The sequence below is a fragment of the Gossypium hirsutum genome, chromosome D08 (assembly GCF_007990345.1).
Source record: "Gossypium hirsutum isolate 1008001.06 chromosome D08, Gossypium_hirsutum_v2.1, whole genome shotgun sequence".
Classification (NCBI taxonomy): domain Eukaryota; kingdom Viridiplantae; phylum Streptophyta; class Magnoliopsida; order Malvales; family Malvaceae; genus Gossypium; species Gossypium hirsutum.
In genome coordinates this window covers 12,879,030-12,951,118 of record NC_053444.1, presented here as the reverse complement: position 1 = coordinate 12,951,118, position 72,089 = coordinate 12,879,030, and the positions used below count along the sequence as shown (strand labels likewise).

The window sequence follows — 72,089 nt, the reverse complement described above, 5'->3', positions numbered from 1 at the left end:
AAAATCCTAAATACAAGCATTATCTCAATTTTGAAAAGTTTGAAATCGAGTAAAAAAATGATGTGATGCTACATTAAATATACAATGCAATAATAAATATTACAATGGCATAGAAATGATATAAAAAAATAAATAAACGAAACATATATACATAAAGGAGAAAAAAGTTAATGACATGTAAATTATTAAATAAACGAGCAAGATAAAAAATTTAATGAAAACATAAAAAAATAAAAAAAATAAACAAAAAAAATATAAAGAATAAAGGTACATGACATATACATTAAAACTATGAAGAATACACATGAATTTATATATAAACTTTAGATTATAAAAATTTATATAAACAAAATACACATTTGTGAAAATAAAGAAGAGTATGGAAATATATATATAAATTATAAAATATGTGTTAAAGTATAAGTAGATATTTAAGCATTTTTGAAAATAAAAAAACATATATACGTGTTCATAAATATAAAAGAATATTTGTTATTTTTAGAATATATATATATATAGATATAGATTAAAAATAATAAATACATTATTGAAAATAAATATGTGTATATATATAAATATAAAAAAATGTTAGTTTTTTAAAAAATATAATAATAAATATGTACATAAAAATATACATGTAAAAAAATAATTACATATGAAAATTATAAAAATAAAAATAATTACATTATTAAAATTAATTAATTTTAAGATAAATGTAAAAAAGGATTGAATTGAACTGCAAACAAAAAAATCTGGGGTAAATCCTTAAATAAATAAAGCCCAAAGGACTAAATTAAACACGCGAATTACATAGAGGGCTGGAAGGGAAAATTTCCCTTCTCCTCTGAAACGGCGCCGTTCAAAGGGGACTGAATTGAAATTTAAAATAAATTAAAGGGCCAATTTTTTTAAAAAAAATAAAAAAAACTAATGGTAGAATATTAAAAAGACGGAGGGGCTAAAACCGCGATTTACCCCTCCGCATAAAAACATGCGGACCCTAAGGCGGATCGGGTCGGATTCGGGTCGGGTACTCAAAACGATGCCGTTTTGGGCGTCTGAGGGTTTCCTCAAAACGGTACCGTTTTCGTACCCTATAAAAGCCCTTAACTCTAAAAAAAAATTCATTTCAAAACCGATTTAAAAAAAAACCTTAAAAAAACTCTCCCTTCCCCAGTCCGTCCGCCCTCCAGTCCGTATAGGGACTTACCCTTTTGGCTCTCTGACCCCTCCAAGCCTAGATCTAGGCTCAAAATCTTCAAAATAACAACAGAAAACGTGAAGAAATCCCGAAACCTTTCGGTTTCCGACCACCGATCCTCGGGGATGGCTCCCTCAACCGTCCACGGCGGTTCAGACTCGAATAAAGGTAGCTTCTTTCCTTTTTTACTTGTTTTTATTTATGTACGAATTAAAATAAAAAAATAACAGTAGATTAGAATAAACCAAAATAAAAAAATGCAAACGTAAACCTTTCGATTAATTTTTGCTCTGTATTGTATTCTCTGTTTTGCTGTGAAAATAATCGTGCTTTTTTATTGATTTTTTTCGATCCCCCATTACAGTGTTACAATGCCTTTTTTATAGCCATAATAATATAAAAGATAAAGAAACAAATCTATTATTTGATTCGAAATCTTTGATTTTGTTTCCTTTTCTGTTGTTTTCTTGCTGTGCAGGTACGGGGACGCGGCTCATGCGATGATTTCAGCTGCGGCGTTGACTATTTCTTCAGAAACCCTAAGGGTTTCGGAAATTGTTTTTGGGCCCCTAGGATCTGTTAATTTTTGGGCCTCTGTATTTCAAGTTTGGGCCATATAGGCCCACTGTAACTTGGACTCTATTTTCCATTTGTTTGATCTGTTTATTTGGTATGGTCCCGGGCTAATTGGGCCTATTACATACGTCAATGCGTTTTTGTGTTTTTCGGTCTATATCCGTTATTAATTTTAAAAAATGTCCCATTTTTGTAAATAATTTCGGAAATGAGCCTTTACTGGGACTAAACCCACTTATTAAAGTTTCAAATAAAAAAAATTATTTCAGTTCAAATGGTAAATGAAAATATATGTATAGTGTCTGTAGTTTAAATATCATTATGGATAATTTTTTATTGATTTATATAAAAAGACGAAAACACTCTTACAATCATATAATTTATTTTGCAAATAAAATAATTTTTTTAGATAATTCCCTAACTAAATTAAATTTTATTAATGAAGGACATCAACTCAATAAAAAAAAAGTATAAAAAGAAAATCGAAATGCATTTGATAAAATGAATGTTTCCACGCTACTCCACTTTGCCTTACCCAAATTTAATCCATTTATATCAAAATCTCAAAACACTTAATAGAGATTGCAATTGAATGACGTATTGATAATTGTCTTATTCACAGGAATATATCCAAATTTATCTTTATTTTTATTGATATCCACTACCTTTATAATCCTTGTATTAATATATCAAATGTTATATCATATTATAAGTTAAGCATGATCCAATATTCATTAGACCAAGGCATTCGACTTATTTAGCAGCTAATCAGAGAACACTTGACCTAACAACTACCTATCAACATTTGGTACTCTTGCCTAGATGTATCCCGAACATTCCAGATTTTAGGACCAACAAACTTACATATATAAACACGAGTTTGATGGAGAAACTTCTCAACTTTTATCTTATTTCTAAATTTATATTTTATTGATATCAAATAGAATTATTACTTGAATACAATTATAAGCATCTTAATTAACATCAGAGTTAATTAGTTATTGATTTGAAAAAAAATATTACTTTACATTAATTACATTAAGTAAAACTATATTACTTGAAAATTCTTCATCGTGGTGTTTGAATCGATAAATTAATGTATTTTAGTTTTAACGAATTAATACAAATAATAACATACTATTTTTTAAAAATAATTAAATATTAGAATAAAAAAATCATTTAGCTTGAAAGCAAAAAAATAAAGCTTTTGATTTGATAATGAATTGATGTAAAACCTATGAAATTACTCAAAAAAAAATTGACATTCCAGACTTATTCGTACAGAGATGTGTGGATCCTAATTTGGGATGAGACTTGGACATGCTTATTATGTTGGTATCTTAATCTTAGAGATTAGTAGATAACTTCATTCTCGTATCAATCATTTTAATGGTTACTGTCAAAGCGAACCCTGCCCAAATACCCAAAGACCATGGCCATTGGCCCATAAGATACCTAATCCAGGAAAACTGATCCGTCTCAGCCCAATCTTATCTCAACCTTTCCGGATCTTCCCTATCAACTCTTCTGCAACCGACTAGGTCAGTTTGACCCTAAAAGAAAACCCGAGTTAAACCCCCGTTTTGCTCGTCTCACTCATTCATTGCTGCTTGTTTGTGGTTAGAGCTTGAGCCTGGGGGAAACATGGCGGAGATTAGTCAGGATGAAGAAATTCCTCCCAATATGACATTATACATCAACAATCTCAACGAGAAGATCAAAATCGACCGTACTTATTTCAATTCTCTATTCAAATTAAAATGGATTTACATTGATTTTTCTTTTTACTTTTTTTTTTCCCTTGAATGATGTTTGCAGAGTTGAAGAAATCGTTGCACGCTGTCTTTTCACAATTTGGGAAGATATTGGATGTGTTAGCATTTAAAACTCTGAAACATAAAGGTCAAGCTTGGGTTATTTTCGAGGATGTTAACTCCGCTACCAATGCTCTTAGGCGAATGCAGGGCTTTCCTTTTTACGACAAGGAAATGGTATACGCAATCTTTTTTTTTTCCGAATTTTTTCTACCTCTGCATATTCGACAATTTTGTTTCTTCTGGGTTTTCAATTGATTTCTTTGTTCAGATTCTTCTTTTATATTTGACTATATTGGTTTATTAGCCTTTTGTTGTTAGTGGAAAATGCATCAAATGACCGGGTTTCTTTTACTATGTCGAAATTTAAAAAAAAAAAAATCAGAAGAATATGAAGTATTTATGGACACCTAAGTGGATTTTCTTTGTATTCCGGTGATTCATGTTAACTGTGTTCTCTGCTTCCTTAAAGCATTAAAACCTTTGCTACTGTGAATAATGTATGTAATGTGCAATTATTTGCAGAGAATACAATATGCAAAGACTAAATCTGACATAATAGCAAAAGCAGATGGCACTTTTGTCCCCCGAGAGAAGCGAAAGAGGCATGACGAAAAGGGTACTTTCCTCTTTTTCTTTCATCTTTGGTTAGAAACGCTCACAATTGAGCAAGTAATATCGGTGTTGTTGCATGCCATTGTCTATGTATGTGCGTGCAATTAGTATTGCTACAAATGTTGTTAATAATAGATTCTTTACTTCTACATGGATTTATAGCCTTGAGTTTTTTAGACCTGCCTTCTAATTTTGCATGGCTTACTATTGAGATGTTGCTGATCAATTTGACATGGCCATTTAGATGCATTATAAATTGCCTTAATGTCAAAGTAAATCTCCCTCCTTCAGCTCCTTCCTCTTCTGACTGTTATTTTCTTTTGCCCCACCAATTAAGTCATTAGTTTTGCCGGCATTGTTACCTTTGGTGCACATTAAGGTGTTGATGGCGAAGCAAAACTCAGCACTGAAATGCATTGTTTTTTTCAGATTAAGCCTGTTTATATCCCCTATTTCTTTAACTTGTTGGTAGTTCTGATCTGTGACATACAGTTTTAACTTTTTGTGTAGTGCTCTTTCTTTCACTTCTGTAGAGATTTGTATCTTGTCTAAATGTAGGAGGGAAAAAACGGAAAGAACAACTTGATCCTAATCAAGCTGCAGCAGGTTTGAATCCATCTTATGCGGGTGCTTACGGTGCAACACCTCCTGTAAGTTATATGAAATATAGTACCTTAGTATGTGATTTATAATGTTTTTGCTCAATCTATGCTATCCAGTTGAAATTAAACTTGCTTAATATTGCAACCATATCCTTGATATGTATTGCTCAGAAGGCTATATTTTTTAGCCTTTAGCAACATTTATAACTTTAGAGCTGCTAAAATTCAGTTGTTGCAAACTTCATGCTGGTCGAAAGGGTTGGAGAGAGTTGTTTTTATATGATCTACATGGTACTTTTTTTATGCTTTATGGTGTTGAAGTTGCATATTTGTTTGCTCTCATGGATATTGAATGCTAATTGAACCTGGCCATTCAGTATTATGAGACTCGTGGTGGCCAACTTGGATGTTTGAGATTGGATACTATAGAATTTTAATTGAATGAAAAATGGTCCTTTACTTGATGGCTTTCCTTAGACAATAATATCATTACATAATTCTCCTGAAGAAGAAGGTTGAACATTTATATGTTCCTCACCATTTGCTGCAGCTATCACAAATACCCTACCTGGGTGCTAGACCTATAGTCCCAGAAGCACCTGCACCACCAAATAACATTCTATTTGTTCAGAATCTTCCTCATGATGCAACTGCGATGATGCTGCAAATGCTCTTCAACCAATACCCTGGTTTGAAGGACGTTCGAATGGTGGAAGCAAAACCAGGTATTGCCTTTGTGGAGTATGAAAACGAGATGCAATCAACAGTTGCAATGCAGGCACTACAAGGTTTCAAGATACAGCAAAACCAGATGCTGATTACTTATGCAAAGAAGTAGATTGAAAGACCAAAAGAGTTCTTTCCCGTTCCTACCCACACGGCAACTAGACCTTGTGTATGGGTGGTAGATTAGCTGAAATCAAATCTAATAGCTGTTTTGTGATATATTCTTTTTTAACTAGATCTTCAGAGCTGTGTTGTAGATTATAGTCCAAATGTTTATTGATGCTTATCTATTTATTAACTGTTAGTTCATCTTCTAAGGTATGGTAGGTTTGGGGTCGCTTCACTGTGGGATTCAGTGGTTAACCAGATTTCCCCCCTTAGTGAAATTTGGACCCAAATGCGAACCCACGGTGCAATTGGGCCAACAAGATGCCTAACAAACCGGAGTTCCAGTAAAATCTAAATGGGGTTTCTTTATCGTAAGGTTTTGTGGGCCTACTCTATATAATAGGGAAGCATAGCAGTATCAACCTAGCGAGCCCCCCTTCTCTGTCTATGAAAGAAAGCAGTCTTTTCTCTTACTATGATCTATTTCATTAAAATACGAAGAATTAATTGCATCCTCAAATTATAAATTTTGATTTTCAAACTTTAAAATATTGAAGTTATATGTTTTTTGGTTTTTTAATGTGTCCAGAATGAGAATGATTTAATGATTAATTTTTTGCTGTTCTATAGGTCTATTAATAAAATTTTTTTATTACTAAAATTGTTAATTTAATTGTTAAATGAGATGTTAAAATTTATGTGGTATAGTTTAAAATGAAAAAATTAAAGAAAATTTACACTATGTTTAGTTGGGTGTAATGGTATAGTCATTACAGTTCTATTTTGTGGGCCCTATTTATGCATGTGTTTGGTTGAGTGTAATGCCCTATTACGGGCTTATTACATTACGTCTGTATTCCTGCTTTGGTAGTGTTTTCTATTCCCTTCCAAAAGGTCAGTTTAGCTCCGTTTAACCCTCCTGATTGTCATTTGCCCAGTTTTACCCTCCCAATACAAGAGCCATCTCCAGCCTCTCCCTCCCAACATCAAACAGAAGCTCCCGATTTCTATTCCTGTTTCACTTTCATTTCTATTCCTGTTTCATTTCTTGCTTCCAATTGTTTTGTCGACCAAAAATAGATTGTCTTCTTCAAATGCAGTGAGTAGGGAAGTCTCTTGACATTGTCTGCCAATTATCTCCAAATGCAGTGAATCCCAGGTATCTCCAAATAAACCCTCAAGAAAACCTTTCCAATTCAATCAAGGTAAACATTGTCTGCCCTAACATTCTTTCAACATGTTTTCCCTTTTATGTTTTTTTATGACGAAAGATTCAACATTTCTAGAAATTGAATCATGCATTCACCTTTAACATGAGGTTTTAGAAAGTTTAAGACTTGTGATTCATCAAATTATCTTTCTCGAATTGATTTTTCCTTGCTAATTATTCAAGGGTTTTCCATTTGCAAATTTATATTGGTGTTTTTTTTTTCAGGCATTGGAATGCTTGGTAAGACTAGCATCTGTAAGACGTTCTTTATTTGTAAATGATGCTGCCCGGTCCAAGTTTTTGGCTCATTTAATGACAGGAACAAAAGATATTCTCCAATCAGAACAAGGTATCCTTGGCTTGTATGCTATTAGTATTAGATTTTTTATCATTTGGTGGCCGTAATGGTATTTGGTTTTGTAGGCAATTATGTTAAAAGTTTAATTACTTAATTGTATCGAGTGTAATTCCTTGAAGATTAAGCTTGGTTTTCTTTTGGTTTTTTATTTGAATCCTTTGTTTTATATTTTTTGTGTTTGTTTACCTTCCTGGATAATTCAATAGTTTTCTTCTCTGTTTATTTATTCCTGGACTTGTGGAATGTATATGTGCTTTCCAAAAGTTATGATGTTTTTGTAACGTGGGAAATCGTATGCATTCATCTCTTTTCCAGGGTTTTAATGTGGCTATTGAGGTCAATTTAAGGGAAAGTGCTTCCTTAAGCATAGCTTTCAAAGACATGCTCATAAATCTGTTTGAGCTGCCTTTTGCTGGAATGTCTCTTAAATGAAAATTTACAAATTTTGCTTTTATGTTTCAATCCTGATGGATAAAAATTTTCTCCAAATGCCAAAGGCCTCAGTTATTGACCCCAACGTCAGTTGTAGGGAATAACTTACAAATTTGGGAAACATACTTGAATGAGGTTTGATTTATCTATTTTCAGATAAGGGTGACACCTCTAAACTAAAAGAGCTTGCATAAGCCTTTTCTTGAATGGAACTTTTCTGTTGTTAGTTGTTTATTGTTTGCTGAAATTTGTTAGTAATCATGTTATGTTGCTTGCTTGTTATATGCTTTTTGGAAAATCAAATAATGATGATTATTTGATATATTCATTTTTGAGAAGTGTTATGTTATGTTGTTATATGCTTGTTATGTTTGTTATGTTATGTTATATGCTTGTTATGTTATGTTGCTTGCTTGTTATATGCTTTTTGGAAAATCAAATAATGATGATTATTTGATATATTCATTTACTTGTAGATTGCAGTACAAAATGCATTTTGCTTTACATAACAATATATCATGAAATTAGAAGAGGTTATGGATCTGGAGCTTGGCTGTGGACAATATGGCATCATTATTATGAATGTATAGTTATCATTCTCTATATCTTGTTTGCATATGCTGTCAGCAAACTGGCAAGTAATTCTTACAAAGTTGCGATTTTTATGGTCAGAGATCCTCCATCTCCTTTTGTTTGTTCTTCCCCCCACAGTTGAAGCGACAACCGTGTCGTCGAGGCTTTTCGGGATTAGCAGGGTCCGAGTCACTTGATTCTGCAAAAAGCCCCCTGAGGCATCTTTTTCGTACCGTAGGTTCATATGTACGCTTCTCTGCTGGTGTGATATTAAATCCAGTCTTGCCTGGCTCGGTATGCTCTTCCTTTGCTTTAGACTTGGTTGATTCTGCTAAATTGTGTATATAAGTTCCAGATAAGGATGGAAGTGGGTATATTACAGTTGATGAGCTTCAACAAGCTTGTGCTGAGCATAACATGACAGATGTTTTACTCGAGGATATAATCAGAGAAGTTGATCAAGATAATGTAAGTCATATTCTCGAGCTAGCTGATTTGCTTCATCGATTTTTATAGTTCTTCTCTTATATGGTTGAGAGTAAATGGTAATAGCAGGGTACAATGTCTAAGTACATTTGCAGGTCCTTGATCCTCATTGCACTTCTTTTATCAGTTGGAATAGGTCTTCTTTTTTATCCTTTGATCGATGATTTAAGTTTTGATTTTCTGCTCCTACAGGATGGAAGAATCGATTATGGTGAATTTGTTGCCATGGTACTAATTTTCAGTTTGTTGGCAGATTGTACAGCAGATCCAGAATATGATGACTCATGACAAAAGCGATCGGGAAACAGTTTTGGTTCGTCGCATGCACCAGGACGGGTTACTTGATGTTGTTTGTTTGAAGCATTAGAGAGATGCTGTTGGTTTATGGAATGCCATAGGTTTTGTAAAACTTTGAGGAGTGTGGAAGTGATAAGCTCACTATAAAGCAGCAAATTTATATTAGATTCGCAGAATATACTTGCTGCATAAATGCCTTTGATTTCCATAAGTTCATATTTAAAGTTGGAATTTATAAATGTTTCAATGAGTATATGCTGCCACAGTTTATAGGATCTTAGATAAATGTAATTTTCACTAACACAAATTACTCTTCTTTGCGGCTTAATTTGACTTTTAACACTAAGTAATCTGCCACTAAATTTATTTCTTTTTACAAAATATTTAGAAAAAAATATTAAATTATATTTGGAAAAATTATATTTAATAATAATTATTTTAAATTATATTTTTATAGTATTATATATTATGATTTTAGTAAATTCATATAAGAATATTTAATATTAAAAATTTTATTAAATTATATATTTTTATTAAATTGTATTTAATAATAATTATGTTAAAATGTGATTAAATTATTTATTATTTATATTAATAATTTTATTAAAACTTAATAACAATAACAATAATTATCTACTTAAAAAAATTCTGTTAAGGGTATTCTAGTCATTTTAGTTTTTTTTCTTATGCTATTACACCTCTATTCTATTTAACCAAACACAAGAATATCATTACGCCTTTATTCCATTCCATTCAATCAAACAAAAGAATTACCTATTACGCCTCTATTCCATTACGCATCTATTCCATTACGCCTCTATTCCATTATGCCTCTATTCCATTACAGTGAATCAAACATGCTGTTAGTATTTTAATAATGGATGTTGTAAATATCTTGGTTTTTAAGTTTTTGAATCTTTTACAAAAGTTTTGTTGTTCACTTTTTATTTTATTTTATTTTATTTTTGGTTTTAACTTTTAAAAGTTATATTGTAATGTTTTACTTTTCTTTAGAATTTGTATTTTAAATTATGCCACATAAAAATTGACATGTTATTTAATGATTTTAATAATAAGACTTTATCAATATGACACAGATAGTTTAAGAACCAATTTTAAACGAAGGTTATAATTTGAGAATGTTTAGTTCAATTAACTCTTAAACTATTTTTTTATATTAATGTAAAAAAGTCTATATTCATATGTTAATAAAAAAATCTTTATATATATAAAAGTTAAAAAAATTAGGTTAAAATATGCCATAAGTTTGTGTAGCTGTTAAGTTTTTGAGGTTAAATTCAAGTAAACTATAATGTTTTTTCTTATTTACATGGCTGCCAATTAACTAATTTTTTATATTTCAAAATGTTACACCAAAAAATTTAACAAAAAAAATTAATAGTGTTAATAGTTGTACTTAATTTTTAGAATCTAAAAAATAGAGACTAAATTCTTGGGAATCAAAGTACATGAATTAAATTTTAAATTTTCAAAAAGTAGAACGAATTATGGCAGAGTTTGACCAAAAATTACATAGTTAGGGCATCAAAAATTAGTCACCCGAATCAAATTTCACCGTACTTAAAGGCTTGGACGTTTGCATCCAACACAGCAACACGCAAAGCCTACGTGCTCTCCTGCATTGTTCCCTTGTGCTTTTTGCACCCAGAGGTTCTACGTCAAGGATAGTATCAACATTTGAAAGAAAAAAATAAAAGGAAGGGGGTTTGTAAATGGTAATATCCTTAGGCCCAGAAAAAGAGGTGGATACGTGGTGGCGGGACGAGATTCTTGGTGGCAAAGCCAAAGGCTAGCAATGTTAGGGTAGTACTAGTAGGGGTGGGAATGGGGATGGATAGGTGCTAGAGTGCCTGTGCCTTGGATCCTGCAAAGTGATTGGGACCGGTAGTGGAGGAATGACTAGCTTTATTTAAATAAGGTCGACAACACCCGCTTGATCTTCGCTACATACACATTTTTACTTTGAAATTTCTTTGCTTTGCGTACGATTCCACCATGATTGCATGGCATATGGCATGGCTTTTTTCCCTTTCTTTCTTCTTACCTACATCTAGGTGTTGTTTTAATTTCCTCCACTACTCGCCCAACCAACATTCTTCAATTTCTCACTTTCACTCAATATTGCTATCCCCTTAGCTTCCCCAACCCATTGCGGTGCCCATCATTTTCTCTCTCTGTTGCACTTATAAATACTTCACAGTTTCCTCATTCATCTCATATTCATTGAAAACATTTTAGTAGATGAGTAGCTCCTTGTTGGAGAAGCAGGGTACGTGCAAAAGTGTAATTTCTCTTCTCTTTCGCTTTGCACGTGCTCCCCTTTTTTACCATGGGTTCCTCTTCCTCACTTCTTTTGTATTCTCTCTCATTCAATTATAATAAGTTGTAAAATAACATTATTATTCCCCATTTCTTAGGATTACTTTGATGATAAAAAAAATATATTTTAAAAAATATATTAAATGATTATAATTTTATTTATGCATTATAGTAATTGATTATAATCGTAATTATTAGAATTCTAACTTTTGAGAAAATTTAAATGCTTAAAAATATTGTTTATCCTAATCGCAACTCGAAGGTGAAGTCAACAATTTTTTTGTTAGAATTAAATTGTATATGTTTATGATAATAAAAATGTAATATGCTTTTAATAATTAAGGATTAAATCATATTTTTTCCATTAGTTATTTAAAATTTTATAAATTATAAAAGAATTAAATGGAAAGTTTTCCATTTGGCCCCGCCTTCGCCACTGGTTGCAACAGTGAGGTGAGCCGCGGCCGTTAAACTGTCCCCTGGCTTTCGTCCCGCGTTTTTTGGAGGCTAACTTATATAATTCGGCGAAGTGTAACAGTCATGGATTCTCATTGATTGTTTTCCCATTTTTTGCGAAAACGATTAAAGAAAAGGCGAAGATGCTGCACGAAATTTTACTAGCACTAGTTGGCTGTACCGGAGATCTCATAATCGACGAGCGAGAACACCATAAATCTCTCGGCATTCCCTTATATCCCGACGCCCCCATCTCTGATCAATGCTGCTTCAAGCTTGCTTCCGATATCTCCTTCATTGACCGCAGCGAAAGGTGAAACCTTCCTTTTTCAATGTCGTGAATACTGAAACCTTTTTTTTAATACGACTGCTATTCTTTCAGGGATCTTATCGAGAGGTTAATTGCGTTAGGGTTTTACTATCGAGAGCTCGATCGCTTTACAACGAAATCCCGAAATTTAAGCTGGATAAGGTCCGGTGATGTTTCACCTTCGAATAGAGCGTCCGAGTTGTCGAATCGTAAAACCGAGAAGCCAAGCATTTATCGCAGAGCCTTTGCTAATGGTCTGGTAGAGGTTCTCTCTGTTTATAGGTCTGTTGTTCTTCAAATCGAGCAGAAATTGTTGTCGGAGACCATGCCTATTTTAGCAACTGTCATTCAGGGTCTCAACAAGGTTCTTTCACTGGCATCCTTTAGCTTCTCTTTGTCCTTTTCCCGGTTTACAAGCTTTTTTTTTATTGGTCGCAGTTCTTTGTTGTTTTGCCACCTTTATACGAGCTTGTTCTAGAGATTGAGCGTGATGATTTACGTGGGGGAAAGCTTCTTAACCTTTTACACAAACGCTTCCACTGTGGGGTGCCTGAATTACAGGCTTGCATTCAAAGGTATTCACTTTTCTTTTGTTTGATTGCTTCTTCTTTTTGATTTAGAAAAGGTTAGCCAATAATCAGTCTCCATTTTTTATATGAATGTCAATACTATCCTTTTTGTAATTTTATGCGTCTCTAGTGAAAATTTTTTAGTGTAATTAAAAGGTAGATTTATTACATTCTTCAGTATACTGAGACAATTAATGGAGGCTGAAGCAATGAATATGGTCCACATTTTATATGCTTACTTTTTCAGTGTTAATGAAAATGCATGTGAACGACTGGGAAATGTTTATGCTTGGTTTACAAGGGAACTGGCTTGAAATGCGGTTATAGTATATTGATTGTTTAAAATATGTTGGGCTCCTTATAATCAGCTTGCTAAACTAATTTCCTTAACCATAGGCTTCTTTGGCATGGTCATCAAGTGTTGTATAACCAACTTGCGTCATGGATGGTTTATGGTACTCTTCAAGACCATCATGGAGAATTTTTCATTAGAAGGTAAGACCAAAAGAGTTCCTTTGTTGCTTCATGGTTTAAAAAAAATATATTTTTGTTTTTAGATATTACAAATTTGATGATTGTGTATGGTACTTAAACGTCCTTTTTTGAAGTTAAAATGTCTTCTAATTCTTTAATCCTATGATCTTGCATGGACCTTCTCTTTGGTTTGTGTATCTTTACACTTTTGAAACTGGTTTGATAAACATAATACTTTCAGGCAGGAAGATCAAAATATGGAGTATGGCTCATCTATCCCAGATACATCTGAAAAGTTGGCACGCTTGTCAGCTGATGATACATCTTTAATGGATTGGCACTTGGGTTTTCACATATTCCTGGTATTTTGGAGTTGTCTCTTGCATTGTCTTTGTTCTTTTTTGGGTCACATTTTTGCAAACTTTTCTTCCTTGTTTTAGCTAAATTGATTTTCTTTTATTCAGCTAAAATGAATTTTAAACTAGTTGGAAGGGGGGAAAATAATCAGAGGGTTTGTGGTCAATTAACAAACTTGCATCACTTATGTATCAGGAGTTAGAAAGTTGGAGAAGGTCATTTTCTTTACTTAGAGAAACATTAATAATTGCAGAATGAGATCTGAAAGCCTGATACAACCCCATTTGAGCTTTTATTTATTGTTATTAGGAGACTTTGCTCACTTTATTTGGATTTATTGCTGAAGGTGTTAGTTTCCCTAGATGAATAGGATGCCACTGGTTTTTTACATAAGCAATTTATTAGGAAATAAGGATTTGTGGTTTGGTTTTCTTGTTAGCTTAAATATGCATGTCAGAAAACCAGTGGCCTATTTTCTGTTGCTGCAAACCCATGGGTTAAATGGAAGGAAGCCTGGAAATCAATCTCTAGATAAAAGAATTTGATAGAGGCTTCTTTTGAAATCTTATTTTTGTTGCTGTTGTAAGCTATTTGTTCACTTAATGTTGTTCCGTAGGATATGCTCCCCGAGAATATCCATATGCATGCTGCAGAGTCTATTCTTTTTGCTGGTAAAGCCATCAAGATTCTCCGGAATCCAAGCCCTGGCTTCAAGTTTCAAGATGCTCTATGTAAGCAGCAGACGGGAAAAGGCTCTCAAAATGTTCATGAATCTGCTGCGCATCATCGCTTCCACAAGAAGCCTATCAGTGGAAGAATAATTGGAGAAGAATTGCTTCCGCAATCTGAGGCTGATAAGATTGAAATTATGCTTCAAGATCTAAAGGTTTTCTTCCATAATTACGTAGTATCATATCTACTTTAGTGCCTTTAAATGGTAGAAAGTCATTTATCAGTTGTGGATCGATTATATGTAGGAATCGTTGGACTTTCACAAGAGATCATTTGAATGCTCAGTTGACTCCATCCGGGCTATTGCAGCTAGTCATCTTTGGCAGGTGATATATGTCAATTTTCTTAAATAATATACTTGAAGCCTGTATTTACTGATCAATTGCTTCCTACAGCTGGTGGTTGTACGTGCTGACTTGAATGGCCACCTGAAGGCTCTAAAAGACTATTTTCTTTTGGCGAAAGGAGACTTTTTCCAGGTAAATAATGTACTGTATCGACGGCCTTTGCCAGAAAACAAAAGGGGGCAGGGAGGAAGGAGAGGAAACTGGAAAACTTCCTTTAGGTTCTCTATTCTAGTATTTTTCACTTTTTCAACAAGATAAAATGATTTTATTTCTTTGCAATATATAGCGTGCATTTTATTCATTTTTGTTATCATTTTAGTGTTTTCTTGAGGAGAGCCAACAGCTAATGCGCTTACCACCTCATCAGTCAACTGCTGAAATTGATATTATAGTTCCATTTCAGATGGTATGAGATACTAATAACTTGTTTGAAACCAATATAGACACAATAATAAATGTAATTATACTTTTTGTTTTTATGAATTCCTTGGCTTGCATTTCAGGCAGCCATAAAGACTATTAGTCAGGAAGACAAATACTTTTCTAGAGTATCTTTGCGGTAGAGAATTTGCTTGTTTTGTCGCCAGTTAGTGCCATTTCTAGAAATTACAAGCATATGTTCCTAATTGTATTTTCCATCAATCAGGATGCCTTCATTTGGGATCACAGTGAAATCCTCCCAAGTAGATTTGTCAAAGACAAAAACAAATGCAGGTGGAAGTTCAGAGACATCACTTGATGGTTGGGATGGTATTGCACTTGAATATTCTGTTGATTGGCCCTTACAGCTGTTCTTTACGAAAGAAGTTCTCTCCAAGTAAGATTCATCTGCTTCATGGATGCCTTGTATCTGTCTGATTACTAAATTTCCTTAACGTAGGAAGCAGTCTTTTGAAATAAGAACTTATAAGCATATAATTAATTGATGGGCTAAACTTGTATGGTTGAAAAGCTACATATATTTGTTTATCCTAATTGTACACCAGGTACCGTACAATTTTCCAGTACTTGCTAAGGCTCAAACGAACACAATTGGAATTGGAGAAATCATGGGCATCTGTTATGCACCAGGATCACGCAGATTTTGCCAGACACCATAATGATCGAATGAACCACTCAACCTCTCAGCCACGACGGCAACATTTTAGACCAATGTGGCACGTTAGAGAGCACATGGCATTTTTAATCAGAAATCTTCAATTCTATATCCAGGTCCTTGATTCTATAAAGTTCAAATCATGTGTCTGCAAAACTCTTCCTGAGATTTTCTTTCAAAGAAAGAAATGGCTTTTGTTTATGTGCTAGGCATAGTGAATGAGTTGTCCATTTTTGGGCTTTGATATGTGATACATCCTTCTTTTTTTACAGTTGTTTTATCTCTTTGACAATGAGCTCAGCTACAGTTATATAGGTCGTTGATATAGTTGATTCTTTGATGTTAGTTTGTGATGTGTCCTTATTGTATTGGCCAATATTTTGGTGATAGTTTCTGACAAATTTCAAATTGAAGAGTTGGGAATATCATCTGATATAGTCTTTGATGATGTCTTTTGTGTTGTATCATAGGTGGAGCCTTAACCTTCACTCTCACAAATCACTTTAAACACCAGTATCATGGATCCTAGGGGAAACAAGTTCACAGAGTGGTTACGTGGCATGGGAAATCAATTATCACCACTTTGGAAAGAGTCTATATAGTTAGACCAGACAAAATTTGATCCTTTTGAGTGTTGTAAAAATGCTCGTGAATGAAATTTAGAGTTAAATACCTAATATTTGATATCAGTTTGGTTGTTCTCACTTGTTCAATGCAGATGTCTTCTTTTCTAATAATTTCACTACTCCTTAATAACAGAGAGTTTATCTTTTTCTGTTTTAGGTAGATGTGGTAGAATCTCAGTGGGATTTTTTGCAATCTCATATTCAAAATTCTAATGACTTCACTGAACTTGTGACCTTCCATCAAGAGTAAATAGTATGAGTTCCTTATACTGGATTCCTTTTGCATATAAATTTTATCTCCTAAATTACATGGAATGACAAACAAACTAAATATCGAATCCTTATTGCTAGTTACTATAGGTGAGTTTCATAGAAATCTTGTCAAAGAATATTTTTGGCCCTTTAGGTCACCATAAAATGTTTCAGAGAAACCATTCTTTATTATCGCATAGATTTATTCTTGGTCTTCTTTTAATTCAATTGGTTTGTTTTGTTGTACATTGATGATTTGCTGAAGGCTTAAATGTTCTTACATCATTACAGGTATTTATCAGCCTTAATTTCTCAATCTTTCTTGGACATTGGCTCTGTGTCAAGGATATTGGGCAGCATCATGACGCTTTGCCTTCAGTTTTGCTGGACTATTGAGAACCAAGAAAGTAGTCAAAATACATGTGAACTAGAACGGATAACAGAGGTATCCAAACCTGGCATTGCTTATTTGCTTTTTGTAGGTAGCATTAGCAACACAAGAAAAAACATTTTGAATGATTGAATATGATGGCATGTGCCTTTAAAATGTAAACTTTAAGTCTGCAGATGACGGTTCACTCTCGGAATGTAAGCTTTAGTTGGTTTCTGACAATCTTGCCTTGCTTTTCAAGACTATACCTAGTATTGGTCAAATCTCCCTTTGGAAGACTATGTGAAGTGTAAAGAAGCAATTCGGTTGGTTTGCTGCCTGTTACTGATAATGGGGCCAGACCTCCATCTCTGTATACTTGAAAAGTTGTTTTACTCCTAATTTTCAGCGTTCAAATTTACTTCTATTCTTATAAGAATTCATGTAACTAGTTCATTGCAAGACATTGTTGTAACTTCTGGTTTTTCAGGAATTTAATAAGAAATCCAACTCCTTGTATACCATACTGCGCAGTAGCAGGCTTGCTGGGAGTCAGCGAGCTCCGTTTCTAAGGCGTTTCCTTTTGCGTATGAATTTTAATTCCTTCTTTGAGGTAATTTCTGTGTTTGAGATGTTCAGAGTTTTAGCTCCTAGGCAAACACGTATTGTTACATTCTGCACATTCTTTTTGTATAAACAGGCAACTGCAAGAGGGGTGTTGAATGTTGTTAGACCACGCCCATCGCAATAGCATTTGATCAGATGTTCATGTGGAAGGAGTTTAATGGTTCATGATTTCTACAGTACTTTGATCACTACTTGAATAGGTTAATTATCCTATGACTAAGCTAACTCCATCCGCTTTCTACTGCCTCTTCCTCTTATGATTTCTTTTAGGGCATAACTAATTTATCAAATTAACATCATCAAGATTTAAAAAATATAAATATACAAGGGTTAGTATGCTTTTCTAATATTTTATTATGGGTTAATATTTGATATACTACTCTTTTTTTATTCCACAAACAATCTTAAAAATTGTCATCTCTCTCTTTTTTTTTTAAAAACATTTATTTATTTTAATATTTTACTAAACCTATATAAGATACTTGGAGTCTAAAATCTCCACTAGAATCTTCTCTTTTATTATATCCTAAAATATATTTTTTATCGCTCCAACCTTAAACTCTACTAACAGTTTGCTAAATATATGAACTACAATTTATATTTACTTGATTAGCTAATACGCACTGTTTCCATATTTATGTTTACAGAATTGATGTATATTTAACTTCTAGTACTTTCACATTGAATCATTTTATTTTAAATTAAGGTAATGAATACCATGCATTGTTTTTAATTTATTAATATTTTTGAAAATTATTAAATATATGTATAAAAATATATTTATAAATATCAAATAAATAAAATTAAAGAAATTAAAAGTATACAATATTAATCAATCATATAAAATATTCTTCAATAAACATTATAAAAAAAATTATTCAACAAAACCAAGATCAACAAAAAAAAAAAATGCAACATTATTCACAACAAAATCATCCATACTAAACGCATAAGAAAGTTTCATAAAAATCTACATATAAGTTGTTTATATTTTTTAACCCTAAAACTTAAAAATTTTTAGTTTTTCATTATCTATTATATAAAAAGTTAGTAATTTTATTTTTAATATTATTCATGTATCAATCTATTAATAGAGATAAAAAATTTTACTGGCACAAAATAGAATGATATATACTGACTGTTACGATCAAAATGGTTATCAAAACCAACTACATTATTTTAAACTACAAAATAAAAAGGATAATGGTAGAGATTATCCATGTACTTTACCAAATCTTTCAATGTGATATCTATACTTTTAATTTGTCCAATTTGGTATATGCACTTTAATCCCATTAAATAAAGTGGTACCTAACCTTGTTAAAAATGATGGTGTGGCACGTTGACCAATTAGGTGGTGCCATACGGCACATGTTGACTCATTGCCTAGTAGTTCAAGGGCTTCTCTGCAATAAACCCAAAAACCTTTTCTTTCCCCCAACTTATATTTCTTTCACATTGATTTCTAAAATAAAAATCTTTATGTTTTTAACGTTTTTTAACCCAAAAGATTACTGTTTTCTTTTTTCTTTCTTTTCTTCTTCAACCCTAGCTGTTGCTGTCGCCACCACCGACGACGTCCTTTTTCCAACTCGAAAATGGCACAGAGTGTTACTTTTCGTTCTCTCTTTCATCTTCTCCGGTTAGATTTCTCAAAAAACTTCCCCAAAGTCATGAAAATACCTCTAAAATTTCGGACTTCTCTAATCCTGATCTAAAGATCCCGTAGGACAATCGTGTAACTTTGACCACCACTTCTCCTTGGCATGATAAACCTTTTCAGCGCTCAAATTTTCCAAACAATTCCCAGAAACCTGTTTAAAATATTTGTTAGATCTTCGAGGAATAATTCTATAATTAACCCAAAAAAGGATCTTTGTTGATGTTTATTCATTTATTTTGCAGAATTTAACCCAAATATCAAAAGCTCATCGCCCATTTCAAAGCCCTAGCTTCCTCCAAAAAGACACAATCCCTAGCATTTTGTTGGCCAATTTTGAAGGGAAGATGAAGGTGAAACAATGGATTTCGATGTTGTCGGAAATGGCGGCAGCGGATGAATTGAAAGAACAACAAGCTAGGCAATTACATTTTGATTTGAAATCTTGGTGATGCTTGAAAATTTATACAAATTGTTTTGATTTTGGTTAAATTCTATGAAAGATAATTTCAAGTGTGGAATGAAATTCTTTTAGGGAAAAATGTAAAAATAAAATTTAAAAATGAAATATATTAAAATATTTTACATTTTAAAAATATTTTTATATAATTTTTATGTTGAAGGAAAATATATTTTGTAGTGATTTTATAAAAATAAATAAAATTTTAATTATTTAAAAATTTAATTTTGGTAAAAGATATTTCTATGAAAAGTAAAATAAAATGGGAGAATTACTCATAAGGGCCTAAGCTAGAAGTCAATAATCAACAAACAGATCTCGACTCAAACTCGACTCGATCTTGGCATGTACCTTTAGACTCAATCTCGAGCTGGATTTAGTTCGAGAATCAACTAAACCTGTAGTTCTGCTGCTGCTAAATATAACACCCCATACTCAACCCGATCACTGAGTTTGAGCTTTGGGATGCCACATCCATTGCTCAAGCAACTACAATTCAATGTATCCTTTCATATATGCTATTAACAATATTATTCAATCTCAATATGATTTTCCATCATTTTTGAGTATTATACGAGCTTATGAAAACTCTTTTGCTAACTCGAGGTCAAATTAGGACCAAATTGTAAAATTTTAAAACTATCGGGTTGACGTTGTGATTTCGATAGTTCCTTGTCGCGACGCAACTCACTAACGATTTCTTGTCGTGATGACAAGGGTTTGATGTTGCGACGTGGCTGTCTATTTCTAAAAGGTCCAAATGGTACCTAATCAAAACATTCTTTCAAATCATTTTGTATATGAAATCAACCAATTCAACGTTCTAACCATTTCAATACCATTTCAATTGGTAATTCAACATATGTCCTATTCTAATTCACTACCATTCATATATATATTTCATGTGACATAGCTATTCAAACTCTTGATTTTACCATTTACAATACACAACTGACTCCACCCTAGATACATGCCATATATTAAAATGAAAAGGATTATACAAATATTGTTGACTTGAGGATCATTGGCTGGATGTTAAATCACGTCTCAGATATAAAAAATTTACCTAAACTTGCGTCTGGAATAAACAAACTGTAAGTTGAGCGGTAAAGCTTAGTGGCACTTTCATGATCCAAGTCAATAATACGAAAGCATTAACATAAATAAGATACAATCAACATATGATCAAATTAAAACCATTTGGATTACCATTCATGTATCGAATGCCAAGTATTATACACGACTATATTTATGCGAACCATATGCATATTTCATATGTGTGAATACATAATGTACGAATTTCATCAACATTCCATAACCCTTATTCTACTCATGTCATCCCGGGTTGCCTGACAATGATGACTTTTAGAGTTCAAATGTTTTACCATTCCGGGTGGCCCGACAACGATGGTTTACACATCTTGATATTCTACCATCTCGGATGACTCGACAATGATGGCTTTCACTATCTGTATATTCTACCATGTCGAATGACCCGGAAATGATGGTTTCCATTATTTCGATATTCTACCATCCTAGATGACCCAACAATGATGGTTTTCACTATTTTCACATTTTACCGTCTCGAGTGACTTAGAAACGATGGTTTTCACTATTTGCATATCTTACCATCCTGGATGGCCTGAAAATGATGGTTTTGATCCTAAGGCATGCCAACTAACTCATCTCTACTCGGTACTGTTAGTAGGGTAACCACTAACCACTGAATCAATACACATCATATCCACACATCACAGTTTATATCAATCTCGTAAATGCTAAATTAAATCCAATCCAATACTCAAAATTCGAAGCCATCATATATATAAATCAATATCATAGTTCCATGCCATTTCCATCAACAACTCATGTCACATATCAGATGTCATTTAGCAATTCGTATGATACTCGTTTTTACTATGCTCAAACCAATTCACAATCTCAACATTCAATACCATCACACAATTCAATTCAAGACAAGTAATAATCTTACATTAATAGATAATATGCAGCAAACATGTATTTGTATGTATATAAATGGAGTGATCTTGAATCATACAAGTACAAACTGAAATTTTGCGTCATTCATCGATGACTCTCGCTTTTCCTTTTCCTCTCAACGGCTTGACGATGTCTTTAGCTATGTACTATAGATAAATGATATCAATTTTCATCCAATTCACATTTAAATACAAAATCAATCATATTTTAAATTTTATTCAATTTAGTCCCTAACCTCGGGGTATAACGATATATAGTTTTGGATTAAAATTTGATTTCACATTCATTCATTAGGGATGCCATAATTTCTATCATAGCATAATTTCGTGAAAGGTTTTCACTTTATTCAATTTGGTCCTTGTTAGAGTTGTGTAACACAAATACTTCTTAAAATAAAATACAGTGGCAAAACTAAGGGCTCTGTGTAGGGCTTAAGGCCGAGGGCCGCCAGAATATGTTGCACAAGTATAATCTGTAGAGAATTACACTTCTTCTATTGACATTGATTAGAATAAGGTTTTTCAACCTTTAAATAGATGTAGTCGAAACTTCTCTTGTATCATTCGATTTTCAATATTGTTGAATTTTCTTCTCCTCTATCCGTGGTTTTTTTCTTGAAAGGGTTTTCACATAAAATTTGTATATTTTATTTTTCTTTCTTATTGCTTTGCGATCATTCTATATTTCCATTATCGACGTTCAGGTTTAACAGTCCCTAATGTAACAAAGTTAACAACCAAGCTTATTAAGCTTTACAATTTAGTCCTTATCATAATCTAAGCTTAATTTCTATTAGTTTCAAGCCTAATTCATCAATTTTTCAACAATGACAACTTGCTAAAATTTCAACAATTGAATAAATTGATATATGGGCTAGCTAAATCTAGCTCCCATAATAATAAATCTATAAAAATCAAAGAAAAATGACTTAGGGACTTACTTGATTAATGGTTGAATGTTGTTTGAAAACCAAGTTTTTCTTTCTTTGTTTTTCTTCAATCGTGGACAGTTGGCTAAGAGAGAAGATGACAATGTTGTCATCTCCCACTTATGTTATATTTATACTTAGTTTAAGATTTAATTAGCTTTAATTAATCAAGTTTAATCTTTAATTAATCATCTTTATTTTCTATAAATCTTAATTATATAAATTAATGGTGATCATCATCATTTCCCACTAACAATATGAAAAAAAATGGTTAAATAACCATGTAAGCCCTTTAGATAATTGTTATATAGTTCCCTAATTTTTTTAATTAAAATTCAATCGCGATTGAACTTTTACAATTTAGTCATTGAGCCTTAATTAACCATTTTTTCGGCTAAATTACTTAACCGAACTTCAATATATTTTTATACTAACTCCGTTTATGAAAATGTGATTCCGAAATTACATTTTTGACTCCAGTAAAGTTTGAGTTGTTACAACAAGAATGATACATGCATGTGGTAGTAGTAACTAGTAATTTCTAAAGAAAACATGTGATTATTATCCTGTCATTTGAATTGATTTAGGAGTTTGAAGCACTCCCATGTCATTAGTTTGGATTTTGCTTTTTTTATTATTTTATTTTCTCAAGATCCTTTGACTTGGAATTAAGCTAACTTACTGTCATCATTTTAAGGAAGAAAAAAAGAACATAAACAATCAAAAAGTTCGAGAATAGGCTTCATGGAGACACCCTTTTTCTGATCGTGAGCATGGATGGCATGGGTGCGAACTCGGGCTGCCAAAGATACGTTTTAAGTAATCCCCAAGCTTCTGTTGATATTTGATGTTGTTCTTTTTATTTTGAGTGAAGTTATTGTTGTATGAAATTGATGTCCTCTGTCTTCTCGCCTATAGCTGATCACTTGAAAGAAACCAGTGTTCTAACACATCAAAAGGATGTTACTAGTGATTGATGTATGAAAGGTCTTAAAGTTAGACTTGGTTTAAGGCCTTATTCTCTTTTCTTGTTTACCAGTGGCTTTATTCATTTATCTTATTTTGTCATCGCCAAATCGTTTTTGTTCTCCTTGTAAGACCATGTGATCTCTTTTTATTTCGAAGTATTCAATGAATGTACTTCTTTTCAATAAAAAAAAAACCATAAGAAAATTTCAATTTAAATGATCATGTACAACTCAAAAATTTGCAAGAAATAATAAAATATAAAGAAGAGAAACTGAAGGAAAACGAAAAGGAAAGCCAAAAACAATTCATTGTATTTACATATAGAGCTATTCAAAATCTTCCCCCTTTCTATCTTCCTCCACCCTCTGAGATTCTGTCTTCCAAGTTTCCATCTTTTCAAAATAACCCCAAAAAAAGTCAGTTAATGAACTTCAGATTATATGAATACGTGCATCATGATCTGAAAGTTTGAAACAAAAACAAGTAGTTACACACCTGATCATCAGAAAACCGCAATTGTTCCGCAACAAACAGAATGTACTTGTGATCTCCTAGCTCCAATGCCTTACCTAAACTTTTAGCTGCTTTATGGTAGCTAACCATGTTTACCTTGAAACCATTGCTCATAAAAAGATTGTCCATCCACTTCTCTGTACTAGACTGTAAACACACACAAAAAAGAGACCTTCAATAACAAACAATTTTAAAGTATTGACTGATAAAATACAAATAATATGTGAACACAAACAACAAACCTTAGTACCAATTTTAGTTTCGGCTAACCATGCAGGTAACTCTCCCAAGAATAGACATCCATCCATTGCCATACCACTTACTGTCAGTAAAATCTCTTTGAAACTCGCCAAAGTCATCAAAGGTAGTCCCTACCAATAACATGTAAGGGAAAAAAATTCCTTCACAAAGTTGTTGTTTAGAAGTTTTGGTTGTAGTTTGGAAAGTTAGTAACCCCACATTTCTAACAAGCATATAATATAAAGAAATTAAATAACCAATTTTTATAACTGGGGCAAAAGATGTATTAGGGCATTTTAGGCTTGACTTTGGTGGTTTTTATGGAAAGTTATGTTATGAGAAAACATAGTCGGTGGTCATTATGTTCGATAAGTTTTGAAACAAAGAAACAAACTTTCTTATGGAAAGTTATTACGTTACGGAAAATCTTAGCTTGTGGTTGTTATGTTAGAACATAGCTTGTGGCAATGGCGGACCTTAGGACGAAGTTTTAGGGGCCTAATAAGATTTTCAAATATTTTAGGAGTGTAATGAGAATCGCTTTTTAAAAAATTGGGGTCTAATTAAAATTTTTTAAGAACTTTAAGGGAGAAATGAAATTTTCAAAAATTTGGCAGGGGCTAATTAAAATTTTAAAGAAAAGAAATTAAAGATTCTTAAAATTTTGGGAGACCAAGGCCCTTTCGGCCCTTGTAACGATCTGCCCTGGTTTGTGGCATAAGATATATCTAAATGACACATGCTTTGATGAAAAATATATACAAGGCCTATATCAGACTCAATAATTCCATTTTTACTTTTCTAATTTTCGTTGTTTATGATTTGTTGTATCCTATGGATCAACTTAAAACCTTAAGAAAATTTCACGCCTCAAGTCATTATCTAAATCTGCTTAATTTTCTGACTTGCAACACAAGGTTTTCTAACAATTTCAACGAATAAACATAAAAGCCTTTTATAACCTGGATAGCCAATATGCTTGGACGGTTTCCATTAAAGCCTTTCATATGCAATGCTTCTTGAATATTAGAAGATTCCAATGGAACATGAAGAAACAAACAACTTCTTGGGATCTTAGCTCCAACATCTAGGAAGATATAATTAGACAAATTAATAAATAAACATGCAGCAAAATATGCAAAATAAGTCCCAAGAATTATGCACCTTGAAGCTTTTCAATTGCATTTTGGTAGACTCTTTCAGGAGATATATCGAATATGATGGTTGAGCTTGGCCAGTTAAGTCTATATGGTCGAGTATCCATTCCATCTGAAAAAAGCACAACCTAAAATTTTGTAGCCAAAAAGAGTTTCAATATTTTGCTACAATTGGGTAACGTGACAATATTTTATTCAACCTCAAGTTTAGTGAAAATACCTGTTTAAGCCCATCCATGTGGTTTACTGTGCGAAGCAGCTTGTCATCTATGAACTTGGTTGCAATGCAATAATGTTTCGATGAGTTCTCAAAATTCAACCGAGTGTGAGGTGGAACAAGGCATCCAGCATATGGATCCATAAAAAGAGGCTCTGCATATACATAGATAGAAAAAAAGACTTTTAAGTTTATAGCAAGAAGGGAAAGAGAAATGGAAATTTGATAATGTAGTATTGGTTGCCTCGTCTCTGAGTCTCTTGAAGACGAAGAGAAGCTGAATTGATGGCTAATCGGAGCAATGGGTCATTTTCATCACTGAGTTGAGCTCTTAGTAACCCTCTATTTCTCTTGTTGTTGTTAAAAGGGAATGGCACTAGCACACTTGCACATCTCAATGAAAATTCCATTAAGGTTTTGGGTGTTTATGATTATCCAATTGAGTTAGAAGAATAGTAATTTGGAGAACTTTTCATTATGTATCATTTAACAGAATGAGTGACCGTTAAAGCAAGGCGAAATCCATGCAAAATATGCCTCTTTTCCTAGTAATTTGCTCCTAACTTTCGAACTACTAATAATAGTAATTTTCATTTGGGTTAATATGTAGCGTCACCTGGTCCCTTGCATTTAATTATTACTTAAATTTTCTTTTACCTAATTAATACTTAAACTTTACTTTTATTTAGCACTTCAGCAGTATTAATCTACACTAACAACTAAATTAAAAAATATATAAAATTTGATGTTTTATACATTTTTATATTTTATATAAATTATATTATATATATTTGGACATATACTTTACAAAATCTAATATTCTATATTTTTTTTATAAAATCTGATGTGAAATAATATATTTTATAAATTTAAGATTTTATATATATATTTTTAATTTTATAATAATAATATAAAATCTAATATTTTATGAAATAATGAAAATATATAAAATTACTCAAAAACATGTCTGGAATAAATCTAGACAAATAGTTGTACATGTTTGAATGTATGTGGTCAAGCTGTTGTCCAAATTAATTCTAGTGTCAAATAATATTTCTAATATTTTATAAAATTTTATTTTATTTCCATATTTTATATATTTTAAATTTCAACATAATAATATACAAAATTTGATATTTTATAAAAAAAATTAAAATATATAAAAATACTAAAAAAGTATTCTAGAATGAATTTGGATAAATTGTTGTATATGTTCATTCCCTTGTGTAAAAAAATTATAAATTTTTTATAATTTTTTCTACGTGTCAAAATGTGAGGCTACCATGTGTCACAATGCTATTGGTTTCTAGTGCCATGTCGACATATTTTAATGGTGTTAGTTAGGTACCTAAGAAAAGTATTAAGTTGACTTACGATTTCTAAGTTTAGGTACCATTTAGGTAAAAAAAAAAATAGGTAGCAAGTAGTTACAATTTTCTAAGTTCAAGTACCTCCATATATGTATATTAACCCTTTTTATTTCTAAATAAAAAGATTACACAAAAGGCAAAAAGAATACTAGTGTTGTAGGAAAAGAGAAAATGGAAAAAACCCTCAAACACACTTGGGCATACGAGTATGTAAGATTCTCTCTAGTAATAAGATTACTAAAAGCTAAGATTATTTTTATTTGGCCATGTTACATTACCCAATGTGGTGTATTTGGATAGAATGTAAGATTTTATTGTTTGGATGATGGAATATAGGATTATCTAAAAACATATTTTACTAAATAGTCATTTAGATTTTTTTTAACTACACAAAATTTGAAGCTTATAATATTTTATTTTACTAATAAATGAATATATTTTTCTAATAAATTAATTGCATATTTCTTTTCTTAAATAACTAAATTGGAATTGGGAATGGTTGATGAGTAGGTAAGGCTTCTCCTTTAATCAAGATGATAAGGAAAAGAGAAGAAAAAAAAATGTTTTTCATTATTAGAATATGTTATTTGTTATATGATTTAAGGGCAAGTTCTACCAAAATGATAAAACTGAATGGTAAATTATTATAAAAGTAATATTTGAGGCAGAATGTAATAGACAAAATATAATACAATAAATTAAATGCTAAATTTTCAACTTATAATAATATATATAGTTAAAATGTTACTTGAAAATTTTGATTTTTAGTTATTACTATTTCATTTTGACTTAAGTAAAACGAATTGAAGTCCTTGCAAATAAGAAGTAAAATTGTCAAAACCATCATATTAGCAAGGGCATGTAAGATTACCTAAGGATGAGTTGTTTTGAGGTTATCTCCCATATCTTGAAATCTTGACACTATTAGAAATATGAGAATATTGGCTCGAGGTAATGTTTAAAATATCTCACTTTATCCCGAGAATGTTATTGATACGATCCCACCTCGAGAACAACCATTGGTTCAGCCTACAAGCGAGGCTCATCATTTTTGCAAGCTGAACGTAGCTGCATCTCAACTCCATGAGCTTCAATTAGCTCAAATTTAGCTTGAGGAGCTCACCTTTTAGTTTTTGTAGAAGTTGCTGGAATAAATAAATTTAGTTGCTGATTAGTTAAATAGTTAATTAGCTTAAGATTAATTAATTTAATAAAATCTGGACATATTAAATTTTGTGATAAATGTGTTTTATTTTAATGCATGTTATTAATGTGTCAATTTTATTATATGTTTTTAATGATGTCCAAGTCCAGCCGAATTTATGTTTAATAATTAAGTTGTTCCAAACTCAAACATGTTTTAATTGTGTCCTAAGGGCTGCCGAATTTAATGTGTAGGAATTTAGTGTTATTTGCTGCCAATTTAATGTGTCTAAAATGCATCTAATTTATTGAATGTATTTGCTGCAGGTACATGCAATGGACGACACATGCATGTTTGGAGATTAATTTGGGCTGATGTTTGAAGTCTCCTATGTGACTATTCAGCCAAAGAGGATGTTGATTTATTTTTCCAAGTTCTCTATTCGGCTGAACAATTCTTTTCACATTGCTGGAAGCTTTTGGCTGTTCGGTTTAGAGTGTTCACACATTGGGGACTCTTCAAGACCGATTGTTCACACCATCATGGCTGTTCAACTCAGCTTATTAATAGCCTTGACTTGTGGAGTGCCCAAAACAACTCATCAAAGACCATGAATATTCGGCTGGACATGCAGCTCATTTTAAAGCACATTTATGCTGGTTGCTGCCCAAGTTGAATGCGTCTCAAACTCCAACCAGGCCATTCATTTTTCTAGCTAAATTAAGCCTTCTAGAAGAGCTAATGACGTTCTCAATGTATGGGGAAGCTTTAAGGAAACTTCTTTCAAAATTCTAGAATTTTCAAGACTTTTACTTAGCTCTTAAAACTGCCCATTCGGTTGCCATGTAAAGCTTATAAATTCAGGCTGAAATTACTTTGTAAAAAAAAGACTTTTTGAACCTTAATGAATTGCTGTCAATTTGTTGAGAGAATTCTTCTCTTAAATTTCGTCCAAAAACTTTGTTAACTTATCTAACTAGTTAGTGGCGTCAACCCGTTTTTGTTCAAATGAACTTATCACGAAATCGTGTGGCGTTCAACCTAAATTATACCAAGGTTCCTATCTCTTTTAGATAGTGGGTAGAGGTGTCACTATCCTTTCTCATAAACAGATTTAGAACCTATAAGTTTCGGGTCAACCTTCAATCGAAGTGTTAGTTCATTCTTGTTATAAGTTTTTGTTTTAATTCCAAATACCGAGTTTTCTTTTTCATCCAAAACCAAACCTTAATCATTCGATTAACCATCTTCTTCTTAAGCCTATCCTTGATACCCTTAAACCACATTTAGCCCGATATCTGACTTCATTCCAACTCAAACGATTCTTCTTTGTTTTAACGATTGGGCAACTATACGACTCAGATTAATCAACAAGGCTGGGGCGTATCATCTGGTATCAGAGCTATTTAAAACGAGAGGAACAGACGTTTGAGAAAAGCCGGAGTAAGTAGATTTGTAAAAAAAATTTGTTAAAAAAATCATACAAAAAAAGTTGTATTTATTTTACTTGTAAATCAGCATATTGTATTGAAGTTTATTATAAAAAATAAATTAATTAAAAAAAAGTGTGTTGAAAGTGGTAAACTCATCTTTTGGTCATTCTCGATCAACGACTTCTTATTTCTAGCACTTTTCATCTTAACGCCACATCTGTTAACCAAAAATCATTCCCACCTACATCCTTTATATAATTACCCTTGCAAATCTCTTGAAACCGACCCCCTAAACTAGAAGATCTAGTCTTATAGAGTTTTATACGAAATCATAAGAGAAGATACGAGTGGAAAAGGCTTGAGTGTGTGAGCACAATAGAGGGGAGGTAAAAGCCAAAATTGAGTGTTAAACACGAGTGGGAGTGAGAATTATTTTTCTTTCCGAGTGAACCGTGAGATTTGTAAGTGAGGCTTGTTTTACTTATGTCTAGAAGTCCTGAACAAAACATGGCGGAAGGAGGTGGAAGACAACCAATCCGAAACGTTGCACCCGGAGGAGGTGGAGTGCCAGATTTGGCTCAACAAGCCATGTTGCGAGAATTCCAACGCATACTCCAGAAAGAGATGGAATCATTCAACGAGCGTTTGGAACGAGTTGAGGAGAGGACTCAACGAGAACACACCCCCCAAGGGCCACAAAGAGAACAAGGCCAACCAGAAATCAATCAAGAAGACGTCTATGACCCAAGTGAGACCGAAAGTGAACACGGCTCAAACATTAGTGACCGAAGGAGAGGTCGACGACACCATGGTCAACGAGCACAAGAAAGGTATGATGACGATCTCAAAAGCATTAAACTAACTATTCCACCTTTCTATGGCCGTTCATATCCGGAAGCTTATTTGGAATGGGAGAAGAAAATTGAATTAGTGTTCGAATGCCACAGCTATTCCGAGGCCAAGAAAGTCAAGTTGGCGGCTATTGAATTTTTAGATTATGCCATGATCTGGTGGGATCAATTTGTCACTAGCCGACGATGAAATGGTGAACGCCCTATCCAAACATGGGCCGAGATGAAGGCTGTAATGCGACGACGTTTTATCCCTTCGTACTACCATCGGGAGTTGTACCAAAAACTCCAAAATCTTACACAAGGAACGAGCAGTGTGGAGGATTATTTTAAAGAAATTGAGATTGCTATGATACGTGCGAATGTGGAGAAAGATCGAGAGGCAACTATGGCACGATTTTTGGCCGGACTTAACCGAAAAATAGCCAACATCGTCGAGTTACAACACTATGTAAAGATCGTTGACATGGTGCATATGGCGATCAAAGTCGAGAAGCAACTCAAAAGAAAAGGTACTGTTCGTGGTTATTCAACTTCGAGTGCACCTAAGTGGAATCAAGGCTCAAACAAGAATGCCTCTGAAAATTAAGTGAAGGAACCCGTAGTGCCTGTGAAGTCTACCAAGTCTTTGGCCAAATCTAGCAAAGGGAAGGCCATTGAAAATAATCAAACTCGATCCCGCGATATTAAGTGTTTTAAGTGCCAAGGGAGAGGGCACATAGCGAGCCAATGCCCGAATCGTAACACGATGATCGTGCTTTCCAATGGTGACATCGAATCTGAGAGAGAGGAAGGGCGAAGAGAAAACAAAGCTGATATCCCTACCGATGAAGAAGGAGAGATAAAATACGCGGTGGAGGGAGAGATGCTCGTTGTTAAAAGGAGCCTAAGTGCACAGAGCACCGGGAGTGAACCGTAACGTGAAAACTTGTTTCATACTCGTTGCCATGTTCAATGCAAGGTCTGTAGTTTGGTGATCGATGGAGGTAGCTATGCAAATGTAGTAAGTACGCTCTTGGTGGAGAAACTTGCCTTGTCAACTACTAAACACCCGAGTCCCTACAAGCTACAATGGCTCAATGAGGGTATCGAACTAAAGGTAACCAAACATGCCCTTATTGCATTTTCCATTGGAAAGTACCATGATGAAGTCCTATGTGACGTGGTACCCATGCACACGGGACATTTGTTATTAGGAAGACCATGGCAGTTTGATCGGAGAGTCAAACACGACGGATTCACAAATCAATACACTTTCAAGCACCATGGTAGGAACGTAACTCTGGCACCACTATCGCCACAACAAGTGATGGAAGATCAACAAAGAATCAAACAATCAATAGAGAGGTTGAAAAAAGAGAGTAAAGATTCAAAAGAGAGAAAAGAGGAAAAATCGAATGAGAAGAAGTCTAGTAGTGAAGAAAACAAGAGTGGAGGAAAAGAGAAAGAAAAAGAAAGTGAAAGAAACTTGAGTGAGAGAAAGGACAATGTTTTGATTAATCGTTGTCTTCATGTCTCTTCATCGTTTCAGGTTAAATCAAGAAAGGAATTGCGATTACATTATATTGCGGAGGAGAGAAGGTTTGTGTTGATAGAAAAAGGTAACACCAAATTTTTTCTTCCTACTCTTAAAGGTAAACAATAAATGACTTTTGAAAATTCTAAGACATCTTTGTCTTATTCGCAAGTTGATGAACACTTTGTTGCTGCTTTAATTTTTGAAAAATATTATTTTCCTGATGATATTGGTTGTTTGTCCTTAACTTTCAATGAAATGCATGTTTTGAATACGCAAGATGAAAGCCCGTATAAGTTGTTCATTCTAACTGGTCATGTTGAAAAGGTATGGAAGTGTATTGCTGAGTTTGACTGTGTGCGAAAATATTTAATTGACTATCATTTGATTCAATTGAGTTCACTTGGTTGTAATAATGGCATATTGAGAATGTTTGAAAATTTGAACTTTGCAAGTTGTGATCAAATGGAACCAAGGGTTCATAATCGACTGACTAATTTTTCCAAGTCTTGTGGATGCAACTTGAGCTTGAATCCTTTGCACTTCCTACTGCTGAATATGGAAAGTCAACTTGAGCAGGTAAGACCCATTTATATTCTTAGACTCAGCAATGGTTTATTTGTTCAAGTTCCGATTGACATTTCTGCGCGAGTTTGTAAGTCCTTCATTCGTTGTGCCCCCAAGTCCTTTCTCTTTTATATAGATGATCCATTTAAATGTTATATCCCTAAAGAAGGAGGAACCGTGTCTAACTTTATTTTTCAAGAAATTTGTGATCCTCAGATTTTTGGAAGCAACGTGATCAACCAAGGGACTTGTGATGAGGAAATATTTGTCGCGAGCAAGTGGCCCGACTTGAGGACAAGTCGTTTTGAAGAGGGGGGAATGATACGATCCCACCTCGAGAACAACCATTGGTTCAGCCTGCAAGCGAGGCTCGTCGTTTTTGCAAGCTGAATGTAGCTCCATCTCAACTCCATGAGCTTCAATTAGCTCGAATTTAGCTCGAGGAGCTCACCTTTTAGCTTTCGTAGAAGTTGCTGGAATAAATAAATTTAGTTGCTGATTAGTTAAATAGTTCATTAGCTTAAGATTAATTAATTTAATAAAATCTGGACATATTAAATTTTGTGATAAATGTGTTTTATTTTAATGCATGTTATTAATGTGTCAATTTTATTACATGTTTTTAATGATGTCCAAGTCCAGCAACTCATCAAAGACCATGAATATTCGGCTGGACATGTAGCTCATTTTAAAGCACATTTTTGCTGGTTGCTGCCCAAATTGAATGCGTCTCAAACTCCAACCAGGCCATTCATTTTTCCAACTAAATTAAGCCTTCTAGAAGAGCTAATGACGTTCTCAATGTATGGGGAAGCTTCAAGGAAACTTCTTTCAAAATTCTGGAATTTTCAAGACTTTTACTTAGCTCTTAAGACTACCTATTCGGTTGCCATGTAAAGCCTATAAATTCAGGTTGAAATTACTTTGTAAAAAAAAACTTTTTGAACCTTAATGAATTGCTGTCAATTTTTTGAGAGAATTCTTCTCTTAAATTTCGTCCAAAAACTTCGTTGACTTATCTAACTAGTTAGTGGCGTCAACCCGTTTTTGTTCAAATGAACTTATCACGAAGCCTATCCTTGTTCAACCGAGTTTTCTTTTTCATCCACAACCAAGCCTTAATCATTCGATTAGCCATCTTCTTCTTAAGCCTATCCTTGATACCCTTAAACCACATTTAGCCTAATATCTGACTTTATTCCAACTCAAACGATTCTTCTCTGTTTTAACGATTGGGCAACTATACGACTTGGATTAATCAACAAGGCCGGGGCGTATCAGTTACATTTGTTAAACCAAACGCACCTTTTTTATTACAAAAGAATCAAACAAGTTATGTAGAAATCAACCTAGATGAAGTTATACAATTCACATCATTATGCAAAACATTAATAGCAAAATCTAGAGGATCAACATGAAGATGAAGTCCTTAAGGAAGCTTGTAGCAAAGTTAGCCATGCAATCAGCTACTCGGTTACCTTCTATATAAGTATGAACTATCTCAATTATCCAATCTCGATTTAACAACTCCTAAATAGCTCCAATTATAGAATTGATTTGATTCCCAAAATAGAACTCTTGATTTTTTAAATAGCCACTAAACAATCTAACTCGAGGATTATCTGTTGACCCCTTAGTTTCCAAGCTTGATCTAACCCATCTACCTCACCCCATAACTCAACCTTATATTCATTATAGTAACCACTATTTCTTGCAAAACCCTATAACACCCCAATTTTGGCGTGTAGCAGTAAAGAGTCAGTATGGCGTAGTGTTATACGCCCAGATGATTATTTGGTGCGTATGTGTGGATGTTTAATAACTGCCACAAGAGTAAGTAAGAACTTGATTTCTTGATATTCGGCTATATATTAAGGAGAAGACTGTGTTAAGTGGTTAAAAGTATGTAACAACCCACTTGGTGAAGCCCTAGTATTTGGTTACTGTTCTATGAGATAACAACCAGGTGGAGAGATGATTTTAAAGGGAGTACTCGCCAAAGGCGTAGTACGCCACGTTATTAGAGTGACAAGGTTAGTTGCATTGTAAGTATAGTAATTAGGGCCCCTTAGTTAGGGTAACCAAATTTTCTCTATTGGATTCTTATTTATATTGCCTTTACAGTTGTAGACCATTAATGAAGATATTTTTAAAAGAGTGTGACACGTGTCAAGTTTCACTAGGGGAAACATGTGTCTTGTTTGTAAGTATATATTAGTTAAATGGACTAAAGAGAGGGACATTTTATCCTTTTCTTTCTTTTGAAAATGCTTCTATGGCTTTCTTTGGAAGCCATCTAGGATTTGTTGTCCTTGGGTTGGAACTAAAGATCGGATCTAAAGTAGAAGATTCCTTCATATTCCATGATTGCAAGTCAAATGGTTGGATCTGGTGTGCTAGCTACTTTAGGTAAGGATCAAGTGAGTTTCTTCACTACCCTTGTATATATTTTGTTCATACTAAAATATATCTATATTAAATTGATGGTAAGTGCATTGGGTATTGTAATGCTCAATTTGTGCAAGTGTACACATTCGTTATCAAATAATAAGTAAGTAAAAGAGTTATCGTCTCCACAAGGACTGTGTATGTTAATCAATATATTGCAAAATTAAAGTTAACAATTTGATGATAAAAACGTAATATCTTAAGTGATGAATGATTAACTAAATTAAATGATCTAGATGTAAGATTGATCCTTAATACAATTTAAACTAAATGCGAAATATGAAATAAAATGTATGAATGATTTTAGCAAAAACACAAACTTCAACAATCAATAACATGAATAGGCTAGGATAATTACATCATTTAACTTAGCTTATTTTTATCATGCTTAACAGTGTTCGGAAATTATTCCATGGCAACTTGATCTTTCATGTGTTTGGAAACCAAATAAAGTCCTTTCAGAATCTTTTACTTAGTAAAACATGCATTTTACTGATCATATTAAACTAAGGGTTTCTTAGGATTCATGTGAAATAACAGGGACGTGTTAGGTTTGAAATAGTTTCATCACATAAACCTAAAAACTATGCAAGATAATAGAGCTCGTTAAAGTTATTGCGAACCTTTAATTTAGTTTGGTTAAGATGTAAATTAAGCATGCACATTTCAATTAGTGTGTCCACTAGCTATCATCTAGTTAGGATTGCTCAACTAATTCTAATGCATCCAATCATGTATGAATGAAATACATACTTGAGTTTAATTGAAAACATGATCGACTGAAGGAAAAACACTATAAACATGATTTAAACAAACTTCGTTAAATAAATGCAATCATCTTAGCTAAACATAATTCAGCTACCATTGTTGATGATAAGATAACAAAACACATTGCCGACATGATTAAAATCAAAACAACAAAGTAAAAGAAGAATAAACTCTGTCGAATCAGCAGTCTCGTGAACTCTTATTGAAGACGTTTTCCTCCAATCCTTGTGTTTCTCTTTTGCTAATGGCTCCTTAAGGTGGCTGGACAAGAGATAATCTTATCAATGTTTTTGGCTAAGAAAAAAATATGGGATGCTATGCGTGGAAATGAAAATAGGAAATGAGAGAATGAATGATGATTGAGAGATGTAAAGAATGAAGAATGAAGGATGTAGGGATGAGGGATGAGGGAAAATTATACTTGAAGTAGATGGTAGAGTTTACTAAAAATAGGAAGAATCCCTCTATTTTCTCCATTGCTTGGCCGACCACATTTTGTGGAAGAAGGTGGATGATGGTTCCTTTATTTGAGGATAGAATTATTCTAAATTTAGGCATGGGTTGGACGGTTTCAAGGGCAATCTATGTGTGCTGATGTCCAATGATTCTCCAAATATAGGGACCTCTAGTAAATATCTCAAAACAATTTTTTGGGTAGCCAACATACATGTGTTGAAGTTAGGCTTGACTCCCCTTTGTTGGACAGTTTTGCGACCCATTAAATAACCAGACTTGTCCACCATGTAGCATCATTTTAACTGGGTCAAAATAACACATTGTTGACCTATTTAGCATGGTTTTGCCATCCAACATAGGAAATAAATAGCTCATATTCATGCAACTTTATAATAAACTCTTTATTAAATCAACTTGATGGTCCCACTGCACAATTAAATATAACACATTAATTAATAACATGAAATAATTTAATTTATGCACAAAATTTATGTAATGAAACACAAAGTTGCATATTTTATAAATTCATGTCCATTATTGAAGTTTAAGAAAAATTCACTTAATTAATTAACAAATACTCGGGATTAGTATTATTTTTAAGTAAAACGTGGTAAAAGCTACTAGAAAAAACCTATATAATTTAGAGTTTACACACCCTTAAACTTAATCCATTGCTCATACCAAGTAATAAGTTTCATGTAAAGCACAACTTTTGCTAAGACAAATTTTGCAATAAGTTTAAGCAGCATCAATCTTTACACATAACATTGCATCAACAAAATCATGTTCACAAACTCTTTTTGTTGATAAGTAGCTCATATGCAAACATTATTTTAAGTGCAGAAATATGTTAGCATCAGTCATAGAGTGCGTGATTTTCAAGGTCATACATAACATTCACCATTCAATCAAAGTTTCCTTATGAACCAAACAAAGCAATCACAAGGTCTAATCATATTTTGAACTTAGCAGTTTCTTTCCACTAATATAGTTGGCATAATCATCCAAATCAATAGATCTTTTATAAGTTTGTAGTGGGGCTAGGCTTAAGGTAGGGATAAAGAGACGTGAATTTTTAGGTTCAGTAATCTTAATCCTAACTTTGCCTTGGATATTTTCAAGGTACATTCTTCCTACTAATGAGTTCTTCACCCCAAAATTAATCTTGAAGCATATTGCCAATATTTCTCAATATTTTGAGTATTTATTTTTCTCTTTTTGCTTGACATTTGAATAGAGATTTTTTTTGAACATACGAAGAACATGTACATCTTGTCGAATTTTTAATTGATCTTTGCTCACCAAGAAAAGTATGGTTAATATAGGTGAAATAATAAGATATAATTCAAAAAGATGGTAACATGGCTTATGATGTAGGTAAATAATAATAAAATAGGCTTTAAGGCTCAAATTAAGGTTTCAAGGGTCAAATATATATGGTAGGCTTGAAAGGCTCAAACGATCCAAAGAAAATATGCCTAAATCATGTTTAGATTCTTATGCCTCCTAGGATTTCACCTCAAGAAAGTTACTAAGTCAATTATAAGGACTTAAACCTTCATGCATGTCTATTTCAAAAGAAGTTCAATTTTCATGGCAAAAGGCTACGTAAGACCTAAGAACATACAAGCATTCCATAACTCAGGATAACATAAAAAAACTCAAATAAGATAAAAAATCATACTTCCATTTGAGCTAACTTATGAACAAAAATTTTATCAGAACATTATTTTATTTCAGCATATTCATGTGAAAGCATTGAAACCTATTTAAGAAAATAAATTTAAAATTCATGCTAATATTGCCTTATCCCCTTTAAAAAGAAGCAATGTCCTCATTGCAAAAGCAAAATAATGAATGGTAACTGAACACCAGGTAGGGTTGTAGGAAAGAGAGGTGAATCATGAAGATTGCTTAAATACCAAGTATTTCTCAACAATCCATCTTAGACATGTTCATTCCCATTACCACATCACTTTGCTTTTTTCTAATGAAGAGGCATTGAACTTGTTTTATTCATGCTTGCAATATCTTATTTATTATGTGAAAGCAAAATATTAACTATGAAAGAAATATAAATGCCTAAAAATAAATAAATGCTAAGAAAAAGAAATTTCCCCCTTTTTATTCGTGTCATCCTCCATGTCTTTTTCCTTTTCCCTTTTTTTGTCACACTTGATCCCACAATCTCCTTTTGCCATGTCTCAAAGATATGATTTGGGAACTCATGAACAAAAGTGTTAGAGATATTCTTAAAAGTATTTTGTATGGTATCATATCTAACTTTTGCATATCTCCAGTAAGCTTGTTGTTGATTATGCATGAATTTCCACATATCCATCATAGTTGATAATTCTGATTTCTTCATAGTGTTTGAAGAAGATGGCATTGGAATGGTCAACTCAGGATTTAAATTTCTTTAAAACTTCGACCAATTGCTCCTCTTAGTGTTCTGTTAATTCTGCTAAAATAATCACATGATAAGTAAAATAGTTACCTAAATAAACGTATTTTAAATAGGAAGGAAGTACCTTAAGTTTAAGTTTGGGTGGTTCCTCGACTAACAAATTTGGTTGTGTAAATTCCCGAACTTCCAATTCTAGTGGTTCAAGCCGTGCTGATTGAACATAATCCCTCGGATTGGCTTCCATCAAAGCCATGTTTTCATTATCTTCTTCATCTTCTAATGGCTCAGACCCTAAAGTGTTCACCAATGGGTCTTCAGAATTGTTCTCCCATTCTATAGAAACTAAGGTTTCTAGCTCATCCATTACTGAACATTCCTCTATCAGATCAGGAAATTTCATAGCTTTAAGAACATTAAGCGTTACTTCATCATCCTGAACTCCTTTCATCGTGAGTTCTCCCTTTTGCACGTCTATCAATTTTCTTCCCATAGCTAGGAAAGGTCTCCCTAGGATGATCGACACTTCCTTATTTGCTTCAAAATCTAAGACAATGAAATCAACAGGAAAAATGAATTTATCGGCTCTTACCAAAACACATTCAATCTTTCATTTGGGGTATGCCAAAGATCGATCCGCTAGTTGAAGTGTCACAATGATGGGTCTTACTTCGCCTATTCCCAACAGTTTGAAAATAGACTTGGGCATCAAGTTGATGCTCGCTCCTAAGTCGTACAAAACTTTACCACAGTAAGATTCTTCTATATTACAGGGTATAGTAAAGCTTTCAAGGTCCTTCAGTTTTGGAGGAAGCTTGTTCTGTAAGAACGCACTTCACTCATTCGTTAAAGTGACAATTTCATACTTACTAAGTCTTTTCTTCTTGGGCAGGATGTCTGGAAACACAAAAATATATAACTTTTTTCATTCCCTTTTTAACTCAAATTCATGTAGTTTCGTAATAATTTTTGTCGAAAAATATAATATAATTATAAAATAATTAAATTGTACTTAAATTATTAACATATTAAATTTCAATTAATTTTGTAATAAATTTTCATAAATTTTGATTTATTTTCGATAGGTTTGCACAAACGGTAAAAATTGACTCGGCAAACGCTACTAGAAGCTCAAAACCGTGAACTGATTTGTAAAGCATGGAGGCGAATTAATTTTTCAGCCTAAAATAGTCCAAATTATGAATATTAATACATAGTATAATTAATTTTAATTTCAATCTAATTTATTTTGGGTTAAATGATTATTATTGATTATATTATGGAAAAGAGACCCAATTGTGCTAATACGAAGGACTATTCCAACCGAGCAATTAGGCTACCCAAACCCGTCCAAAATGCTGACCCAATCAGCTCAAATTAGCTGATTTATTTACTTGCAAATCATCCCTTGAAGTCTCCTTGAAACCGCATACCCTCCACTTATTATGCTTTAAAGATTTGCCCCATGCTAAATTTAGCGAAGTTTGAAACATTCAAACTTTGCTACATGTGTGGCCGGCCAAGGGGAGTGTGTGGCTGCAAATTATTTGCTATTTTTAGCATCCACTCTCTCCTATAAACACCCCCTTTCACCTATTCATTCAACACACCTCTCATCCCACACATCTCTCTCTCTTTCACTCACTTTCTCTCCTTTATTTCCCAATTTTCTTTCTACTTTCCTTTGCCGATTTCCCTATTGAAAAGGAGCCCTTCAACCACCTTGGGTAGAAGCATTCAAGTGCTTATAGAATCCTTGGAAAAGTAAGAACGAGCGGAGGAGGAGAGGAGAAATTAATTAGGCTTTGGAGAAACGCTGAATTTAATTCTAGTTTCGTATCCTTTAACTTTTCCTGTTGTTATGGTCATGTATATGAATATTTGTTATGTTGTTATTCTTAATTTAATTAACATGGTTTAAATTTAATTCGTGTTAGGTTGATTGCATTTTGTCTATTTAAGTTATTAAAATCATGTTTGTGTTGTTATAGGTCTTGGTAAATTGTTTGATTAAGTAAAACCATGATTATGTTATACTTGCATTATAATTGTATGGTAACTAATGAATTAATTATTAATCATATTGAAATTGTAATTAATTGACACAATACTTAATCAGTGTATATTTAATCTTCTAAAGTAGCTGAGGGGTAAATTAGCGAGGTATTAAACGGTACATTAGCCTTGCATAACTTGCAAGATTATTGTGATTAAATTGTTTCAATGTAGGAATATATTGTTACTTCACTTAATCTTTTACTTGCTTCTTAAAATTGATTAATTGTTTGAATTGACATAGTAATATATTCAAGAGATTAGTTAATTTATTAAGTATGTATGTGTTATAGTTAACAAATTACCAAGTTACCATGAATTTATTCGTAACAACATGAACATACACTACACCAAAACAGGCTTTTAGCGGCGTTTTTTTTTTACCTTTAGCGGCGCTTCTAGTAGCGCCGCAAAAAATGCCGCTATTGACAGTGCTGCTAACCTTTGCGGCGTTTATTTCTAAAAACACCGCTAAAGAACAAGACCTTTAGCGGAGCTTTTTCCACAAACGCCGCTAAAGAACAAGACCTTTAGCGACACTTTTTTCACAAACGCCGCTAAAGAACAAGACCTTTAACGGCGCTTCTTTCACAAACGCCACTAAAGAATAGGATCTTTAGCGGCGCTTTTTTACAAACGCCGCTAAAGAACAAGACCTTTAGCAGCGCTTTTTCCACAAACGCCGCTATAGAACAAGACCTTTTGCGACGCTTTTCCCAAAAACGCCGCTAAAAGACATGACCTTTAAAAAATATTTTAATTAGATAATATTTATTTTTATGATAAATATTATATTATGTTTTATTTTTGAAACTTAAACTTTAAACTATATACATTTTAAGGATAAAAAATATTAATTAAATTAAATTTTCTATTAAAATTTTAACTTTAAAACTAAATATAAAAATTAATAAATTTAAATTTAAAATTTAAATATTATGTTTAAATAAATGAACAATCTATCTCACAATTCATCTGATCTATATTAACTCGGCCAATTATAAAAGAAGCTACAAAACAAGTAATAATTAACAATCATAGCTACAAAACCCTACTTCAATAGCACTAAATTCAAGTTCTGACTAAGATAAATGACCATGGAATGAAACATTAAATAATATTCCACTTGAAGAAGTGCTAAGCCTTGGCTTTTCCAGCTTGAAGAGATTGAATCCTCTACTACACCTTCAATATCTAAAGGATGTAAAACCAAATGATCAGATAAACCAACAAACTTGGTAAACAAGAGAGATGTTAAAAATAAAAAATATATATTAGATACATGCATACATATATTTATCATTAGACACGTTAAAGATGTTAAAAAGATGTGAACATATGATAAAGACTTCTAAACTAGACACATTACCCAGATTTAGCATGGGTATATTAGATACATACATACATATATCTATATCTATATATAATACAAGTATATTAAAAAAAATTAAAACTTCTTGTCATATGTTTAAAACATCATACCTCATTTCTAAATATATATAAAAAATAGAGTGAAGATTTAATAAATTAGACTAGCAAACAATAACACCATTATATGTCATCAGTTCAGAGCATGTATATACACGGTATTATCTAACATATATGATAGAACATTCAGCTACAAGATTCCATGAGCATGTTAGCTAGAACAAGGTATCTGGAAATGAACCCACAAGATGAAAAGATAAATTTGAAACTTTATCTAATTGGGGAAAAGACAAGACCAAGTGGATTTAATGAAAGGCATACGAGGATTTATTTATTGGATAAGATACTAATAATATTTGCAATATCTTTACTCTAGGATAGTGTTCTTCTTTTCCAACCAAATTTATCCCTACTTTGTCTCTCTTTTTTTTTCCTCCCCTAGATCTCACTGACTGGGATTTTCTTCATTTTCCTCCATATTACAATCTGTCCTCAAACTTTATGCCTTTAGTAGCAATTATTTATTGCTTATGTCACTTTTGATAAAAGAACCTTTTGCCTGAAAGTACCCCTCAAACATGTTCAGAGAAATGCAATCCATTTTAAACATTTGTTACGGGTGATCACCCTAGTGCTATAATGGGATTAAACCAGTAGGCTAAAAGAGCTTCAGCTCCCATGTCAAATATTATGCTACCAATGAAAGAGAAAGGAGGATCGTGCATCAAACAGAAAATGTGAAAAACTATATTAGACAATAATCATACTTTAGGCATTGTATACGTCTCTGATTTCCAGTTTCATCATAGTTCTTGAAAGCTTCAAAGAAATTTGTGGCTGCCTCAGCCCACTGACGCTCAGCCATATGCATCTTGCCACCACATTCACGAATTATTCCTATGATCCTAGGATGTGGTATTGCAGACTTGACAGCAAGTGCTTTCTGGTATAATTGCTGCATTAAAACCAATATCTCAGTCACAGCTAAGCCATTATATAAAGACCAAACCAGGACATAACTATATAACTTTGTAAAACAATTATCAGACAGAACCAAGGTTGGTTTTTCAGCTATAATATAAAATAGAACAAAGTTACAATTATCAGTCAGGAAGAGAAGTAGCGACCACATGCAATTGAGACTAAACAACAGTGAAAACTTCTCGATTTCAGTATTAAGGATTAACTAATAGTGCTTCATGCTAATGTAAACAATGTCATTGACCAGGATCCAGATAACCAATCCAGACTACAAGTGAATATAATTTAGTAGTTTAAATTTGAGAGTTGCTAGAATTCTAAAAAATAGCAAAATCAAGACACAGGTGAACTTTCACGCCTAAAGTTCTACATATTTCATATTTTAGTTTAACATTGCTTCACTTGAATTCCAGAAGGAAGCATACTTGATATCCGCAAAGCAGAAAATTGGGTACATATTCTACCATGTATTTTTATTAAATGGTAGATAAATGGTGACAGCAGAAACAATATAAACTAGCTTTCAGTAATAGACCTTTACAAGAGAATTACAACTGCTTATGTGCCCCTCCTGAATTGCCACTTGTAAGTAATCATATTTGACATGTAACAGGCTTTTCTTCAGCTGCTCTTCAACGATATAATCAACGAAAACGAAGATATTTAATTATGAATCTGCGTTCAAAGATATAATCAACGAAAACGAAGAAATCTAAGTAAATCTTCATTAACTTTGATTTACGAAGAGCAGCACTGGGGAAGAAGAAATAGTGCAAATCCCGACCTAGAGCGTCAACCACACAGGAAAAAAATATTAAAAAGCAAATCCAGTCAACAGCTATTACCAGACGGCGTTTATTTCATGTTCCAACCTTTAAACGACAACAACCAAAAATAAAAAATTAATAAAGTGATAATTTTTCCTTTTCTCCCCCCCCCCCGGCTTTCATCTTCTTCACATTATTTCCTCTTCAATTCGTTTCAAGTGGATTCCAAGTGGGTCATTGGCTCTCTAACATATTTGACAGTCTTCTTGAAAAACGTGTCCTGGTTGAATACCTTCTCTGCCTATAAGATTTACAATAGAAACGGAAAAAAAACACACACACACAGCTGAAAATGCTTAGAAAATGGATGAGAAATATTAGTTACTTGATTTTAACATTCCCAGGAGATTAAGTGATCCATGATACCCAAAGACAAGCATGGCCAGTTGAAGGGACATGATGCAATATGCAACAACTTAAGGCATTTGAATCCCAAACCAAGGCATCAACGAGCATTTGGAACCCCTCCTCTCCTCCTAGTATCACAAAGTTCCTGTCAATTATCATTTCCTTTTCCCATTAGAAAACAAATCAAAACCCCCCATACCATAATAAATCAAAACTTTGCTACCCCATATATATACACATATAATATCAGAAAAAAAATATAGGGAAGAAGAGACCTGTTGTATGTAAAGATTAAGAGTCTCATCAGAAAAAAAATATATATAGGGAAGAAGAAAAAATAGCAATGGGCATTGAGTTAAAAGTTTTAAAGGACGGTGTGTTTGTAAACTTGAGGGTTTTAAGGGGGGAAATTAGGGATTTTAGGGGGAAAAGATTGCAGGGGGAAAATTTATACATGACGCCATTTTTTTTTAAAGTAAATTACTTTGTGGCGTTTTTATAAAAAACGCCTTTATTGCTTATTTTTTACGGCATTTTTCATAAAAATATCGTAAAAATTATTTAATGCTCAAATTTTTTATTTTGTTTTTTATAAATTGATTTATTTTTTACGGCATTTCTATAAAAAACGCCGCTATTACTTATCTTTTGCTGCGTTTTTAATAAAAACACCGCAAAAAATTATTTCATTTTGAAAAAATGACATCGTTTTGCTGTGCTAAAAATTTTTTATTTTGTTTTTTTATAAATTGATTTATTTTTGCGGCACTTTTATAAAAAAACGCCGCAAAAAAATTATTTCGTTTTGAATAAAATGACCGTTTTGCTATGCTAATTTTTTTAAATAAATTGATTTATTATCTTTTGTGGCGTTTTTATGAAAAACGCCGCAAAAAATTATTTCAGTTTGAAAAAATGACGCCGTTTTGCTGTGCTAAAATTTTTATTGTTTTTTTTATAAATTGATTTATTTTTGCGGCGCTTTTATAAAAAAACGCCAGAAAAAATTATTTCGTTTTGAATAAAATGACGCCGTTTTGCTAAGCTAAATTTTTTTTAATAAATTGATTTATTATCTTTTGCGGCGCTTTTATAAAAAACGCTGCAAAAAAATTTATTTCGTTTTGAACAAAATGACGCCGTTTTGCTATGCTAAATTTTTTTTAATAAATTGATTTATTATCTTTTGCGACATTTTTATGACAAACGCCGCAAAAAATTATTTCAGTTTGAAAAAATGACGTCGTTTTGCTGTGCTAAAATTTTTTTATTTTTTATTTTATAAATTGATTTATTATTGCGGCGCTTTTATAAAAAACGCCGCAAAAAAATTATTTCATTTTGAAAAAAATGACGCCGTTTTGCTATGCTAAATTTTTTTTAATAAATTGATTTATTATCTTTTGCGGCGTTTTACATAAAAACGCCACAAAAAATTATTTCATTTCCAACAAAATGACGCCGTTTTGCTATGCTAAAAATTTTTATTTTGCTTTTTTTATAAATTGATTTATTTTTGCGGCGTTTTTATAAACGCCGCTATTGCTTATCTTTTGCGGCGTTTTAATAAAAATCGCCGCAAAAAATTATTTCATTTTGAACAAAATGACGCCGTTTTGCTATGCAAATTTTTTTAATATATTGATTTATTATCTTTTGCGGCGTTTTTCATAAAAACGCCACAAAAAATTATTTCATTTTCAACAAAATGACGCCGTTTTGCTATGCTAAAAATTTTTTATTTTGTTTTTTATAAATTGATTTTTTATAAAAGAAAAAAAAATCAAGTACTCTCAAAATAAATATTGTATATTTTAATAAGAAAACAATTGATAAAATGACTGTAATTAATTATTAAGTTAGAATTATCCAAATTAAATAATTACCTATATATCCATATCATTTTTATTTTTGTATTTTTTCCTTATAATTTGGTCCTCTCCAAAATATATAATTATACCTAAATATCCATATCAATCTATTACTTTTTTTAACTTATTTATTAATTCTATTTAAACTAATATAAAAAGCATTAATTAATTGTATAAAATTTTATCATTTAACAAATCTCAAGTAAACCTTAACCTTAAACCTAAATTAACCATTCAATACATATAAAGTCTATCTATTATATATCTCTTAAATAATTTAAACTATACTCACAAATTCAATATATTTGATTTATTATTATCTCTTTTACAATTATATAAGAACATATTTAAAATATAAATTAAAAAATAATTAATCTAAACTCAAAACCTTAACCCGACCCCTAAATCAGTAAACCTTAAATCCCTAACTCTTAACCCTTAATGTCTAACCCCTAAACCCCTAACCCCTAAACCTTAAATCTAAACCCTTAATCCATAATCCCTAATCCATAATTCATAAATCCATACTCCCTAAACCTTAAAATATGAACTCCTAAATCAGCCTTAAATCTTAAATTAATTATATACCCTAAATTAAAAACCCTAAACGAATTTACTATTATCTCTTTTACAATTATATAAGAACATATTTAAAATATAAATTAAAAAAATAATTAATCTAAACCTAAAACCCTAACCCGACCCCTAAATCCCTAACTTTTAATCCCTAATACGTCTAACCCTAAACCTCTAACCCTCTAACCCCAAAACCTCTAACCCTCTAACCCTTAAACCTTAAATCCCAACCCTTAAACAATAATCCCTAATCCATAATCCCTAAACCCATACTCCCTAAACCTTAAAATATGAACTCCTAAACCGGCCTTAAATCTTAAATCAATTATATACCCTAAACCAAAACCCTAAATAAATTTATTATCATCTCTTTTCAATTATATAAGAACATATTTAAAATATAAATTAAAAAAATTAATCTAAACACCCAAAATCCTAACTCGACCCCTGAATCCCTAAACCCTAAATCCCTAACTATTAACCCTTAATGTCTAACCCCTAAACCCTTAACCCTCTAACCTTTAAACCTTAAATCTCAACCCTTAAACCCTAAAACCCTAATCCATACTCCCTAAACCCATACTCCCTAAACCTTAAAATAGTAACTCCTAAACAGGCCTTAAATCTTAAATAAATCATATACCCCAAACCAAAAACCCTAAACTATAGTGAAAATTAATTCAATATTTTAAAATTAATATTATCTCTTTTATGATTATATAAGAAAATTTTTAATAAATAAATTAAAAAACAATCAGTAATCATGTACCCAAAAAACTTTAAAATTATTTTAAATAATAGTATTTTAATTTTTCTACGTATCATTATTTTTTCTGAAGATTTTAAATATTCAATTAGAAATAAATTGAATTTTATTTAATATAAATAAACCAATTAAGATAAAATATTTTTAGCGGCGCTTTTCCAAAAACACAGCTAAAGCCCCAGCATTAGCGGCGCTTTTCCAAAAAACGCCGCTAAAGCCCTCAGCATTAGCAGCGCTTTTTCAAAAACACCGCTAAAGCCCCAAGCATTAGCAGCGCTTTTTCAAAAACGCCGCTAAAGCCCCGAAAGGTAACAAAACGACGTCGTTGGGCTTTGGTTTTTTGCGGCGTTTTTTCGAAAAACGCCGCTAATGCCCATTTTTACCGGCGTTTTTCAAAAAACGCCACTAATGCTCGATCTTTAGTGGCAATTTCCATAAAGCGCCGCTAATGCTCGATTTTTACCTGCGTTTTTTGTCCAAGCGCCACTAAAAGTGCCGCTAAAAGCCTGTTTTGGTGTAGTGATAGTAATATTAAGTTAAGAAATGTAATTGATCTAACACAATTATGTCATATTGATTAAACTTATTTTTCAGAAATCGTGCTTTGGAATTTTTACCTTTTAATTTTCTTAATTAAAATCTAGTTTTATTAAATCATTTTCTTTCAAAACAAAACAATTTCCTTCACAAAAGTGTTTTTAATTGCATTTCATAAATATTTTCTTACACAGTTCTTATGGGTACAATAACTCAACATTTACTTGTTACGATTGTGTACACTTGCACATTTCCACCATTCTAATGTCCTTCATGAACTTCACATAATTGGGCATTTGCTCTAAAGCCTCCACCAACGGGATGTTGATGTGAAGTTGATGTGAAGTTGCTTTAGAACGTCCAAAAACTTCTTGAATTGCACCTCCTATTTCTGCTTATTTGGTTAGAAATTTTGAGGATATGGAGGTGATAGAACTTTAGGTTGGACTGAAAAACTTTTTTGAGGAGATAAATCTGCATCTAAAGAAAATGTTAGTTTTTCAGAATTCACTAGTTTAGGTTTTACCTTATCAGAATTTGTAAGTTCTGGCTCAACTGGTGTTGGAATTTCAATTGTTGGTTGACTTTCCTCTTTCTTAATGGGTTCATCTTCAATCACAACCTTCTTGGGTTCCAAAGTATTACCATTCACAAGGAAACTACTTTGCAATTTTCCTTACCCAAATTTCTTGGATTTTCTGTACCACTCGACAATGTTCCTTGTGGTCGATTACGAAGCTTTGTAGCTAACTGACCCATTTGGTTCCCCAAAATTTTTAGTGTTGCTGCTTGACTTTGGATTAAAGCGTCATTTTTTGCCATGTACGCCTTTAACAAGTTCTCCAAATTGTTAGATGACTCAGCTTGTTGTGGTTTTAGAGCTTGTTGATTGAACCCTTGGGATTGGTTGGATTTATGATGTATGTAAGTGTTGTTCGGTCCATTTCCTTGGTTACTCTCAGAAAAGTTTGGATGGTTGCGCCATGAAGGATTGTAGAAGTTGGACTATGGTTCGGGTCCACTTCTATTTTGGTGTTGATTCCCTACGTAATAAACTGACTCGGGATTTGATGGAAAATTCTCAAAAGAATTACCATCCCCATATATACATAGGAAAAAACATCGAATTGGATCGGTGACTGAGCTGCAAAATTATTCAAACTATTAGTGGTAAACTGTTTCAACATTGAAGAAATAGAAGATATTTAAGTTGAGAGTGATGTAAGTGTATTCACTTTGTGCACTCCAGCTACTCTTCTTCCTGAAGTTGCTCGATTTGTTGGCCATTGATAGTTGTTACTAGCGATCCTTTGAATGATCTTGTAAGCCTTATTATAAGACTTAGACAAAATCGCACCATTCACAGAAGCATTTACGATCAACCTTGTGTGTGCATTGAGACCGTTATAAAATGTCTCCAACTAAATGTAGTGTGGAATCCCATGATGAGAGCACTTACGAAGTAAGTCTTTGAATCTCTCCCTTGCCTCATACAAAGATTCGTCATCCAATTGTTGAAAAGTGGTTATCTCATTTCACAACTTAGCATTTTTGCTAGGTGGGAAATATTTAACCAAAAATCTCTGCTAATTCTTGCCATATAGATATTGAACTTGGTGGCAATGAATTAAGCCATGATTGTGCTCGATCTTGTAAAAAGTATGGAAACAACTTCAACCTCAATGCATTTTTAGTCACACTAGCTATCTTAAACAAATTGCTCACCTCCATGAATAATCGAAGGTAAATGTGTGGATCTTCTGTGGGCATTCTGTAACACTCCGAATTTTGAGCCTAGAAGAAATAGGTTTTGGACAAGGGAACAGATAGGAGATTGCATATAAATATTTAGTTGTGCAAGTAAGTGACGTAAATGAATGTCTGCTTCAGTGGTTAAGAGATTTAGGAGTGTTTGGAAGTGTCTGAGAAGTTAGGGGTTTAAGCCTTGGCTTATACAAAAATATTTTATTTTAAGTAAATAAAATCCTTGGATCTAGATAGTAGGTTCTTAAAGTATTGTGGTGAAAATATGATACAATGGAGTTGTAGGTCTAGTGGTAAGGGGCGTGTGTAGTGTACATGAGGTCTAAGGTTCGAGTGGTGGCGTATCAAAAAGGGAGTATTTATTTTGCTGCCTAATTCGTGTGGGTGGTAGAGTTGGATTGAAATACTGCTAAATGGAGTTTGAAACTGGTCATTGAGAGAATTGAGGAGGGATATTTGGAGAGATTTGAGAATAGAATATTGGGATTTGGGGAGGTTGTTTTTGTGGAGAGCTATATATGATCTCATTTGTTCCTTGTTCTCGATGGGAGATTGGCGAGGTTTTCAAAGTTTTCGTCGCTTTCTCCAACTTGCATTGCTTCCATTCCTAACTGGTGGTTAAGGTTGATTGGCACATTGCTTGGGAACTAAGGGTGCGATGATCATTGATTTTTGGAATAAGAGTGTTCGAAACAAAGGGAATCTGCAAATTGCATCAGGTGTGTAACCACCTCATTATAACTGTAGAACGGAAAAAGCCGAAAAGCCAAAATACGACGTTGAGACCACACGAGTGTGTGATCGCTCGTGTGGAAAGCCAAACCTGCAAACTATGGGCGATAAACTGTAGAGGCCTCCATGAGCGTTTTCATGGGCTTAGGCCATAATAGGCCATGTTGGGCCGTAATGGGCCACGTTGGGCTGAAATACGCTGTGTGGGCTCAATGGGCTTGTGGGCCCCACACGAATAAAATCCACTATTTAAGGTAAATACTGCACTGGGCTATGTAGATTCCATAGCCGTGGCAAAATCTGGGCTGAGCGGGCCACACAAGCGTCTGGGCCCACTTGGGCCGAGTACTGGGCCTTGGGCCCATTTACATTGTTATGACCATTTAGGTTACCTGAGTCACTCGAGGCGACTACAGACCTTTCGAGAGGTCAATAAATGACTGAATTACCCCCATAGGGTAAAATAACCGAATTACCCCCACAGGATAAAATGACCGAATTACCCCCACAGGGTAAAATGACTGAATTACCCTCATAGGATAAAATGACCGAAATACCTCAATAGGGTAAAATGACTATAATACCCCTAGGAGATGAAATGACTGTTATGGCCTTATGTTATGACTGATTTGTTCTATGATATGTATGACTGTGATTGAGCATGACATTTTGCATACACGTACGATATTATGTCACGACATATTGCATGGGGATGGGTTGTTATATTTGGAGGAAGTGTACCATACTGATAAGGTTGCACGGGTCGCCCAAGGCGACTGTAGACCTACTGATGGCTATATGCCATTTATTTTACTGGCAGCTTTGTTGCGATATTGGTGTATTGGCTGGGTGGCTCGATTTTATCCCCACATGGTGTGTTGGTGGTACGGAGTGGTGTGTTGGCTGGTTTAGGAAGGGTTGATATTGCACTGTACAAATACTGTATTGGGATAAGGCCCACATTGTTACTATTTTGGGCTAAGGCCCACACTGTACTGTTACTAAATAGGGCTTAGGCCCAAATTGTCACTGCTTGTTGTATATTGATTGATTGATAGGGGATTACACACTAAGTTTTGTAAACTCACTCTTTCTTTTTAACCGTTCAGGTAATCCTCAATCTTAGGCGATTTGGTGCTGCGAGGGACTCGGAGGTGGCCACACAACTACAACAGTTCTACATTTGCTTTCATTTAAATTTAATGTTTATAGTAGGTTTTGTTTATGTAATAAGGCCTTTAAGTTTGTTTAAATTTTTAATTGGACTCTTGCTTACTTATTTTAAACAGTTAGTTTAGGAGATGACGAATTTTAAAAATAATTACTATTTTCAAATACATGAAATTTAAACATTAGAGTTTTCAAAAGCTTCCGCGATTTTAGATCAACCTTTTATATCAAAAGCAGACAATAAGGCAAACATTTTGGCTAGGTGATTTGTTAAATAATAATTATAGGGTTTTTAAGCCTAGAAACAAACTTTTACCAACGAGTCCAATCTTTCGAAAGACACTTCAATGTGACATGCCAGATCCGACCGTAACGTCTAGGTCGAGTTTTAGGGTGTTACACATTCCACTAAACTGGCCCACCATTTGGAGCATTTAAAACATCACTGGTTACAATTCAACTTGCGGTGTATCAATCTCTGATCTCCTAATTCCCAGATTTAAATCATTGAAGAGTAACACAACGTACTGTCTTATGGCATGATCCCTATCATCAGCAATAAGGATTGGATTGTGCACATGGTTGGCTCCATTTCCTTGTCCATCATTTTTATTTCTAAGGTTCATCTCGGCTTCTCTGCCTAAATGTTCACTCGATTTCAATGTCTACATGTAATAAATCGATAATTCTATCTATGCTCATAAATAGCTGAAAAATAAATCACAAAAATAAAGAATAAAGAATAAATTTGTAATGTTAGAAGTTAGATAAAAATGAAATAAAAACCAAATTGAAAATAATAATTTCACAAAAATGATTAAGGCAACATCCCCGAAAATAGTGTCAAAAACTTGTAACTCTCGGTTTGTGCAAGTGTACACAGTCGTTATCAAATAATAAGTAAGTAAAATAGTTATCGTCTCTATAGGGGCTATTTATGTTAATCAATATATTGAAAAATTAAAGTTAACAATTTGATGATAAAAACATAATATCTTGAGTGGTGAGTGATTAACTAAATTAAATTATCTTGATGCAAGATTGATCCATAATACAATTTAAACTAAATGCGAAATATGAAATGAAATGTATGAATGGATTTAGAAAAAACACAAACTTCAACAATCAATAACATGAATAGGCTATGATAATTACATCATTTAACTTAGCTTATTTTTATCATGCTTAGCAGTGTTCGAAAATTATTTCATGGCAACATGATTTTTCATTACTTTAGAAACCAAATTAAGTTCTTTCAGAATATTTTACTTACTAAAACATTCATTTTACTGATCATATTAAATTAAGGGTTTCTTAGGATTCATGAGAAGTAATAAGGACAAGTTAGGTTTGAAACAATTTAATCACATAAACCTAAAAACTATGCAAGTTAGTAGAACTTGTTAAAGTTATTATGAACCTTTAATTTTGTCCAGTTAGGATCTAAATTAAGAACGCACATTTCAATTATTGTGTCCACTAGCCATCATCTGGTTAGGATCGCTCAGGTAATTCTAATGCATCCAATCACGTATGAATGAAATACATACTTGATTTTAATGTAAAACATGATCGACTATGGCATAAGCACTATAGACATGATTTAAACAAAATTCATTAAGTAAATGCAATCATCCTAGCTAAATAGAATTAAGCTAGCATTGTTGATGACCAAATAATAAGACACATTGCAAACATGATTAAAATCAAAATAACAAAGTAAAGAAATAATAAACTCTATCAAATCAGTAGTCTCATGAACTCTTATTAAAGAAAATTTCCTCCGATCCTTGTGTTGCTCTTTTGCTAATGGCTCCTCAAGGTGGTTGGCCAAGAGATAATCTTATCAAGGTTTTTGGCTAAGAAAGAAAATATGGGATGCTATGAATGGAAATGAAAAGAGGAAATGGGAGAAGGAATAATAATTAAGAGATGTGAATAATGAAGAATGAAGGATGTAAGGATAAGGGATGAAGGAAAATTATACTTGAAGTAGATGATAGAGTTTACTAAAAATAGGGATTGGAATCCCTTCATTTTCTCTATTGCTTGGCCGGCCACATTTTATGGAAAAAGGTGGATGATGGTTCCTTTATTTGAGCATAGGATCATGCTAAATTTAGGCATGGGTTAGACAGTTTCAAGGGTAATCTTTGTGTGCTGATTTCCAATGATTTTCTAAATGCAAGGACTTCTAGTAAGTATCCCAAATAGATTGTTAGCCAACATGCTTGTGCTGGATTTGGGCTTAACTCCCTCTTGTTGGACAGTTCTGTGACCCATTAAATAATCAAACTTGTCCACCATGTAGCATCATTTTAACTGGGTCAAAATAACACCTTGTTGACCCATTTAGCATGGTTTTGCCGTCCAACATATGAAATAAATAGCTTATATTCATGCAACTTTATAATCAAATCTTTATTAAATCAACTTCATGGTCCCACTACGCAATTAAATATAACACATTAATAAATAATATGAAATAGTTTAATTTATGCACAAATTTCATGTAATAAAGCATAAATTTGTATATTTTATAAATTCATGTCCATTATTGAGGTTTAAATCAAAATACACTAAATTAATTAAAAATTACTCAAGATTAGTATTACTTTTAAGTAAAACGGTGGTAAAGGCTACTAGAAAAAGGCTATATAAATTAAAGTTTACAGGTATGAAGCTTGGTGATTCTAAATTTGTGACGAAATGAGTATTGAGCTAAGATTAATCTAAGGAATAAGTGGTCTGGTCAAATGTGAGTTATCTTATATGGGTTCTTGTGAATCTTTTGGATAAGTTATTTATAATCTAAGTTTCAAAAATAATGAGTGAGTGCATGATTGATTGTTAGAAATAGGAAGAACATTTGATAAAGAATCCGATGAGTCTAGTATGTGGTACATTGTGCATGAGTGTTGTGACATTTAGTCATGATTATGTATGTGTTCGTTTGGAATGTATTCTGTGAAATGTGAACTATGGGTATAGATGATTAGTTAATGACAAAACTTGAGTATTGATTATACGAGTAAAACATAAGGGAATTGTGTAAGAATAAAGTTATGATGTGTAGAAATTCATGAATAAAAAGTAGAATGATCAGTATGATATGTGTTTTTGATAGTGGATCCTGAAGTTAAAGTAGGGTTGTATGAGTATGTCTGGAAATATGCGATGGGATGTCAAATAGTTTGGGTGTTTGTATGAATCGAGTGTTGAGTTTTTAAAGGTGTCAGTGTATAATGAGTTTGTCAAGTGAGTCCCTAAATTGACTCTTACATGTGTGTTAAGTTTTCTAGAAACTCCCGTGAAAAGTGATTGAAACAAGAACTGAAACTAGATGAACATGGTATGATCATAAATGTTGAGGGACCTAGTGTGTATAGATTGTATGAAGTTTGAAAGATCCAAGTATGCAATATGAATATTGAAGCCAAAGAATAATTGTTTATGATTTTGCATGTACTTGTGTATGTGTCCGAAAACATGAATACATCTATTACGAGTGAGTCCCTAGATTGAATATTGCATGTGTATTATGTTTATCTATAAACTTCTATGCTAAGTGGCCAAAGCATAAGATTGAAACTAGTAAAGTATGATGTGACGAATCTGATAAGAAATGTAAGACTTATGAATCTGAATGACTATAGTGCGCTTATGTCTAAAAGTAAGAACGAGTCTGATAGGAAGTGCATGCTTTTCTGGTAAGTATAAGAATGTCTGTCATGAGTAAGTCTATGCATGATGATTCTTTTTCTATTTTCAGATTCATCAAAGGGGTCCGTCGGGACTAAAAACATGAATCTTCGAAAGGACAAGGCCATGGCTATGGCTATGACGCTGAAGGACTATATCATGTAAGACCATAACTGGTGGGTTATGGGATTTTATGGAAAGAAGACCATACCGTGTAAGACCGTAACTGGTGGGTTATGACATCATATAGAAAGAAAACCATATTTGTAAGATCATAATTGGTGGGTTATGGCATCATATGAGAAAATTTAAGAAAGGGTATTACCTAACGTGGTTCTCTATGTGTCCTAGAATGATGAGGGGAAAACCTCACTAAGTGTGAGTTTAGGAAAATCCCTATCATTTAAAACACCAACAAAATGACAATCTTTTTGACAAAACTCCAAAAAGGCAAGCCTTTATGGCAAGACTCTAGAAAGGCAAGCCTTCATCGCGAATCTCTAAAAGAAAAGAATTTGTGGTGAGTACTGAATGAAAATGGATGCCTTCATGGCAATCTTATAGAAAGAAATTCCTTTGTGGAAATATTTATAAAGGAACCCTTTATGGCAATCTCTATAAGGGAAGCCTTTGTGGTAATCTCTGTTAAAGAAAACCTTTGCGACGATCTTTGTTAAATGAAGCCTTTGTGGTCATCTCTGTTAAAGAAAACCTTTGCGACGATCTTTGTTAAATGAAGCCTTTGTGGCAATCTTTATAAAGGAAGCCTTTGTGATGATCTCTGTTAAAGGAAGCCTTCATGGTGATCTCTGTAAAAGGAAGCATTTATGCCTATCTCTGAAAAGAAATGCCTTCGTGACACAATCTAAAAGAATGACCTTGGTGGCAACCATCTGAAGGGAATGCCTCCGTGGCAGACCTTAAATGAAAGGAAAGGAATTCTAGGTGATATCTGAAGGAACGACGTATATGGTATTCTGAAGGAATAATGTGTATGGCGAACTTTGAAAGTAAGGCCCCATATGGAATGTTACGGCGACTTTGGCATAGTAATAAGGCATGAATAGTGATGTTGGAATGTGTTAAAGTACGCGACGAATCAAGAGTATTTTGTTTGTATGGTCTTCTAAAATAAGAATGATTAAAGAGCTAGGTAAGGGCAAAGGAGTATGTGAAAGAGGTAATGGATATGTGAGAGATAAGTTATGATCTCAGGTCAAGGTATAGCTTATGTGGTATAACACCCCTAACCCGTATCCATCACCAGAATAGGGTTACGGAGCATTACCGGAGTTTACAAATCAAACGGATAGAAATTTCAAATATTTCATATCATATCAATAAACACATTATATCTAAGTCAAATCATACATATTGTCCCTTGTACGAGCCCTCAAGGCCCAAAATACACATTAAAAATAAATCGAGACTAAATAAAAAAGTCAGAGAATTTTTCAGAAACACTAAAATTTTCAAAACTACAGGGGTCAGATGGCCAAGAGACACGTTTGTATCTTAGGCCGTGTGGGCATTCGAAATAGGGACACACGAATGTGTCCCATCCCGTGCCTGTGCCAATGTGAGTAAACTGACTTGGGTCACACGGCCAAGCCACATGCTCATGTGCCAGGCCGTGTGAACATACTGACTTGCAAACCTTTACAAGCTACAAGGGACACACGACCCTATCACCTAGCCGTGTGTTGAGACATACTCCCGTGTCTCTGCCCGTGTGGAAGAAAATAGACTATTTTACAAGCCATTTTTCTCACCCAACAGGACATGTACCTACAACAAAAAATGTACATGTATGCCAACCATAGCAAGACACCAAAATCATGCATAATCTAGCTTTATACATATAGTATAACTACACTCAAAAAATATGCCCATTGGCATATCAAATGACAATTTATATACTTGTATAACGAAGTACTCCATTTGTTCAAAATAAAAACTAACTTCTAGTTTGATTTGCATCCATACATACCATAAATCTTACTTACCAAAACACAAACCATTTCGTACTAAAATGCCATTCTTTAACTAATATCAATTAACCAAAATACCTATACATAACAAGGTACCAAATCACCACATATACCACATATCATAAAGCACATATACTATATGCACATTCAACTATCATTTCATCTTCTATCATTCAAACAAACAAGCCAAACATTAACCATAGGGCTACTCACATACATGCCAAACTTTGCCATTATACCATCAAGATACCAAAACTCAACCAAGTCAAATGGCCATTTCAACATTCAAACACATAGGCCAACATTAACTAGAATACCTATACATGCCATTATAACCAAAATCAAAACATCCGAAAGTATCGATAGAACCGATTGATAGTGTGATATAGCTTCGACAAGCTTCCAACCCGATTGAGCTTCTGATAATCTAAAAAGTAAAGATGAACAACTACGTAAGAAATGAATGCTTAGTAAGCTTGTATAAACTTTAATCATATCAATCCATTTCCAATATGAAATTTATACATATCAAGAATAAACATATACTGATACCACACAGTTCATGAAACCATATTCAACAATTACAAAATGAGTAAATCCACAGCATCACTTATACATATTATCCCTAGCATAGCAGGATTTTAAACAACTTTAAACTTTTCCAAATTTCTTTATTTTCATTTGTATTTCTTCACTTTCCACACCCATTCCATATGCATAACACACAAGTCATAAGCATATCATACAACCATAGCCACAAGCTAGTGCATTTAAACATAGCCCTTTTCGAATTAATCAGATGATAAGCCATTTCATAAGAAATTGCATGATTTAAATCTTACCACTCTTTATGAGCACAAGCATATTTTCATTTGAGCAATTACCATTTCAATGCAACTTATAAGTAAACATATTACCATTCAACCAACAGCTTGGCACTTGCCTAAGCATCAAACAACAACACATGTTAGCATACTTGAACATATTTCATATACATTTAACATTGATAACCTTATTTTCTCAACATGTCACACTTGAGTTTATTACTCGTCTCAACTTACATAATTTCCATGTGTCAACATATCAAAGATATTCATATATGTACATGTCATGATACATATCATTCTCTTACCATTTCTTCATATACATATATCATCCATTTCAATATATCAATATATCATGTACCATCATTTCCCTGTATTTCATGTATATACCTGTATTAGTTCGTATCGAACTCATATTGTCTCATAATAGAACATTTCCCGTTGAATAATTTAGAATATAGTTGGATACTCGGGTAGCTGACACATGGTGCTCTAAACTATAATCCGTCAATTCCTGTACATGTATGCTCATATGAGCCCTAAATCGGTCTGCTCTTACGAGCTATAATTGGTAAGCTAATATGAGCTGAGTAATGGTAAGCTCATGCGAGCTGAATATCGATAAGCTCATATGATCTAAATATCGGTAAGCTCATATAAGCTGAATATTAGCAAGCTCTATTTCGAGCTGAGAATCGATAACCTTAATGATATGTCATTGTTATCCTACAAATTCCTAAGGTTCAAACGTGACTCGATAACCTTCGTACGTCGTTAGATTTACGTTGTTGCATAACACAATAAATTGCATACTAACATATATATTGATTTAATCATAATATAATCACATATTAATATTCAATTTAATCAAAATTATACAGAATACAGTTCATACAAACTTACCTGGCTAAATTGCAGAAATACCAAGATTCAGGGGTATTTTGGTAATTTTCTATTTTTCTCGATTTTCCACCCGATCTTGATCTAAATTAATAATTTCATTCAATTTATTAATTTAGACAATAAAAAATCATTTCATGCAATTTGATCATTTTTGATATGTTTAAAAAATTATCCCTAAAGTTTTACTTTTATTCAATTTAGTCTCTGAGCCCAAAACATGCAAATTAACCATTTTTAATACAAACCCAAGCTAGTTGAATATTCATGGTATTCAAAATATCCCATTTAGGGAACAATTTCACATTAAATCCTTGTACTTTTATTAATTTAACAAATTAGTCCCTAATAGAAAAATTCATCAAAATCACTTAACAAAATACTTTTAAATATCAATCAACATTCCAAATTCATCATCTATCATAAAAAAACACAAGATTAACCAATGGAAACATTCAAAATCTTTAATAGTTTCAAAATCGAAGGTACGGGCTAGCTGGACCTAGTTGCAATGATCTCAAAAACATAAAAATTATTAATAACAGAGCTAAAATCACATACCAATTAGCTTGTGAAGTTGCCGAAAAGTTAAGGTATAAAAATGGCTTCCTTCCTTTTATCCATTCAGTGAAGAAGACCAAAATTAAAAGATGATAACTTTTCTTTTAATTTAATTTAATTTAATTTATCAAAATACCATTTTAACCTTTGTTAATAATTAATTAAAACACCAAACCAATGCCCATATTTATCCACTAACCGTTAAATGGTTTAATTAGCATTTAAGTCCCTTTTCCTTTATTCAATTAGCCACTTAATCACTCAAATCAAATAGTGACCAAACTTTACATCCTTTACAATTTAGTCCTTTTTAATTAATTAACTATCGAAACGTTAAAATTTTTTAACAAAAATTCAATACCACCTTAATGACACTCCATAAATATTTATAAAAAATATTTATGGCTTAGTTATAGAGACGAGGTCCCGATACCTCATTTTCTAAAACCATTTGACCTTAGGGTCATAGCACTTGAACTTAATAAATTGTTTATATAACATAAATTATCATATCAAAAATATTTTAAAAACCATATTTTACTCGTAAATATTAAATATAATATTTACGAACTTACTTTTCAGATTTGGTGGTCCCGAAACCACTCTTTTTGACACCACTAAAAAACGGGCCGTTACATGTAGCTTAAGGACTGGAACCTTAATGATGTACTCGCTAGAGTCAAGGATAAGAACAAGGGGATAGACAGTGGAGACCCCGATTACAACTCAGGTAATTGAGGGTTTAGCCACTAAGTTCTATCAAGCTTACCTTTGTGTTTTTATGTCACATGTAAGTTGAATGAGACTATGCCAGGAGGGACGACACCAGGGCTATGCCAAGGAATGGCGAGATGGGTTGTTATGCATACAGAGTGAGTGAAATGATGTGTTCAAGTCTAATAGAAATAGCCATGAAATTGTCTATAAGTCTTTAAGCGTAGCCAATAATATTGTTTAGAGGCAGAATAAATAGAGCCTCGTAAATAAGTGTGATATGTATACCTGTAAGTCCTTTCCGAGTGAAATGCCTTATTCAAATGGTTGTAAGTAGACATTATACACCTAGATGTAAGTTGGCTGGGTAACTTTACTAAATAAGATGTATTTTTTGAAAGTTGTATGTTTTGGCTAAGTATAAGTCTATGTTAGACTGGTAATACTTGAGATCCGGATCCGACGAATCAGATCGGGTTAAGGGCGTTACAAACCCTATACCCACGTCTGATTTGCCATAATTTTTTATGGCAAATTAAGTTCTTTCTGGCACTTAACCTGCTTGTTTTCTAGTGTTTTTATATATTTTTAGTTCATTTTCAGTTTTCATTACTTTATGTTTAATTTATGCAAAATAAGTATTTTTACACAATTTTGAATTATGTTATGACCTAATGGGCCAGTATGGGCCTAAGGATGATCTAATGACTCTATTTAGTATGTAGGACACTATTTTCAGGCTAAGAAGATGAAAGGCGACTGCAGCGTCGCGACACCGAGAAGTGGTGTCGCAACCCAGAGCATCGAAGCTGAAGTATCTAGAAAATAGAGGTAGTTTCGTGACATCGGTCTTATGGTGTCGCGACACCGAGCTGCGATAAGGGATATTAAGGATGGATATTTTAGTCCACACAATGAATTGTAATCAAATTTTTAAGTTTTTTAGTAACCCTAATTAGGTCAGATTATAAACTCTATAAATAGGCATGTTTAATCTCATTTTAAGAGGTTTGGCTAAAGGAGCCACTTAGTTAGTTTTAGGGTATTATTTTAGTTTTTATTTTATTTCAATTTATTTCGTTAAAAAACTATTGTTCTTGTTTAACTTGGATTTGATTTCAATCCAAGCTTTTAATTTAATAGTTTTTCTTATTTTCTTTTTGGATTCCAGTTGCAACTAGAGTGATCTTCGCGACAGTTAAAGGAAATTCTACTTCTGAGCGCAAATCGACATCAAAAAAAATTTATTTTCTTACTCCTTTTTCTATTTAATTTACTATTTCGTATGTTAAATATAAGTATAGGGATCATTGCATTTAGATCCATGAGTAGCTAATTTCCTTAGGGATATTAACGAATGAATGTGTGACTAATTAACGAATGAATTAGGCTTTAGATCTAAGTTAGTTTGTTTAAAGTATGTGCGACTAAACCCTAGGAAGCGACGCCCCTAGGAAGCAATTTAGGATAAACAAGATTGATACATAAGTTTACAGAGTAAATCATAATTTATCCTGGTCAAGAAAGTGAGGCCGAGAGGTAAGTGTGTATTGGTCGATTAGTTAATTAGTTAGAGGCCGAGAGGTAAAAACTGGTTAACTAATAGCTAACTCCTTAAAACCTGAGTTTTGAAGTTAATTAGGAACATGTAAGTGAGTTAATCTCCTACCTATTTTTTTTGGAATTATTTCGATTGTTAATTGGTGGTTTTTTTATTTTAAATAATTATAGGTTAATTTGATTAATTAATTTTAATTTGGTTTTTTGTAATATAATTTTAGATTAGTACTATTTAGCCCTATTAGTGTAGAAAATTGATTTAAGTTTAATTCAACCTCCATTGGGTATGATCTTCGGAATGCTTCCTAGAGTGTTTCGTTGTAACAGTTTACTATATTACAATTAGACTGGTATACTTGCGGACACCGTTGCTCCATTATATTTATTTGTTGTAGTATTTCTAGTCTGGACGTTTGCACGTCTGGTGACGGACAAGTTGTTGGCGTCGTTGTTGGGGAGTTTTTGACATTAGACTTGAATTTAATTTTTTTTTGCATTTGATAGGATAAATGTAAATGCAATCGCACTCTGTTCTTGTAAAACTTTAGTAAAATCGAAAAGCTCATTAACAAGGAGGATGATGAAGTCAGGACGGAAGACCAAAACTTTAGTCCAAACGGAGGGAAGATCCGAGCCAATAGCTGAGCCAGAAAATACTCCACGCTCAGAACTAGTGCAAAAGAACGTACCATTTCCATCGATGTTGGAGGATAAGCAATGAAGGGATGAGGAGGAATATGTAAGTTTCCTAAATCTATTTAAATCCCTTAATGTTAATTTTCCACTCTTAGAGCTAATATAAAAGATACCAAAATATGCCAAATACCTAAAAGAAATAATGTTTAGGCATAAGAAATTAAAGAAAGGTGAGCAAATTAAAATTGACGCCTCTTGTAGTGTCATAATTTCCTGAAAAATATCCCTAAAGCTAAAATATCTGGGAAGTTTTACAATTCCCAAAGAGATAGGGAACAAAAATTTTAGCAGGGCCTTTTGTGACTTAAGGGCCAATATTAATTTGATGCCTATATTGACATATTTAAAACTCAGATTGGGGGAGTTAAAAAATACAAAAATCACATTGGAATTAGTCGATAGGTCTCTCGTACACCCCAAAGGTGTACTTGAAGATGTAATGGTTAAAACGAAGGGTTTTATAATCTCTGTCGATTTTGTGGTCCTGGACTTCGAGGAGGACCAAGACATTCGCATTCTATTGGGTCGACCATTTTTGGCTACGTCTAGATTGACCATTGATCTTGAAAAGAATGAGTTAATAATGAAAATCGATGGCGAGATAGAAGTATTCAAATGTGACAATGATTCCCAAAATATGGAATGTGAAAACAAATTAGGGGAGGATTGTTACGTAATTTCTTTTAGCACCTTTAACAGCCATGCTCAAAGGTACAATTCTAGTTCGATGTGTGTAAATACCAAAGGGTCACGAGAACACGACAAGTGAAAAGACCCCAGAAAGAAAGTTGATTGTTGGACGGACCAGGACAGTTGCCAAAGGAGCAACATGACGATGCATGGAATGCAAGAGCTACCGGATGAGTATGATAGCCACACTTAATTTCGTCGAAAAAATTATAATAATTGTTGTAAATTTTTTGTACATTTGAATTGTCGGATTTTTATTTTGGACTTTAATTAGGTTTGAAAGTTTAAATAGAGTAGGATTAAGGCCTTAAAAAGCTAGATGGAGCCTATTAGAAACCTATTTAGAATTAGGAGTAAAATAGAGGGATCGACACGCCCCCAAAACTTGAACATGGAGAAAATAAGGGCGGTGTCGATACACCGTATCTCGATGTTGCGACACTGAACTTCAAAGCTCCCAGAATTTTTAAAATTAGGTTGGTGTTGAAACACCATATCCTCATGTCGCGACACTGGACTTTGAACCTAAAAACTTTTCAATTTCGATTCTATGTTGTAACACCCTTAACCCATAACCGTCGTCGGATTAGGGTTATGAGGCATTACCGTACAAAACACAGATCAACACAATCATTTATTTAGTTACATATTCGAACCAACTAACATGCAACAAAGCCGTATTATATGTACTTTATAAATATAACATATGAACCTTAAAGGCAAGGCATTCATGGTATTCAAATACCTCACTTAAATTTAAGCATATTTTATTCCATATATCAATCACATATATCACCTCATTCTTTAGTATACATCTATTTCAATGGCTAATTATTATACAAAGCATTTTATATACCTATGCACTTTCACATAACGAGTTAAAACAAATCATATTATACCATTTATTAGTTATCCAAATATAGCAAACATTAACACTTAACTGAATAATTAACCACATGAATATATCAAAATTTCTGAATATTCACAAGATAGATTATAGACATCATCTATCATTTATCAATGCACAAAATAAGCTCATTTATATAGTCAAAGTAACTTCCAACAATTACACCATTTACTAAACAACTCGCATGGATAAAACCATAACTCATAAACACATCCATCAACTACATTGACATCACTCAAACCGGTTCATAAAATCATACATCGCACAAGATATACCATATAACACATTTCCAAAATGAGCTAATTATAAAGTCGAATTCACAACACTTTCAAGCCAATTCGCATGGCTATACATATACAAATCAAAACCAACCATAACAAAACTAGCCTATACATGCCATACGTCAAAGTACAAACTCTTAAAGTACCGAAATAGCAATCGATAGTGTGACGATGATCCTTGACGATCCCCAAGCTCGAATCTAGCTTTCAAAATCTATAAAACAATGAAAAGACACACAAAGTAAGCTTTGAAAGCTTAGTAAGTCATAAGTAATTAAATTATCACAAGAACATTAATGGTTCAATTCAAATAGGCCAAATTTAATCAATCTCATACACATATAAAATCATCTTACTTATATAATTACATATTACAACATTTAAATATTACACTTACCTTTATCTTTCATGAATATATAAACTTCTCACATACTTGAACCATTTAGCTCAATTTCATCTTTGGTCTCGTTTTTTCAATTCCCGATGAACTATTCAAAATTGTTAAGGATACACGGAAATCATATAAAGCTCGTACATGTTAGCACATTTCGATGCCACTGTCCTAGACAGTGTATTATACGACTCATATACGATGCCAATGTCCCAGACATGGTCTTACACGTTCTCTCACTTCGATGCCAATGTCCCAGACATGGTCTTACACGTTCTCTCACTTCGATGCCAATGTCCCAGGCATGGTCTTACACGAAATTACATCTTGGAATTCCTTATGTCATGACATCAGTATCCTATACATTTCCTAAGGTTCGTTTGGGGCTTTCAACTTCGTGATTAAATCAATTCATGCTTGAAACTAGTCATCCAATGCTCAAATCAATTCGACAATATATATATCAATACATACAACTCAATTCGACTACATATAATATATATACATTTGAATTTAAAAACATTTAATTACTTATAAACTTACCTAGTACGAAAACGAACAGATCGGAACGACTATTCAACAGCTCTCGACTTTCCTTGATTTAAATCTGATTCTTCCTTTCTTGATCTAAATCAATTAAAATTTAACTTATTTAAATACATATTCATTCAATTTCATCCAAAAACACATAAATGAGAAATTTTCACTTTAGCCCCTAACATTTCACATTTTCACAATTTAGTCCCTATTTCAAAATAACACAAAGTACTCAAAATTTCATTTAACCCATGTCTGGCCGAATATTCCTTAGGTCCCTAACAGCCTATTAATTCCATTTATTTCACATTTTAACCTCTCAATTTACAAATTTCACAATTTAATCCTTAATAAGCATTTTTATCAAAAATCACTTAGTAAAACATGATAATCTAACATCAAATATTTATTTTTCATAATCAAACAACAAAAACATCAAGCTATCATCAATGGAAACTCAAAAATTCATCAACCAATCCAAACATTAAGGCATGGGCTAGCTAGAATATGAAGCAACAATCTCAAAAACATAAAAATCATCAAAAAATCGAGCTCAAAACATACCTAAATCAAGCTCCCAAGTGTGCCGAACCTTAAAGCTTTCCAATTTTTTATTTTTCTTTGAGTTTCGGCTAAACAAGATGAATATGCATGTGTTTTTACTTTATGTTTTATTTTATTAACCATTTATTAATCATTTACCAAATTAACCTTTATAATTTAATTTGAAAACCATATAATGCATGCCCAATACCGTCCACTCATATATTCAATGGCCTAATTTCATTTTAAGGCCTCTAAAATCAAGAAACCATAGCAAATAAGTACTTTAACAACTAGAAAGCCACTATTGCATTTTATGCGATTTAGTCCTTTTAGCAAATTAACTAACCAATCGGTAAAATCAAATCACAAAATTTTCACACATATCAAATAACATACTGTAAATACCAAAAATAATATTAAAATAATTTTATGACTTTGAATTTGTGTTTTCAAAACCAGTATTTTGATTTAGCTAAAACCAGGCTGCTACATATGTCGTGACACTGCACCTCAATGTTGTGGCATGGCAATTTGTACCAAAAATAATTTTAAAATTTGGGTCCGCGTCACAACACTGTTCCTCAATGTCGTGACACAGAACTACGAACCCAAAACCTAGAGTATTCGAAGTACGGTGTCTCGACACCAATGTTAGGTTTGAAATTTTTTACTTGTGCTCCTGTGCAACCCGTACGACCTTACATATATGTTAATCCATTTTTACCCTAATTTTTCACTCTAAACACATCCTAAACACCCCTTAAGCTCTCCTAATGGAAGCCAACCCCTTTGCTCTCTTCTCTGCTTTGAATTTTCTCCACTTCTTGCGAGTTCTCGTCTCTAAAACGCGCCATTGTTGTCATCTTGCTGCTCTCCTCCATTAACAACCACATAATCATCCAAAAAATTTGGTGAAATGTTCTTCAATTATTTTGTTTTATTTTATTTTTATTTCATCGTATTAGTTGTTGGACTATATTTTATTGTATTCAAATGGCACCAAGAAAAGTTTACCACACTACGCAACAAGGCAAATTGAGGGAATTTGATTCTAGCCAATTATGTAGCCAAAAAGTCAAAAAATAATTCTTAGTACTTCAAGGCAAGACTTAAATTCAAGAACACAGGTTCAATCCTTCTTTCGATTTGAATGATGAAATTTGGGATTTAATTTGGGCAAACCATCGGACCAACTTTTGTCTCACATCGAATGAGTCGGTGATTGACTCAACGGTGTACGAGTTTTATGCCTTGCTAAAATAGAAAGAAGAAAATAAATCACAACACGATGTGCACACTCATGTGACCATTTGAGGCAAAGAGGTTCTCTGTACTCCCTGAAAAATTTACAACTTTTATAATGCTTCATACTATGTCTCCGAGAAACTTACTTAACCGAGGGAAGAGGTATTTGGAAACGCCAACCGAATACATACACCCCATTATCATTTAATTAGGCAATCATGTTCCTGATTTCCAAAATGTGAATGCAATTTATTTACACGTGAATGTCACTGGCTTTAAATGTGCCTAATGTTAATGCATTTTGAATTGTTCTACTTTATTGTATTTTGCAGCGTCGACAGGTGTGCATCGATAAGTGGATTTACAAAGTGATGTTTTCCTAAATTAGTAGGAAGAAGGTCGGGGTATTTGTTTTTGCACCTAGTGACTGCCTTGTGCAAGAAAGCCAAGGTCTCGATGTCCATAGTGGAACAATTCGTTAAGTTGATGAAGAGCATTCTTGACAACTCCATCTACACTCAATACGTCAAGCTTAATCGCAAACACATCTACGATTGGAACATATGCCAGAAACAAAAGATAGATGTTTCGCAACTACTAAAGCGAAAGAACAAGGAAAATAGGCCAATCGAGCTAAGGACCAAGTGAGATGACCGACATGGATTGGGTTATTTGGTGGATGTAATCGATGACACTGTTGGGCATTGACTACACCCAAAGGTTTGGTATCCTAATGCCTGAGCCACCACCAAATTTATACTCGCCCATGCAATCTTCCGGGCAAGCCGATGACGAGGAATGAAAGAAGCTGGATGAAGAATGAGGTAACGAGGTGAAAGAAGAAGAGCTGGCCCACGAAGAAGACTTAGACTATGTGTTCCAACTAGAACAACCATCCGTTGAAGGAGTCAAGATTCACACCAGACAAGGGTCGAAGGAAGGACTCAATGATCAAGGAGAATCGGCCAAATCCTGATTCTGATTAAACTTGAACTTAATTTTAATTTTAAATTTAGGACTTGTAATTTTTATTTTGTCTTTTAGACTTCAGTTATTTTGTATTATTTGTTTTTTTTGTTATTTAATTTCTATGTAAGAACCCACACAATATGATGCACAATAAATTAGAGCAAAATAGGCACGAAGAGGAACATCCAACCATATTCGAGGAACGTAAACGTTCAAACCAGGTAGTCTCTTATCTTATCTATTAGGTGCACATTAGGGACAATGTGCTAAATAAAGTGTGTATGTGGGGGGTAACATAGAAATTTTTCAAATTTTTATGTCTTTATTAGTTGCTTTCATTAATTTTTGTTTTGTGTTTTTTTTGTGCGTGAGCTTGTAGCAATACAAGTGATTGGTAAAGAGCATGTAAATAGGATTCTGTGTTTGATGTCTAAATTTAAATCGATAGCAATTGTTCTAATATTCATACAATTGTTAATTGATCAGATAAAAGAAATATAAATAAAAGAATAAAATAGGCGAGTAAAGAAAGTGCTCATGAATATATATTGAAGCAAGAATACGGAACAATCTCCACTCACAATTGTCTTCACATTGGAATAGATAAGCTCCGACTATACAAACGTGAAAAGAAAATAAAAAGAAAACTAAATAGGAAAAATCTTCTATCTAAGTTTGCTCACAATCCTAGTGACCGTAAGGTTTCTTATATAGGCAACGAGATACTTGGTGAGCACTCAACCCTAGATATACTTAGATACCAATAAATACAATATTCTGATAAATGTTAGGGTTCACATATGGAAATATCCCAAAAGTGTCGTCCAAATAATGAACCATTTTTTGGCCTGCCTTTTTTTCCACGTAGCCATGCAAAGGAAGAGCTTGTTGGGACACCGCCTCGTCAAGACGTGGAAGGTCTTCATGTCAGGACACCGTACGTTACTTTAGTCTAAGATGCTTCTTAATGTTGTGACACGTCACGACCTTTATTCATTGTAGTTTTGGGCCTAAATTGACATCCTACACACTTAAATATCCCATTAGTCACTCAAGAGGCCTAAGTTGACCTTACGGGTCATCAAAATAGCAGAAAATGCGTAAAAACACTTATCTATTAATATTTAGTTCTTAACCTACTAATATTGAATATGCAATAATTAATTATAAAATTCCAAGAAAACAGGCCGGTTAAGTGTAGAAATGACCTAAAATGACTACTACATTTGACGTCAAATCATCAGGCCATTGATATTGAGGGTTAGGTAGATACGACATGGTGGTTTCCAAAATAAAAAGAAAAATAAGAGTGAACCTAGGGATAGTATAATATGGTGAGTATAAGAGTCTTGCAAACCTGTGCATAAATAGAAAAATAAAGAAATTTATCAAAAGAAAAAGTTTGAAAAGGCTAAAATAGTCGAGCGAGAAGTTCTCGAGAAAATAGAAAAGAAAAGTGAGTGAAAAAGAAAAATTTCTCATTGTTGCACAAATATCTCGCTAAGATGATTGTATTCATTAATATTGTATTATACCTTAGGAATCAGAGAGAAAAAGTAGGTAACAGAAAAGGGATATAAGATAGTAAGCTAAAGGGTCTAATTGGGGAAGAATCAGGGTCAATATAATGTGTCAAACTATTTTTTGTTCTTAAATTGTTTTATTGTTCCTGTTCTTTAGTTCTGAACCAACATAAGCCACAGAATGTTACAAGGCAAAAAGACTTATGTGACCTAAGTGATACTATTCGAGGATGAAAATTAGTTGAATTTTGACATATCAAATTAGTTGTCTTCTTTGAGCGTAAATGTAAATTTTGTGTACTTTTTTCGATGGATCAATGTACTTAACATTCTTTAATTTGTTTACTTTGTAATTTTATGAACTAATGTGTGTGACATTGAAGGTCGAGAGTTAATTGTATATCGTGTTAGAGTTATGTATTTATTCACATTGCACTGTGTACATAGCTCCGAACTAGTCTTTGTTTGTGGCATGCACAAGCATTGTTTGGTTGTTTTATTTTTCTTGTTTTTCATGTGCTTTTATTTTGTTTCTTGGGGACAAGCAACGACTTAAGTGTGGGGGAGTTTGATCTGCCACAATTTAATGTGGCAAATTAAGTCCTTCTGGCATTTAACAAGCTTCTTTTCTAGTGTTTTTAGTCCATTTACTTTATGTTTAATTTATGCAAAATAAGTGTTTTTATGCAACCGAGTAATGTTTTTACCTAATGGGCCACAATGGGATTAGGGATGATCTAAAAACTTTATTTAGTGTGTAGAACACTATTTTTGGGTTAAGAAGACGAAAGACGACTGTAGCGTCGTGACACCAAGGAGTGGTGTCGCAACCCCGGACTTTGAAGCAAAAGTATCCAGAAAATAAAAGTAGTGTCACAACATCGGTTACAATTAGGGATATTAAGTATGGGTATGTTAGTCCATGTAATGAATTGTAATCAAATTTGTGGGCTATGTAAAAACCTTAATTTTGTCAGATCATAAACTCTATAAATAGGCACGCTTAGTCTAATTTTAGGAGGTTTCACCAAGGGAGCCACTTAGTTAGTTTTAAGGTTTTATTTTAGTTTTTATTTTATTTTATTTCAATTTAGTCCTTTAAACAACTTATATTCTCGTTTAACTTGGATTTGATTTTGATCCAAGCTTGGATTTGATTTTGATCCAAGCTTTTAATTTAACAGTTTTTTTATTTTCTTTTTGGATTCCAATTACAATCGGAGTGATCTTCACGACTGTTAAAGGAAATTTCGCTTCGCTTTCGAGCACAAATCGACATCGGAACGAATTTATTTTCTTATTCCCTTCTTTTATTTAATTTACTATTTTGTATTTTAAATAAGATTTTATGGATTAAATACGAGTTTGAATTATGTGTGACTAAACCCAAGGAAGTGACACCTCTAGGAAGTAATTTAGGATAAACGAGATCGAGAGATAAGTATATCGAGTAAATCATAATTTATCTAGGTTAAGAAAGTGAGGCCTAAAAGTAAACGTGTATTAGTCGATTAGTTAATTAGTTAGAGGCCGAGAGGGAATAACTGGTTAATTAATACCTAACTCGATAAAACCTGAGTTTTGAAATTTATTTCGATTATTAATTAGTGGTTTTTTTAAATAATTCTAGGTTAATTTGATTAATTAATTTTAATTTAGCTTTTTGTAATATAATTTTATGTTAGTACTATTTAGCCCTGTTAGTGTAGAAAATTGATTTAATTTTAATTCAACCTCCCTTGGGTATGATCCTTGGAATGCTTCCCAGAGTGTTTTGTTGTAGCACTTTACTATATTACAATTTGACCCATTTCTTATTGACACTGCTGCTTAATTATATTTATTTGCTGCACTATTTCCAGTCCAGACGTTCACACGTCTGGCGGTGGTCAACATCCCATCTAAATCTCATATGATGTCCTTCAAAGTAGTCATTATCCCAACTTTAAAAGCTCCATCAACATTAATCTTCCAATTGCCTTGTGGAAGAGGAATCCAAACAATGTTGTGCCAAGAGTGAATAGACCCACAACCTCATGCTGCAACGATAGCTATAAAGGGTACAAGATTGCATCCTTAAGTCATAAACAATGATAGAAAAAGCTACCTTGATCATTATAGCAAGTACTAAACTCCATTGCATTCATTCTCTTCTATAGCTGTAAACAGATAACAACAATTAGAATATCCGAGCGAGTCAAGCAAACATCAAAGATATCAAGTTTGGATAAATTAATATGTATCTAGTCCTGAAGATTCATGCTAAGAAAATCAGTCATCTTATCTCTTTTAATAAGCCTTGCCCATAAAGAAAGGTCCATGAAGAACGTTTTTAGAATAT

General features: G+C 33.0%; 3 protein-coding genes, 1 long non-coding RNA gene and 1 other non-coding gene across 16 annotated transcripts; 3 read left to right on the top strand and 2 right to left on the bottom strand.

The window, feature by feature from the left end:
• Nucleotides 1-3,190: 3,190 nt before the first annotated feature.
• On the top strand, nucleotides 3,191-5,843 carry LOC107913725 (U1 small nuclear ribonucleoprotein A). The gene is made up of 5 exons (XM_016842391.2): nucleotides 3,191-3,506; nucleotides 3,596-3,768; nucleotides 4,117-4,210; nucleotides 4,765-4,856; nucleotides 5,359-5,843. The coding sequence occupies exons 1-5, from the start codon at nucleotides 3,422-3,424 to the stop codon at nucleotides 5,644-5,646; spliced, it is 732 nt and encodes a 243-aa protein (XP_016697880.2). The 5' UTR covers nucleotides 3,191-3,421; the 3' UTR covers nucleotides 5,647-5,843.
• Nucleotides 5,844-11,753: 5,910 nt separating this feature from the next.
• On the top strand, nucleotides 11,754-19,706 carry LOC107913710 (gamma-tubulin complex component 4). 11 transcript variants are annotated; one of them, XR_001688634.2, is made up of 17 exons: nucleotides 11,754-12,107; nucleotides 12,177-12,468; nucleotides 12,543-12,679; nucleotides 13,070-13,168; nucleotides 13,389-13,509; nucleotides 14,121-14,390; nucleotides 14,482-14,562; nucleotides 14,632-14,715; nucleotides 14,903-14,989; nucleotides 15,087-15,142; nucleotides 15,230-15,400; nucleotides 15,570-15,795; nucleotides 16,463-16,551; nucleotides 16,849-17,002; nucleotides 17,418-17,540; nucleotides 17,628-17,754; nucleotides 19,460-19,706. XR_001688634.2 is itself a non-coding variant. In XM_016842385.2 (16 exons), the coding sequence occupies exons 1-16, from the start codon at nucleotides 11,938-11,940 to the stop codon at nucleotides 17,676-17,678; spliced, it is 2,211 nt and encodes a 736-aa protein (XP_016697874.2). In that variant the 5' UTR covers nucleotides 11,794-11,937; the 3' UTR covers nucleotides 17,679-17,970. The 11 variants fall into 11 exon arrangements, 10 of the variants coding, with proteins under 10 accessions (XP_040955815.1, XP_040955814.1, XP_040955818.1 ...); XM_016842385.2 differs by lacking the exon at nucleotides 19,460-19,706 and having other exon boundaries at nucleotides 11,794-12,107; nucleotides 17,628-17,970; XM_041099881.1 differs by lacking the exons at nucleotides 17,628-17,754; nucleotides 19,460-19,706 and having other exon boundaries at nucleotides 17,190-17,449.
• A 4,064-nt stretch (nucleotides 19,707-23,770) lies between these two features.
• On the bottom strand, nucleotides 23,771-26,148 carry LOC107918556 (O-methyltransferase 1, chloroplastic). The gene is made up of 7 exons (XM_016848138.2): nucleotides 25,944-26,148; nucleotides 25,703-25,854; nucleotides 25,490-25,610; nucleotides 25,288-25,412; nucleotides 24,328-24,456; nucleotides 24,068-24,232; nucleotides 23,771-23,964 (listed from the first exon to the last, which is right to left on the bottom strand). Exons 1-7 carry the CDS (start codon nucleotides 26,107-26,109, stop codon nucleotides 23,899-23,901), a joined length of 924 nt encoding a protein of 307 aa, XP_016703627.2. The 5' UTR covers nucleotides 26,110-26,148; the 3' UTR covers nucleotides 23,771-23,898.
• Nucleotides 26,149-41,671: 15,523 nt separating this feature from the next.
• On the bottom strand, nucleotides 41,672-44,763 carry LOC107913680 (uncharacterized). 2 transcript variants are annotated; one of them, XR_005917518.1, is made up of 5 exons: nucleotides 44,571-44,763; nucleotides 44,314-44,440; nucleotides 43,656-44,188; nucleotides 42,907-43,094; nucleotides 41,672-41,905 (listed from the first exon to the last, which is right to left on the bottom strand). It is a non-coding gene; the product is annotated as an uncharacterized lncRNA (long non-coding RNA). The 2 variants fall into 2 exon arrangements; XR_005917517.1 differs by having other exon boundaries at nucleotides 43,656-44,440; nucleotides 44,571-44,732.
• A 4,719-nt stretch (nucleotides 44,764-49,482) lies between these two features.
• On the top strand, nucleotides 49,483-49,589 carry LOC121220516 (small nucleolar RNA R71). Its single transcript, XR_005917724.1, has one exon. It is a non-coding gene; the product is annotated as a small nucleolar RNA R71 (small nucleolar RNA).
• The last annotated feature ends 22,500 nt before the right edge of the window (nucleotides 49,590-72,089 follow it).

What these genes read in the sequence shown, in the direction of transcription:
- LOC107913725 (XM_016842391.2), top strand. Translation starts at nt 3,422, where the DNA reads ATGGCGGAGATTAGTCAGGATGAAGAAATTCCTCCCAATATGACATTA. An exon ending in CGAGAAGATCAAAATCGACC is followed by an intron (nt 3,507 to 3,595) that starts GTACTTATTTCA and finishes TGATGTTTGCAG; the next exon opens with AGTTGAAGAAATCGTTGCAC. An exon ending in CTTACGGTGCAACACCTCCT is followed by an intron (nt 4,857 to 5,358) that starts GTAAGTTATATG and finishes CATTTGCTGCAG; the next exon opens with CTATCACAAATACCCTACCT.
- LOC107918556 (XM_016848138.2), bottom strand. Translation starts at nt 26,109, where the DNA reads ATGGAATTTTCATTGAGATGTGCAAGTGTGCTAGTGCCATTCCCTTTT. An exon ending in CAAGCATATTGGCTATCCAG is followed by an intron (nt 24,457 to 25,287) that starts GTTATAAAAGGC and finishes TGTTATTGGTAG; the next exon opens with GGACTACCTTTGATGACTTT. An exon ending in AAACTAAAATTGGTACTAAG is followed by an intron (nt 24,233 to 24,327) that starts GTTTGTTGTTTG and finishes GTGTGTTTACAG; the next exon opens with TCTAGTACAGAGAAGTGGAT.
- LOC107913710 (XM_016842385.2), top strand. Translation starts at nt 11,938, where the DNA reads ATGCTGCACGAAATTTTACTAGCACTAGTTGGCTGTACCGGAGATCTC. An exon ending in TTTTCTAGAGTATCTTTGCG is followed by an intron (nt 15,143 to 15,229) that starts GTAGAGAATTTG and finishes TCCATCAATCAG; the next exon opens with GATGCCTTCATTTGGGATCA. An exon ending in ACGAAAGAAGTTCTCTCCAA is followed by an intron (nt 15,401 to 15,569) that starts GTAAGATTCATC and finishes ATTGTACACCAG; the next exon opens with GTACCGTACAATTTTCCAGT.